The sequence below is a fragment of the Chaetodon auriga genome, chromosome 21, assembly GCF_051107435.1.
Source record: "Chaetodon auriga isolate fChaAug3 chromosome 21, fChaAug3.hap1, whole genome shotgun sequence".
NCBI classification, from domain to species: domain Eukaryota; kingdom Metazoa; phylum Chordata; class Actinopteri; order Chaetodontiformes; family Chaetodontidae; genus Chaetodon; species Chaetodon auriga.
The window spans coordinates 2,495,149-2,550,686 of record NC_135094.1 but is presented as its reverse complement, the minus strand read 5'-3'; the positions used below and the strand labels follow the sequence as shown (position 1 = coordinate 2,550,686).

Genomic DNA, 55,538 nt, shown 5'->3' with positions numbered 1-55,538 from the left:
CCTGGCATTTCATACTGCTTTCCAGAGAGGAAGCTGGAATTTCAGACGTGGAGAAAACATGCAAATGATGTGTGAACAGGTGAGAAGTGATCAGCCAGGTGGATAAACACTGGTTCTGGAGCTGGTGTTGTTTTATCAAAAAGACTTTTTCCCACAAACAAGCTGCTGGAGAGTTTCTTCACATCCGTGACGCTTCATTTTCATGGCTGCATGAAGTACTTATTTAAAGAAAATATGGAAATCTGAGGAGAGTTTTGCCTGTTCTTGTTGTTGCTGCTGTGTGGGAAGAGTTAATGCAGCGTGTCGCTGAGTCACAGGTGCATTATTCTGCCAGCGTGCAGCAGAAAAATCGAGTTATTGATCGTCTCTGGTGATCCATCGTGAGAAGACTGTGGCTAGTCGCGGAAATGTTTGCAAAGGAAATAAAATGTTTGACTGACAGCGGATTTAATAAAGTGTGAAAGTCATTCAACAGATAATGTTAAATGGTGATTGGAGGGAGCCAAAGGAAGATGGCAGGAGCTGCTGTGAGATAATAACAATAATACCTTTTTATTCAGATCTTCTTCTTTTTATTGTGAAACTTATTTCAACTTATTACACTCAATAGCAGTTTTCTTACTGAAAATTAAATTTAGTTTGTATTTTACCTTTTTCCCCTTTTTTTACCCAGTGAAGTTACCTCAGTCAGGTTTGTTCTCTGCAGACTTTTCATATGAAACACGATGAGAATATGATGCATTGTTATAGATTCAACTAACCAGCATTTTGTCAGTTAAAATTGGAGCTTTGGTTCACAGATCCTGTTGACTCATACATACACATTTTCCAGAAATATATATAATCTACTGCAAATAAGGGGAAATGTTCTGAGATTATTAATTCTGTTTCATTAGCCGTGTTGGGGTTATGAAGAGTGAATGATCTGAAGAGAAAATATCTCTGCATCATTCATTGATGATGAATACTGTGTCCATGTTCCTCATAATAAGCATCAAACTGCACAGTTCTTCACAGGAACCTTCAGACTAATTTACAGTTAAATATCAGTTCCTTTCTAGGAAATACAGGAAGTTATGGGACCTGTAAACCAGTGAGTACAGTACCAGAGTGAAGTACATCTCAACCAACCACAGTACAACTACAGTACAATGCTACTGACAGATTTTTGTATCAGCAGTAACAATCCAATAGTAAATACTGATGTTTCTCTCAGATATATATAACTGTATTTAAGTATACTAAAAGTATTTAATACTTACAGTAGTGCAGTATTTTTACAGTGTGGCTACCTTAAATAAAGAGTAGAAATACTTCTTGCAGTGTGACGCTGTGGTGAACACTGAAAATCTTGCACATATTTTTTCACTTTCCTTCTTCAGAGCCGAACCGCTGGAGCAGCTTTTAGTTTCAAATGGAACAAAACTCTCTGTGGTACTTTTACATTTACATCATGCATTCATGTGAGGAACAGTGGGACCCTCTGCATTCAGCTGAGACCCCACCTGTGATTACACACTGGTCCTTTTATTCCACACTGTCTATTCACCGGCGAGCCTGAAAAGCTCGTTAGCGATATAACAGGCGACATGTTCCCCTTGACTGTGTCTGCGTCTTCTCTTATCAGCCCTGTGAGCTGCTAAATGTCCATCCAAGTCTCTGCAGGCGCATTCAAACACAACACACCGATGACAAGCTGACAAACTACCTTCTTACACCTCAGACCCCTCCACCATTCAGCGGTGCAATAAATTACTCCCAAATTACCTCCAGCCAAACGCAGTCTGACGTCCAATGTTCGCAGCAGCTCTCAGTTTGAACTGCTCTCGCTCTCATTGTAGTTTTAACATCATACATAATACTACATCAGTGTTTCTCAGAAGTCATAAAGCTCCTCGAATCGCATTTAGTTGCATTAACAGGGACTCTGTGTAATATGAAACGCGTCATTCCAAGAGGCAAACCTCCACAGAGCTTTTTCTTTTCAGCACCTTTGAGCTCATTGTTCTGGTTTTTACTGCAGATTTACTGTTTCAACACTCAACAGCCAACGGACAACGACCATGATGTCCACTTCCTGTCTCCTGGGTGGGCTCCGTCACCTCTCCCCCACCTCCATCAGGCATTTTCAACACAGCACTGATGGACTCTTGCTCGTCCATGTCCAAACAATACAACACTGATACAGTTCAGATTTAATGTTTGTGCCTTATTTTGATGCTCATCTCGATGTTTCTAACAAAGTTAATGACTCTCCGGTGCATCGTCTCATTCCTGATCTGTCTCTGTTTGCTTTTAATGCTAACATTAGCGACCAGCTGCTGAAGAGAGCGGAACATCTAGTGGCATCTTCTGAAGAAGACCAATGGTTCGGTCAAAAGCTCCAGAAAAGCTGCCAAACTGTCCTTGTTTTATCAATAACTGTGTTGTTTAATAAGACACCTCTGATGACAAAAGACTACAATTCTTAGCTATAAAACACAAGATAGATCTTTGAATATTCATCTTTTTTACATGCAGCATATAAGAGCATGAAATGTCGTCATTAGCAAAGTGACTTCAAACCTTTTGCTAATGCTTTTATCACCAAATCCGGACTTTTCCAAGGAGAACTGACACACCTGAAGCAGCTCTTCTGTGGTTATTAAAGGACCGTCATTAGCAGTGAATGCTGGTTGTGGCTGAGCTGTCCATGATGAGTCTGGTCATCATTAGCGGCTGCCTGTGAGGAATCGAGGTGTTTTGCTGCAGCAAAGTCGGCTTCAATTGGTCCCCGGGGAGCGTTAATTACCTCCCTCACACTATATCAATAAATATTTGAGGAGAAAAGAGGTTCCTGGGGGTAAACAGAGAGAGCCAAGTTCACTCAGCCGTGAAATATGGGACTTCAATAAATAAAGCTACAAGGAATAAGCTTTTTTATTTGAGTGGAGTCGAGGAAAGAAGCATTTAAGAGGAGACCATCTGTGTTTTCCAAGCAGTATTTCTCCACTAATGGACATTTCTGTTAAAGCTGAAAAAAGGTTCACAATCGGCAAAATAAAACATTTAATTTCACAATGAAGACTGCGGGAGTCCTTGTTGTTCAGATTCAGAGCGTTTGCTTTAATAGTTCACCAAAGACAGCTGCTGCTCGCGTCGTCGCCCCGACGCAAGCAGGAAACTACAACAGGAACTTCACGGCATTTTACAAACACACAGGCACAGAAATGACAAGCCTCCTCTCTACGCTTCTCTAGTCGTCACTCTTTAAGTTTCTGTAAAAATGTTGCACAGGGCAGTTTTAATTTGAAAAAAAACAGGGACAGGAAGGAGATTGACAGGAAGGATATTCTCTCAAATCAAAGGCGAATATGAGTGAAGTGATGAAGAGGAACAGACGGATGGAGAATATTCTGCCTCTCCTCCAGCGAGCTTTTATTGTAGGACGCTTAATTTAACAGGAAAAATACGAACAGCAATAACCAAAAGTGGCTGGTGTGTATCTGTATAACCTTGTGGATATCCTTGGCTTTGTGCATGACGGCGTTTTACAGTGTTTGCATGTAAATAATGATGGGCTTTTACCACCTTCAGATCAATAATCTCATCTATCAGCATTGTACAGTGGCCCCCCGTTGCATCACACGAAGTGCCTCGTTCATGATGGATCGGCAGAGGGAAAGGACCGATGACAGGTTCATTTATCATGAATACAGTGTGTGGATAATCAGAGCATGTTAGTGCTGTTAGTCCTGGTCTGAGTTTAGGTTTCCTGCAAGAAATCTCCATTGAAACCAGTTATTTTGGTGATGCTTCATTCTTAATTTCCTATTTAATAACAAAGGAACTCCACTTTTCTTTCTTGTTTTAAGTTAAATAAGGCTCACGACAGCGTTTGGGTTCCATCTTTGCCACGACGATGACCCGGTGACGCAGGTTTTGTGACACATCTTGTGAACTGTGCCAGCCGATATCGAGGCTCTGTAATCGAAAGCCGGCTAAAGCACCAGAAATACTGGATATTACTGTGGTGTGGGCTTAGATTAAACTGTGAAAATGTGGTTAAAATAAGAGCGATGACAAGGCGATCGGCTATGAGGCTAACAAGCTAACGTTTGTTGAACAGAGCCGATCATGTTCTGTGCCAAGGTGCTAAAATTCCAGTAAAAACTGCACAGATGGAGCATCAAAGGTCACCCATGTTAATAAAACGCGTATCTTGGCACTTCCTTCCACACGTGGTGGTGTCCAGCTGTGCAGATAGTCCTGGAAACTCTTTTTAGAAACCCTGTTAGTCTAATTAGAATCAATAGAAACTGCATCGAATAAATTTGTCATAATTGTTGTTTTGCAGTATTTATACGATGCTTTAATTTTGCCTTCTTCTTCTATTCTGTCATGCTGACAAACTGTGGAAAACCAGCAAGACTCTCACACTAAAATCAAAGATTTCCCAGCACTACTTTCTAATAAGGCAGTTTGTTATTAATGCTTTATTGATCTGTGATAACATTGATGGCTACGTCCGGGCTGCCAGGTGGAGTTAAAGAGTTTGATAAGAAAACATGGCGGAGGAGGAGAAACAGTATTTTTTATTGTTAATGTTCCTATAAATGATTCATTTCTGTTTTATACAGCATTAAAAATGATTCAGTAACTGATAATAAAACCCTTATTTACAACTTTTAAAGTGTGCCCCATTATAAAGTTGTCGTAATGTACTGATAACACCAACACGTCATAGCCTTCATCAGCATTTCCCAAACATTATTCATGCACTTTTTATTTCAACAGGCATTTTCTCCATCTCAAGTTTTCTTGGGTGGCGGCAGAAAACCACTTCGACCTCAAGTGCGGAGAAAGAAATTAGCAAGTTTTTCAGGGACCGCGGAGCGTCGGGTGCTCGGAGCTAAAAATATTTCAACTTTCAGCGGAGGAGCGTCACACTTGGTAAGTGCTTTCACTATAGTCTCATAGCAACAGCAGGAGCTCCAACCAGCAGCTGGTCCCTCGTGGACCAGCTCAGCTGAACTTCACTCTGACTCGCCGCAAAACACATAGCTGCCCTGTCGTAGCCTGAACGCTTTCATTTAATCCATTTAAGTCCGATTTAAAGTCTATTTCTGTTAAGTGGGAAGAAATCTCAGACTTTGCTTTGGTGACAGGTGGTGAAATCATGCTGATATGAGATGCCAAATGAAAATAAATCTAAAAAAAACAAAGTTCTGCTCATTTTTAAAGGAAGTAGACTTGGATTTAAGGCGGTAAAATCATGCTGATATGGAAAAATTCCTGTAATTCATGAGGAAAAAGTCACCTTTTTTAACCTTTAGTGACTGGATTATGGACAGTTCAGAGAACAGCTGCATATACATATTTATATATAACATCTTGGTACAGTACATAACTCTTTATATACTAAATACCAAAATGGCCAAACTTGCTTTCCTTACGTTGTGTCACTGGTGTGTCATAATAACTCTGAGTGCTCTGAAGTGTGCTGAGTAACTCGCTAATCTGAGATCAAACAAACCAAGCAAAATGTCATGTCACCAAAAAAAAAAAAAGGTTATCAGAAAAAAGCAAGGAAATTACAATCGTTCTGTACATGACGAGGCTGCTGTACAAAAGAGTTCACCCTGTTTGTGTGTACTGTACACTCCGCTGCTCTGACGACACAGTAAACAGACAAATCGCTTGCCTCAACATATAAAAGTGAAAAGAAAGAGAAACATCCATCTCTGCGGATGCGAGATATTCAAAAGCAGATAAATCGATGCGGTCGTCATTAACTGGAACCTTGCAGCACCCGCCCACTCCTGACCTGTTACTGACCCATCACACACACACACACACACACACACACACACACACACACACAGGCTAAACACACACCATCGCACTGCTGAGCCCATATCTACCAGTTTTCTAAATCAAGGAAGGTATTAAGATGAAAGGAGTCGACAGTGCGTGGGCTGCCGGTGGTCAGAGCTGGAGAGTCCATCTTTAGAGGATGATGGTGGTCTGCAGGTCAGGGTGAAAAGTGGAGGGACAGTTAAACAATCGATGAGAGATAATACACAAAGCATCCGTGGGAAAACAGAAAAGAGAAAGAACTGGAACGCTACCGTAAATGTCCAATTTTGCATTGAAGAAATTGTTTGACATTATGTTTATTAGCTTTCTTCCCAAGAGTTACAGAAGATCAATAGCAGTCTCATAGAGCTAGAGCAAGGACGTGGCTATTAGCCTAGCTTAACGGCTGGTAGCAGAGGGAAACGGCTAGCCTTAAAAAATATGCCTACAACCACATCTTAAGCTCACAAAATAACACGTTTTATGATGTCAATCGTCAAGTCTGGGTTTTATAGGGAGTTGTAACTAACTCACGTAGCGTGTAGCACATAGCTCTCTGTGAAACCACCTGGAAGCAGGGGGAAACAGCTAGCCTAGCGCAAAGTTCAAAAACACGCCTACAAACACCGCCAGCGCTCGCAAAAGGCTGTGACATGTCATGTGTTGTTTGTTTAACCCGTACAAAAGAAAATGTAAAGTTGTGGTTTTATGAGTAGTGACGGTGTGTGCTATAACTCATGTAGCATGTAGCACCTAGCATTACATTTCTGTCTGTGTACAGATTAAACAAGTGCATACATGAAGATATAACGTGCTAATAAGATGGCTTTAGAGGTGCTGATAAAGTGCCAACCTTTTTAACATGTGAAAGAGCCAAACTAGCCGTTTCCCCCTGCTACCAGTTTAGGCTAGGCTAAGCTAATCACCACCTGGCTCTTGAACTGTGACCGACATAATGCACAGAAATGAGAGTGGTATCGATCTAACTCTCGGACAGAAAGCAACTATTTCCCAAAATGTAAACCTTTTAAACTTTTATTCTGTTTTGTAGATAGCCTGTACATTTTTGCTTGCTAGCATCCTATTAGGCTGCACAAAGCGTCCCACCATATTCAAAACAGGACAGTTCTGACAGCCCACGTGACATCTGCAAATTAGCTGCATTGTCTGTTCAAAACACAATGATACTGAATTTATAATGATATACAACAGAAAACAACAGCAAATCGTAACATCTGAGAGGCTGACAAACAACGAATGTTGGTCATTTTTGCTTAATAAATGTCATGAATGAATCATTTATTGACTGACCAATCTCTTGACTGACTAATTCTTTCATCACTAATTCAAACTTTGTGTTTTTAGTTTAGGTCTGTAATATTCTGGCATGAATAAACAATACAATCCATGTTTTGTCTTTTCTTTTTTGACAATGACGCTTTTGCTAACCACATGGAGCCATCACAGCATCAGTCTGTTCTGAACAGGAACAGGTTGTGTGAGAGAAAAACAAAAAAAATAAAATAAAAGCTATGTTGATTTTCCCACATGATTCAAACGGGGCCAGACGAGGATCCTGCACAGTTAATTCCTGCGGCATCAGAGAACGGAGAGCAGCCAAGTCCGAACTCTTTGTGCTGCAGCACCAGCTGGAGACGCCGCACTTGGAACCGACACTCAGCTAAACAACACTATGATAACTGATGTACTTCTACAAACCGCAGACTAAACGGGCAATCCGACGACTGGGAGTGTGAGTGTCAAATCGGCCCTCAGCCAAAAAACATATCAGCTGGCCAAAAACAAATCAGCAGGCAAAAAAGATTTCTGGAATAATTCCCAAAACATTCTTTCGGAAAGAATGGAAGGACAGGAAAAGGGCTGTTGGACAGGAGGAAAGTCAAGGTTTGTATCTGTATTTCCATTTTAATTTCAATCTCCAAAATAAAAAAAAGGGACACAATGGCAGACCGTCTGTGGATCTCCTCCCTGTTCTCCTCTTCATCGGTTTCTCTCTACATTGCTCTGTAGTTTCCTTAAATGCCCATGATGTGAGTTTAGTCCCCTCTCCTGAGCAGAGTCCCGCCCTGAGGAGAGGCAGGGCTGCTGGGGGGAATCCAGGGGGGTCCACGGCAGTCCGAGCAGCCTCCCCCTGCCCTCAGCCGCAGGAGATGACAGTGAAGCGTTTGGAGATGCAGGACATGTTGTGCAGCACGATGCCCAGAAGGAAGAGCAGCACGCACGCCACCAGGATCACCGTGCACACGCCGGACCACGTGGAGCCCTTCCCTCCTCCCACCGGGCCAGTGACCCTCCTCTCGCCCTCGCCTCCCTCCAGCCCCATCCCAACACCCTCCAGAGCCATACCCAGGCCCAGAGGCTGCTGCTCGGGTACGGTCACCACCGTCACCCCCTTCTGCTGGCTGCCAGGCAGGAAGCGACATCCCAGCTCCCCCGGCAGGCCGAGCGCCCGCTCCTTGGCGACGGGCAGTGGCAGCATGTAGCATCCGTTACTGGGGAGGCGGATGAAGACGGGCGTGTGCTCAGAGGCGTGAGGAATGGCGATGACAGTGATGATGTCCGGGTCATCCGGGAGCTGGGAGACGGATAGGCCCGGTGGGAGCTTGGTGACGCCGCGGCACCAGGGACAGCGGATCTCCTTCTGGCTGCTGCGCATCTGGGTCAAACACACCGAGCAGCAAGTGTGTCGGCAATCCAGGAGTTTGGGCCTCCTGCGGGGGCTGTAGTAGTTAAAGCAGATCTGGCACTCCAGAATTGAATCTTGGGAAAGAGTCTCCATTTTTTAAAGATCGGTAGGTGGTCCCTTTTTAAGTTCTCAGGCAGACAACAGCAATTATTTTAGAGAAAGTAAGTCTTACAGAGAGGATGCGCAACTCGAAGGGAAGCTAAGAAAGCACGACTGGCTCTGACGCTTGATGTTCCACCATCGGCCACGACTTCACTGTGATCTCACAGCTCTTTGATGGCAGCATGGTCATTCATCTGCAACAAAAGAGAAGGGAGAGCGTCGTTAAGACAGTGAGGGCAGCAACAGGAAGCGCTGTGAGGACCCTGGTACTTATGAGAAACTCAGCTTTGATGTGAAGGCTGAGTTAACGTCAGAAAGGGCAACATTTGAAGTCATACAGAAAAAATATGAACCTTTCTCTCTATAATGATTTTCACATCTACCCTCTGGTCAGAATCGCAGGTTTTTCAAAATTGAGGTGCAACCGGTTCAACACGAGTAATGAGTCTGCATTTATCTTTTGTGCAATAAATGCTCGTTATTTCAATACACCGTGAACTGCCTCTTTGTTTTCTGCACTTTTCTTACTCCAAATATCACTTACTGCATCAGTTTTGCTGTTTGCAAATTAGTAATTCTGCCTCTAAAAACGCCACCTAAACATCATCACATGGTTTCTCTCTAAACAGACATTAATCCTCTCTAATCCATCACAACCCTCGCCACTACTTTTGATCCGTCCTCCACGTGGCTGCGAACCCCACCGGGCGCCTTTCAGAGGCAGAGCGTTTTCCCTGCCTGATTTTATTGACTTGTGCAGCTTTTGTTGATTTGGTCATTATTCCGTGATATTTGTGCTTCTAACACAGGTAAACAGGCTTTTTTAATTGTGTTTATCGTTGATGTACATCGGGAGTCTGCACAGGGGGTTTTATTTTGAAAATTTACCAGGTTCTCTACACGTCTGTGCAGCATGACGCTTCTCACTCCCACTCCCCGATTTTAACCCAAACCACGATCCTAAATCTGACCAAGTCAACAATGCCAGCGTGGTGTTACGGTCCTTCAAACACTCGCAAATGATGCCGAACATCCCAAACATTCAGAAAGAGAAACAAATTGCACTTTACGGGCGACTGATCTCGCAGCAGGGAGCACGGCCTTGACTGAAGGAGACACGGTGGTCAAATAATGCATCATGGATGATGGAGTCATTATTATGTGCATCACGCATCATACTTATCTGCCTCCAGCTGACTGCAGCAGGGGCGAGTTCATGAGACCCTTCACCTCGGTTTCTGTGTTAAGTATGGCTAATTCTTTTAACTGTCTCCTTCGGGCCACAGACTCCATAAACAATTTCTTCCTCCTCCTACTCCTCTTGCATAATCACGTCTACCGTGTTAATCCATGCGGAAGCTGTGATAGTTTACTTTTACAGATGATTAAACCCTGTCAAAATAGCACCAAGGAAACAATGAATACCAAACAGGGCCCTGCCGACGTTCTCTTTTTATATTTCGCCCAAATCCTCAAGTGTGAAAACTGCTGAGGAGGGAAGACGGGAAGATTTTTCTTCCCCTTTCTCTGCGCTGCCATCTCAACAGAGCCGCTGTCCCTCCGGGCACGACTGTGGGTAGACAGCTGGAGTGAAGAGTGAGACAGATGGAGGGGGAGAGGTGGAGGAAAGCGGTGACGGAAATGGAAAAAGGTGACCACTGACTGCCCTGCAACACTGTACATCTCAGTGCTTTATCAAAAACAAGATCGCAGGCAATTAAAGTGCTCATAGCGCCCTGTGAGGACACCGACGTGGCAGTGACAGATAAGACTGTGTTCACAGCAGGTACGCTCGGAGCAGTTTGTTCAGTCTGGAGTCCGTCGGTGTGGTTCGTTTGGAGGAGAGACGGTCGCATTCGACCTTGGGCGGTCATAAATAACTGCAACAAGACCGGGTTTAGGATTCGAGAGCATTTTATCAAATTGAAATCCCACATAGATTCTGCTTATCAAACGCTTGAGAGCATCTGATCGATTGATCCACCAATATTGAGGTCCAGGACGTCACTGAAGCAGACTTAACAAGTCAGCCCAGACGCCCTTGTCCTTACCCACATCCCCCAGCTCCTCCTGGGGGATCCTAAGGTATTCCCAGCCCACCCTGTATATAATCCCTGCAGCCTGTTGTGGGTCTGCCCAGGGGTTTCCTCCAGGTTGCCCTGACCAGAATACCTGCCCAGGAGCCTTCTAGCACCAACTGAACGGACTTCTCTCTGATTCTGTTTAGCTTTAGTTAGTGCAGTGATGCACCTATTCGAGCCTCCAGATACTGACCTGCGTGGCTGCAGTTATGGTCAGTTTCAGCACTCCAGCACCTCCTGGTCTTATGTGACTTACATAAAAATGATCCCATTGAGTTTCACACAGTGCAGTTACAGATCCTGAATTTGGGAAACTGGTATTGAATTGGTAACTCTTATCCCTGAGTTGACATTAAGAATCAGCATCAGAGATCTTCTTAATTTAAATAGGATATAAAAACCCAATCACCTCTTCATGCTCATCTCCTTCCTTCGCCCTCAGCAGCAGCACCACCTGCCCCACGGGCAAAACACTCCCTCCCCTGCCAGGTCCGGAGGCCAGACCCTCCACTCCTGCTGCCTCCTCGCTCCCCGGTTGACCTACTTTCTCCACACCGTTACCGAGCCAAAGTCGAGGAAAAGCGCAGGAAAATCCTGGCAGGTTTATGGAGAAGCGAGGAGAGAGGAGTATGAGCAGAGGAAGAGGAGAGAGAAACCTGTCCTTGAGGGGGTGAGACAGCCCAGGGTATTACTGAATCCTTCTCCCAAAGATAAGGATTAGCTTTGATCTGACATAAATGCTTTGTGGCTCAATATTCCCATACACCCAGTCGCTCTCTCCAGCCTTCCTTCTCCCCGTCTGACTGAAAAGCTTCTCCTCTTCCACTTTGCATCAATTCTTCATACTTTTCAGCCGGTAATTCCTCTCCTTTTTCCCCTCAGTCTTTTCCTTCCACCACCTCATCACTCGTTTCCTCCTCATTTTCTGTCGAGGATTACAATAAAGCTCCACAATGAGTGCAAAAAACACATAGAAACAGGGGGAGGGAGCGTGTTCTTGTACACAGAATGTCATTTCCGAAGTCTTAAACAAGTTCATTTTGTGTTTTAATTCGTTACTTAGTCAATTTTGTACCCCGGAAATTAAGTTATACACTGAACAAAATGAGCCATATTTACACGTAATGCTCCTCATCAATGACGTTTTAAAGAAAAAAAAGATGTTTATGCCAGAAAAATTGGCGCAATTCGTGTGAAATTCAGCAGTCGGGCTGCAGCTGAAAATCACTTTCATTATTGATTAATTGATCAGTTGTTTATTTTCCTGATTAACTGGCTGGTTGGTGAAAAAAATGCTAGGAAGTAGTAGAGGATGACCGTCACAAAAGCCCAAACCAGCAGATTTTCCCCTTTGAAACTGTGAACTCTGCAGAGCCTTGATGCCACAGAAATCACTCGGATGAGATCATCTGAGGTAACGATGTCGTGCTGTTCCTCTCTGAATGTGAAGACCAGGACACGTCATGGATTTACAGTAGAACCAGGAGCTCGAGAAGCATCCAAAGCAGCAGCTTAACAATGTGATTTATTGGTTCATCTGAGCTGTAACCTCAATCTGTGACCCATTTTCTCTCACACCCACAAAGAAGCACAACAAAACACCGTCCTGAAAGGTCCGGAGCAGCTTTAAACAAGCGTCCTGAACAAGTCGGCTTGAGCTGAGATTCTCCGCTGGAATCCAAACGAGGAGAAGCATTTCTGATTCAGACTCTATCTGGTCTATATTTGTAAAAGCGTGACTCTGAGTGGTGTTTCTGTGGCGTCATCAGGGGAGCAGCGAAGGACGTATGATTTAGTGATGATGCAGAGTGACCGAGTGGCGGCTTCCACCACCCCAACATGCCTGTTGTCCACTGGGAGCAACCAAACAGACACACACACACGCACACACACACACGCACACACACACGCACACACACGCACACACACGCACGCACACACACACACACACACACACACACACGCACGCACACACACTCCCTCAGGGCCTCCACACACAATCAGCCGAGGAGAAAGTGCACTCGTCCTAGCAGACAGAAGTTAAAAATAACCACCACAGCCAGAAGTACACACAAAGACACACACATAGATATACACTCTGTCACACACACACACACACACACACACACACACACAGCTCCACCCAGCTCCACATAATAAACCACCTGGAAGCAACAGGGGGAGGCGGGCTGTGAGCAGCATGCAGGAAGACGTTGATAATCTGCAAACCCTGAGGTGGTTCGAACCAGCGAGACGATGATGCAACTGTCCATAAAACACACGAGCGCGCTGGTTCATTAGAGGACAGGTGTTCACATCCGGCAGGTGCACGGCAGCAACCCGAGACGTGCGGGGCTCTTCGATACAACAGTAACACCTCAGCTGGCTGATGCTGGATTTCAATGCTGCACTTCACGACACAGAACGACGTCGTGTGCGACGCAGACATTAATTTGGGGCTTGCCAAATTGCCAATGCGAATTCTGTTCAGAACCAATCAGAAAATGACTCCGAGATGGATTACAGGTCTCAGCATTGGTTATATCCATGGCGCTGATTGAGTTTTTAATTCCCTTTTCATTGCACACTTCATCCCCCTGCAGCCCGGTGCCCTTGAAGCCTGACGGGCCGAGTGCACGAGTCCAGAGGTTGAACATTCGGATGCAGACTCTGTCCGCTGATAATAATAAACTGGTCTTTGGCTGTTTGCTGCACATTCAAATAAATTTCATTTAAATCTGTTGGCAAGCATTTGAGCTATCCTAACTGGGCTCCAAGCAGACATATAAAATGACTGAAACTCTGTGGCAGCAGTGAAAATAATGCCTGGACCGACGCCAGCGGCCCGTCTCTTTTAACAGATTCGAATCCATCAGAATTAAAGCCGCCGCTCATCTCTTCTCCAATATACCATCTTTTATTTCCCAAATGTTTTCATCCATCTTTCCTTCATCAGATAGGAAACTGACAGGAGCACATTTCTTCTCTCTCTCAGATGTGGCAGAAACGATGAAAGCGAACAGCTCCATTTGGAGTCCGTCCATGCGATTTGTGGCGCTCGGGCATCATATTTCTAATGAATTCCATTATGCTCCGGCGGACGTTCAGTCATTTCAAATGACAGATAAACACATTGTGCGGCCACGCAGGTATCGCATATGTTGAATTTATGCTAATTGCTTGTCACTCGCTTGCACTCTAAAGTATGAAATTGATCTTAATATCCTCGTTTTTAATTTGTGATGAAGACATTTCGTCAGTGAATAAAAGCGGCGGCGGTAACGGAGCAGTCGATTAATCTCAATATGTTTCAGCCGTGGGATTTTTTTTGCAGCAACATAAGCGTTACAGTACAAACATGAGTCCTGGCTGTGGGCAGTGTGCTGAGCAGACATTTGCATATAGTTGGTGTGCCGATTTCCTCGCCCACACATCAAGTCTTTGGATGGGAGTCAACATCTCCTCCAGAATACATTTAACAGCTAAAGCAGTCAGGCAGCGGCTCCAACTAAAGGCCAACAGCAGCTTCTTCACTCCAGCCTGCCTCTGTGCGTGTGTGAGTGTGTGTGTGTGTTCATCCAGACTTCATCAATTAACTTAAACTGCAGCCCATTTTTCATATAGGTTTAATGTGAACTGCACCGGCGAGAAGGACGGGGAACAGTCCGTCCTTGACTGAGGTCGCAGTCTGGACGGCGTGTCGGTGTGCTGATGCTCACTTCAGGCCTGTTTCACTTGTAGGGTTAAGGATGGCGATTTGGTGTTTTATTGTGCATTAGCGTCTTATAAAGAAAGAAAACTGCACAAGTACTGTAACCAATTTGATTTAATGTGAATGGAGTCTTAAAGGAGATATCTCTTTATCTCTGGGATCAAAGTAAATCTGCATGAGTTTCTCTCTGCAAAGCAGAGAGAGTCAGAAGTGGAGGAAGCAAACGTAGCTTATTAGCCGTTGTTCTCCATGATTCTGGCCTCCTCCTTCCACCTTTATGACAGTTTGTTTATCCCTTTCCTGTTTCCTGCACACAGCCGGGTCCACAAATGCTTTCCCGACCCGGCGTGGAGGAACTTAACTCGCATGCCCGGAGCCCTGATCTCAATCCCATCCAGCACCTTTGGGATGAGCTGGAATGCCAACTGTGAGCCAGACCTTATCTCCCACATCAGTGCTGGACCTCGCTGACGCTCTTGTAGCTGAATGAGAGCAAATCAGTGCAGCCAGGGAATCCAACATCTGCTGCAAACCAGAGGAGTGGAGGCTGTTATGGCAGCAGATTAATGTGCTCGGTTCAGGAGTGAGATGCTCAGCTATCACATACGTCCTCTGTCCACTTATTTTTGTCACTGGTTGTGCGTGCTGTCTGATAAGTGAGTGCTTTGAGTTTACTTGTCTATGCACCATCAGCCAGTGTGATGTGTAATGCATTGTGTGTGTGTGTGTGTGTGTGTGTGTGTGTGTGTGTGTGTGTGTGTGTGTGTGTGGGCTCGGCACAGATGGAGCTCCTGATAGAGGCCTGTGCAGCCGACCACTGCAGGACACATTATGGCAATTTCCAGCCTGAGGAGCCAGCGGCGTCAGTGCCGGCGGGGGCCGCAGGACGAGCTCGGCCCCGCAGCTCCGCCCGAGCGTGACTCGGACTCCTGCACCGCTGGGACGCCGCCCAGCCGGAGGAGGCGAGCAGAGGACGGCGGCTCGTCCGGTGCATCTCTCCAGGTGCTTGGTTTCATTCTCTAAAGCCAATATTTGACTACAGAAGACATTTTCCTGACTTAACAACAAATTCACCCGGGAAAACAGGAAGGAGGCGGCGCTGATTGAATTACCTCTCAGGTCAGAATGTCCTTAAACACAAATATCAAACAGGAGCAACTCGATTTCCCAAAGCAGAGGAGAAATGGATGAAACTCATCCAGTACTGCAGAGCTGAGACAGATTAGCAGCCTTGTTTATTTATTATTTGATAAGATTTTAGCTGATTGAACCGTCTTTGTGCCACAGCAACAAAAAGGCTGCAAATTCCTCAAAGTAAAACATCTAAAAAGTACTGTACAGTATCATAATGTCTCCAGTACTGATATTTAAATACTAGTTAAAGGGCTGACAGAACAGCCTTTTCACAGTATATTTAATGTAAACTTTGAAGGGACATTAACTTTCAGTCTCTAACAGGCAGGTTTCCTCGTGTCAGAACTGGTCATTTGTCATCTCGTTGAGGTTTTTTCTCAGCTGCTATAATGGAGTTTTCACATCATGTATCATGAAATATCACCGGTCAGTCACTAAAAGAGTCTTTCTGGAGCTTTCAACAAGCATAAATGAGGAAATTTGTCACAGAGGAGGAACCCACGATTCATCCACCTTAATGCAGCAGAACTCAAAAAACTTGTTCTGTCTTCGCTTGTTTGTCTGCTTTAACTCTCTGTTGTTTCTTCACATGCAGTTAAAGATGGTCGGCGGAGCTTTTGACCACGATGAGTGCGACAAAATCATCCTGGTTTCTTTGCATTGTGCAGGTTTATTTGTCCAGATCATTTAGATATCTGTCGCAGAGGTGCATGCAATTAAATCAATGGTACTAATAGCATTAAAAGTTTGCATTAAAAAATCCAAAAGGGGCTCTTTGTGCAGTATAAAGTACTTGCACAGGGTTTCTGAAGGGTTCACCAAATTAAATGTAAGACTTTTTGATACTATAAAGGAAGCTGCTTAATTAGTTTAACTGGCCAAAGTGTAAAAGTATGATGGAAAACCAGCCGGACGATATTTCCTTGAATTATGGTGTCACTTCTTCGGTACTTCCCAGCCGTACAATAATTAGTGATGATATAATTTATTAAATTATATGCAGGTCAGACCTGCACACGGCAGAAAACGGAGGGATTACACACATTAGACGAGCCCTTTAAAGATGATTCACTCGTTTGCTCGAATCAACAGTTTATGAGTGGATGAGCTTCGAGATCGAGCTACATTTTTTAAGTATGTCACATCACAAAAAGCCATTAAGCCGATAATAAATATAAGGCTGTGAGAATTTTCCTTTGTTTCTGTGCAATCCTGTCACATGTATTATTAAGAAACCAGCCCACTCAATATTTAAATCACAATAATGTCAGCTGTGATTTGTTTTGATGCTCCGTCATGAAAACTGGAGGGGAGACGGGAGCTGACAGAGGCAGGAAAGCATTTTCGGTTTTTCTCTGACAATTCAGAAAGTGATGAAATATAAAATCCCGAGCTTTAAAACAAAATCCATGTTCATATCTGGGCTACGTCATTCACAGAATTTGAGGTACCCAGAAAACATGACAGTAGTTTTATTTATCTACTGCAAAGTTTGACTCGTAGCAACAGAAAAAAATGTACCTAAATACAAAGGAAGTATATTTCTGTTGTGTTTTGCACCTTTAAAGTTTCTATGTTTTTAGAGTTTAGCATGTCTGAGCTCACATGTCAGCATGCATGTGAGTGACAGGCGTCCAGCGCTGTCCAATCACTCCTCAGCGAGGTCACACAGAGTCCAAAATCTCTCAAAGAGCACAACAAATGGCCGTCCTCTCCGCTCTTTGATGAAAGGCAACCCTACGCTGAGAAACTGCAATTTTCAAAGCAGATGAAAGAGGTGAACGCTGTGATTCTCCACAGCCGGAGGCCTGATCTCCATCTGCAGATTCAAATAAAGATCCTGGAGACCTGAGATAAAGGCAAGCACAGCAGCTCTGCCCAAACTTCAAACAACACTGACACTTTTAATTAAGCTAATCTGCTACGACGCCGCTCACGGAAGCTATGGAAATGAGGATTATTCGAAAACTATTGACCGTGGGACAATGGCGTCAACACTTTATACCCATTTTCACAATAAAAGTTGCTTCCCGAGAAGTTCAATTTCAGCTCTCGTAAGTGAAAGTGGTCTTTAGAGGACTCATAACTTTAACTGTGGGCAATAATGTGCTTTTTCCTCTCATGCCAGAAATCATTTTGTCAGAGCAGGTCTCATTTCTTCAAATGGAGTATATCTCGCCGTGGAATGAAACACTTCGATTCACTTATTAAATAGAAGAGTTCACCACAGAGAGGGTGATAAAATTTACCGTCGAGGACAGGCCTCGGGGCTCTGTTTCTCCAGAGGAGATGGCTCGAAAACGACGTCTGAAAATCACAGACTTTTATGGAAAAGAGCTTCTGAGGTTCGTCTGCTCTGCCGGATCGCGGCGGGCGTCTGGGTCTGTGCTTTTTAAGACTATGGGAGGTGGTAAATAAGAATCATTCCTGGCGAGGCGGTATGGAGAGAAGACACATTTTAACATTGTGCATCTTTTTGCAGCTGCTTGAGTCTCTCCAGCACGGAGCGGCGCAGCGGGCAGCGAACGCACCGCGACCCCTCTTCCTCTGGCTGAGTATGAGATCATTCGCACATCAACGAGCAGCACAGCGGGACTGCGTGGGCGCGCACGGGTGTCTGCGCGCGTGCACGTGCGCTCCCTCCGCCGCGCGCTCAGGTGTCTGTCTGTTCGTGGCACGACCATAAAAAGATCCAGCTTGAGGTTTGAAGAAGCTCAGCGGGTAAACGTTCGGGGAAAACGAAATAAAAAACTCTTCAGGAGATGCTGGAAAACAGGCCGATTAGACATTCATCACACGTACTGTCTCCTGTTCAGCCTGCACATCCATCCCACTTAGGGCGACGCCGCCAGCTAACGCTTTCAAGAGCCTCTCACTCAATTTCTAGCATGTTGCTAGGAGACAAACGCCGTCACATCGCCGCTATTTTGTCAAAATCTTGCTCTGAGGTTTTCGGGGAAAAGGACCAGAGGGGGGGTTCGGAGTGACGAGGTGACGGGGGGAGCGTTTGTGGAGCTGCCCTGAAACTGTTTCATGTCACCTCGTCACCATTAACGTCTTCCACTGCTGCTTTGACACGTTAATTACGGGCAAACCCAAACAAACGAGGCAGGCGACGTCGTCTTACACCTCAAAGCAATCCCACACACACACACACACACACACACACACACACACACACACACACACACATCTGTGTTTCATGGAGGAAAACTAAGTCGTCAGGCGAAGAGAATCAGTCAGAAGCCTGAGGACGCCGTGGTTTGAGCCTCCCCCTCGAGGAACACGACAAACTGCCGATTCTGATGTCTTCAAACGCTTCCTGACAACTGCGTTTTATTTAAGGTCTTAATTAACGAGCAACCCTCACATGTATGCATGTGTTTTACTGGAGAAGAGCGTGGAAAAGTGTTTATCACCACATTAAACCGAGAGACAAAAGCCAATTTATATACACAGTCTTAAAACTTTAATTTACACCTTTTGAGGCTGATTATTAATCTGTCACAGCTTTCTGAAATAAAGTAGTTCAGGTATTTCAAATAAATATACAATCAAATGCATTAAAATGTGTGACTTTAAGGCAGATTAAGCACAACAAACCACACGAAACCCCCAAGACTTGCATGACACTTTGCTAAGCTAGGCTAGTTAGCATTTAGCAGGCCGATTTTATCTGGTGTTACTGTTTTTTGTACTTTGATCAAAAGTTTGCTCTTGTTTTCATGTGGTATGACCAACTCAGCTGCTGAGAAGCTCGAACGTCTAAATGTATTCATCTTTTTTTAACAGGAAGCAAGTGAAAGAGGGTAAATTAGCTTTAGCTAAGGCTAACTCAGCTAGCACGAACTGGTGTACAGTCACAGCAGTTCGTTTATTACCTCAGATTTCCAGTTCAAAACGATGATGCCACAGAGAAGCTGACCTTTGACCTTTTGGGAATGAAATGTCATCACTTCATCATTTCATCCTTCATCCAATAATGTGTTTGACCCTGGACCACCAAAATCTCATCAGTTCATCTTCGAGTCCGAGTGAACAACATCAACGGATGAGTCACATATTATTGCATGTTTTGGGCAAGTTAAAAAACGGCACAGGAAATGAGAGTAAAGCTCAACAACGAGCGCGAGCTGCTGTAACAAGCTGACATGAGTCATATTTAAGCGTCAGGTTAATTTCTTTCTTCCTATCACCGCGGCTCTGATCAGATCCAAACCGGATGCCTAACAGCTTCTCTCCACTTAACGCAATTATGTTTGAAAATGCCATTTAAACACGCGAATATCAATCTGAATCATGTGAAAGGACTCGAGGAGGTTCAAGCACCACGACGAGGCTGGAGGCTGATGGAGCGTGTGCTGTTGCCAGGCGATGGAAAGCCAAACAGTCTCAGTAACAAACAATCGCATTTAGAGGAAGATGTTGGAAACGGACACAGAGGCTGACTTTGATAGAGGACGGGCTGTGTGTTCTGTAATCCATCCTGTGTAAACAGGCTGCCTGCAGTCATTACAGCCACGCAGGAATCAGCACAGAGAGTAAACAATTAGCCTGCTTACTTTTCGATCTGAGATCAGCTGTATAAAGAGGATGTAAGCAGTCTTTATCTGAGCACACTAGACGACACAACAGAAGATTAATACGGCCGGGTGTGCAGAGGAAGCTCAATACCAGGATAAAAAAAGACGTCTTTTAGGTCCGTTTAATTCTATTAGATTATTTATGGCGCTGCGGTTTGATCAGAAACTGATTCTTGATGCATCAAATTTTTCATTTTCAGACTTTCAACACGGCAAAATCCGCATGACACGAACTCATCTCCATTATCATCTATTAACATATCTGGTAGGTCAAGTGTGAACAAGTCGACACGGAGGGAATGTGTGCAGCTCTGACACTCGCTCGAGGGCTTTCTGTTTGGCATCGGCAACAACAACGGGCTGGTTTTCCTCCAGCTCCTCATGGAAACACGTAATGTGATTTCCAGCTCATCTCCTTTTTCTTCTCGACTCCGAAATGTGGCAATTTGGACGGACGGAAAATCCAAAAAGACAGATCAGTCTCAGTCAGGAAAAAGAAAACGCATCAGAGCTGGACGCGGCTTTGATTCACTTCAGGGCTGGAAAGATACGACGAGAGGCTGCAAACAGTGAAACCACACAAATCTGAGTTTATACCACTGTGAATGTGCCATTCTCATCTCTACTGATCAATCAGTCCTCCACTGATTGATGGAAACTATGGAAATCGATCGATGCAGCAGAACCACAGATATAATCTCTTATTCCACGCGTTCTTCGCCTACATCACCCACAGTGCAACTTGTCTACGGTTCATTTGGAGATTGGGGTGTGTTATGCTAGTTGCATAAATGAAGATGAAGAGCAGCTACCGCAGCTTTCTAACTCCACACCAACTAATCGAGTCTCCACTCGACACTGACTCAAGTGACATCACTCGAGTCTCACTCAACATCACTCAGCGACAGCCCGAAGCCAGGAAGCAATTAGCGAAGCTAACCTGAAAATGGTTCCAGCAACTAACTCCCCATAAAACCACAACTTTTTACATATTTGTTGGAGTGCAGATTAACTAAATAATTATACGGACATGTTAATTAGTGAGCTTTAGACGTGCTGGTAGGTTTATTTTTTGACTTTGGAAAGAGACAAGCTAGCTGCTTCCAGCCCTGAGGCTAAGCTAATCACCTCCTGACTCCAGCTCCGCAGCTAACACACAGAAGTGAACGTGGCATCAATCGTCTCATGTGTCAGCAAGAAAATTAATAATCATATTCCAGAAAATGGTTAATTAAACGTAGTTAAACTGATCAATACGAAGCAGCGACGTGGCTCAGATGGATCACGGTGGTGCTGCTGATCAGTCAATAACCTTCTTAAACTTCATCACATTAAATGTCCTCTGACTGCAGATTAAGACGTTTTGGAAACAGATGCTGATTTTGTTCAAGAGAGAATCACAATGTATCTGAGAATTGATTATAATTATCATTATGCTACCCCTAATTACCAATGACGCCGCTCCATAGACTGCACCATAATTATCAGTTATTATAATGATATAAAATCAGCAGCGACTGGGCTGCAGACAGTAAACCTCTTCGCTCGTCTGCGTCCTCAGAACTACAGAAAATCCCAGTTTCACCGTCCTGTTTGAGAAAGCTTTCCTTCTTTCTAATAACTCCATCTTTCAAGCAACGAATGGAAATATTTTTTTTATTATAATCCAACATCCTTTGAGTACAAACCAATTAAGCACATTTAATCCCTCCATTTAAAGTGCAAATTGAATTCCTGGAAACAAGGAAAACTTGTGGAAACCGCAGTATAGATAGCAGAAATCATTAAGCGACAGCTGTGGTGTTCCTGGAAGGACAAAGAGACGCTGCTCGTGTTGTAAAATACACATTAAAGGAGCCTGAAATGCCTCAAACATCGAAGGACTGTCGATAAAAGCCTGTAGACGAAGGTATTTCCTGTATGTGCTGTAAACTGCACAGCCGAGAAGCGAGGCTGCCGGCTGCCGGGCCACCTGCTACTACAGTTTGAGAAATGGCCGTGATGTCTTCCATCAGCTATTTTCACACCCTCCCTCTGCCCCCCCCCCATCATCTCCTTTAGTGAGACAGACAGCGCCGAGGCTGAGGACACGTTTGACGCTCAGCCAAGGAGAGGAATATTTCACCGAGACCGATGTCAGCGTGGACACCTCCGGCTGGCGAAAACACAAATGGGTCGATGCGCTGATTGGCACGCAGCTGCCGAGTCACGGGTCAGGTCCTCCTCTGACGGACTGAGATAAATCCATCAGGACGGACCACATGCTGACACTATAGGTGCTGGCCGGCAGTCATGGAAGCGACGGAGGAATCTGAATGATGGATTTAAGATTCAACAATTCCTCAAACAAATTAGCCGCGTCTGTTGGAAAAGCTGTGAATGAAACTATCTTTAATAGGAAAAGGAGACATTTCGAGGAGAGTGGCTCGACTTTATGAATGGAAGTCAGCTGGTCAGACTCTCAGTCCGATAATATTCGATCAAGGGTGAATGAAACTCATCATGAAATTCATCAATGAATTGTCTAATTGTCTAAGCTACAATATTGAATAAAAACTAATCAAAATGACATTGAATCAACCAATTAATCGACGGCTCAGTCCAAAGTCTTCACCACTAAGTCTTCGCTGTCCATAACCTGCCTTCGCCATCATAGGATCTGTAACTTAGCTGTCAGTCATCCAGCTGCAGTTGAACCACAGGTAGTAAGTGTTTTTCAGGCTTCTGATTGGCCATCATGGCTTCAGGCTTCGGGTTATACCGCCACCTGCTGGTTTGGGTCTTGACTTGTCCTAAAACAGCGCTTGTGTGGACGAGTGTTTGTGAGCCACTTTGCATAAAAGCGTGTAAATCCTATTCATAATTTAATAACGAAGGACTTGAGAGACAAGTTTTCCTCCAAGATACAGACTAAAGACAAGGAGCTGGAGGTGTGAACACATGATTATTCTCAGCGTATGCTCTCAGTTTCTGAGTCCTAAAGCCTCCGCTCGTCCTCCAGAGGAAGCTGAAGTGAAAACACCGGGGTGGTTTGGAAACAAGAGCCCGCTCCTCGGTGATATATGGGGGATTGTAAATCAGCTTTGAGCTCAATTCTCTCCGGAGGAACGCTGGCTCGCTAATTCCCACTTTAAGGGCAGCCTGCGATGGTTTCTCTCCATATCATCCTCCAGAAAATGTCCCCAGATGTTGCCAAATAAATAGGCTTTGATATTCCTACATGCCTTATCGCTGGCGAGCTCGCAGTCTTTAAAGGGAGCGTGGCGTTGGTGCGTCTGACAGCTGAGCGGGACCCTGTGATGCCGGTAACGACATGAGGGATGACAACAGAAGCTCCGACTTCAAAGCCCTGCGGCACTCTCACACACACACACACACACACACACACACACACACACATACATATTTGCAGCAGATTACCGAGGCCAGTTATTCATCAGCGCTTACAAGAGCTAGGTTACAACTCAGAACACAGATACACACTCAGTGCAGCTCTGAAAATGACTCCCGCAGCTCGTTTGTTCATGAAGAAGAAAAACAGAGCGCCTCTCAGCATCCTATCGACACTCACTTAAGATAATGAGGCCTGTTGGGGAGGATATAGATTGGAGAATGAATCTCAGAGCTTCTGTATGCCGGTGAATGGGCAGGCGAGGCAGATAAAGGGCTTTAGAAAGCGACTCTTCGGTACCTGTGGTAGCAATTTGTCAGGATTAAAGCTGGATGGTGTCTGTCATTGTGTGTGTGTGTGTGTGTGTGTGTGTGTGTGTGTGTGTGTGTGTGTTGCAGCGTCAGGTGTTGTTCATTACCCCCCGAGGTTGGCGGGGAATCGGAGCACTGATCTGAGGTCATCTGAGGCTGCGCTTTCATCCTGTGCATCCTCTGCACGGGCAGCATTGTTTGCTTTATCAGCTAATGTATTGATTGTATTATCGGTTAACCGATTAATCACACTGATAGAAAACAGAGAAATGTATCCGACCAGAGGTCTAAAATCCAAAGATGAATTTCTAATGATATCAAACAGAAAAGCAGTAAATCCTCACACCTGAAGAACTGAATTTTTAAGCATTTTTGCATCATAAATGATTGATTATAAAAACTTAATTATCCATCAATAGACTTCCTGAATAATCTAATTAACCAAGAAATCATTTCTGCATTAAAAAAAAGTCCATTAGTCTCGTGTGGTGAAGTATGTCGCAATCAAAACTCTTCAGGCGTCACTTTTAATTGCCGAAACAATTAGTTGATTAATCAATAAGTTGACAGACAGCAAACAAATCAACAACAATTTTCCTTATTCACCATAACAGATTAATCAATACATCAAAAAATGTTCCGTTTCCAGCCTCTTAAATGTGACATTTTGCTGCTTTTCTCTGTTTTATGTGACTCTAAATCATCAAAACAACTGAAGACATCACATTTCGCTCCGGGAATTTGTGATGGACTGAACCATTAACCACAAAATCAATAAAATAATCGATAGGTCAATTAACGACAATGACAAAACACTTTTGCATCTTGAAGATAATTTAGGTTTGATTTGATTTGAGAAACGTGTGGGTATCACCTTACTGCTCAAATCAAACCCCGACAAGCTTGGACGACTGAGAAAGACGTCGACATACACGACGTGAGACTGCACCCGACCACAGGAAGAGGTCCGCACTTCAAAATAAAATCACTCTGGGTGCGTTTCTCAGTGTTTGCTGTGAGCAGGTTTGTGAGGGTAGTGGGTGGGAAAGAGAAAGACAGAACAGACCCAGAGAGCCTCACGTGGTCGTCTCTGCATCGGCGAGCTGAACGACGCCCTCCGACCTGCTCAGACATCAAACACACACCGCCGCCGACGAACCTGTGATTACCTCCCTCTCCATCTACTCTCTTGTAGCATCATCTCCCTCTTTGAACCTCCACACACATTCACTCATGTTGCCTGATTCAAGAGCCCTGCAGCAGAGAGGACGAGGAAAGAAAAAAAATAATAAATGTCACAAAAACACTGCCGACACACATGACCTTCAACAGCGTCTCCTGAGGCCAAACATGTGAGAGGCTACCTGTGTTCAAGCAAAGATCCTCCGGCCTTCTGCACAGGCTTTTGAGCTACCTCTAATGAAATTGGTTCGGCTTCACAATGCTCCCTTTCTGAGCAGAGTCTGCAACCACGGATTGAAAAAAAAAAAAACAGGAAGCAATTGGTTTCCACAGAGCCGTCGGACCTTCAGCTGACAGTGAGAGCTGTTACTGTGCCAACAATAGGTTGCCAACATTAAAGAAACGTCTAAACCCGAGCAGAGACAAAGGACGCGCTGTCCTTCCTGGTAAGGTTAGGAAAGATGGCAGATTTATACAAATAGATAGGAAAGCTTTATCTGCATCCAAAGCCATTGTGTCAGATAAATTCATTAAAGTCGCTGTATGAGCAAAGATCAAACAGCGATCACCAGAGCTGAGTGCAAAGCCAGCGAGGAAGAGCTGGAAGATGCACAAATGCACCAAATGCCCAGCAGGTCTGACGAGGCAACAAATCAATTCATGATTTAAGTGCAAGATTTGAATTCTTGCTTCTTTTCTAATGTACATTGAATATCTTTTCCCCTTTGAACCTGAGAACCTGTGATTTTTTTTTTTTTCACAATGTTCTGACATTTTGTTGACCAAATGATTGATCCAATTAGTTGATAAATAATTGAGAAGGTTGATCGCTGAAATAATTCCCAGCTGTAGTTCTGCTTCAGTTCATAACAGGACAAAGCTACCGACAAAAAATCCTTAAGGTTTTAGACTATATGTTTAACTGCTAATGGTAATATGCTAAACTTTAGCATTTTGCTTTTATATTAAAGCTAGAAGATTTTGCTTTTGAGATTAATGCTGGAATAACATTGGCCTCCTATCATGCTAGATTTCAGCAAGTTACGCTAAGATGGACAAATTAGCTGATAAATGTTAGCTGTACAGATGCACATTTATGTACTAAATGTAAACACACTAACGTTAGCATGCTGACAAGCCTTTGTGCTGAAACATTTCATCAATTTGGGCTCTGGAATCAGTTGATTAAAAGCCTTCAAACTCATGGATGTTGTCTATAAAATACCCGACAAGGTCAATGAATTATGTACACAACATGTTTAATTAACTAATCTCTTCTAATGAGCATCTTGAAGGTCGCTTTGACAATCGCAGTTCCATGAAGTACATATTAAGACTTAAAGGGGGTTATGTTTGGTGCAGTGTCAGCTTGATTGACAGCTGTCTCTGTCTATCACCCTCAGCCATGGTGGTTGCCACTTACTCAGCTTAGTTCAGCTCCACGCAGGCCAAATTTTGAGCTTCTGCCTGAAGCAGCTGACAAAATGGTGTTGAGCATAAATTCACACTCCGGGCTTCAAAAAGTCTTCACAGAGGCCTGCAGGCGACGTCACGGATACCGCATCGATATTTGTCTGCAGCCGACACTGCAAAGCCTCAAAAATGGACTGATGGTGAAGTTGTTTAGTTCAATCTTAATACTCTCTCACAGCTGCCAAAGAAGTAACACAGACTTGAAAGCGTGTTGGTTTCGCTGCATCTTTCCATCACATTTACACATCACACTCAGCTCCCTGACAGCAGCACAGGTGTGGACGGACTCTGTCGAGCAAAAGGAGCTGCAGTAACACCTGGCGCAGCATTTTGCACAGTAACCCCAATGTTAATGACTTGAGCAGTTGGTGGGCAAATTGACAGGATAACAAGCTCTGATGAGGCTCGCAGAGTTAATCAATGCCAGTGACATCCGACGAGATGGCCGTAAAGGACCAGGTGAACACACAAAGACACAGCCTATGGGAGGCAACCAGCACCCAGAGCACAGTCAATGAAGAAAACTCAGCAAGCGAAAGCTGCACAGCCTCAAGCATCAGGACAAAAAACTGGGGTTTACAGGGTCAACGCCGAAATCCACAGACTCCGGTGTGCAGAAACAAAACCCGAGCGCTCCTCAAGTGAAGAAGACGGGAGAGGAGTTTCACAGCTGGAGCGAGGTCATAAATCAGCCGCCGGGCATCGTCTGCCGTCCGTCAGGCAGCAGAGCCAGACTCCATGTTTCAATCAACAGGCCAACAGACAAGCTGACAGCACGAGGCCCACAAAACCGAAGGCGCCCAAGGACTACGACCGGCTCGAAAGAGGTACGAGACACCGGGGAGGACGACATATGTCAAGCATTAAAAAAGGAGGACAGACACAAGAATGAACTCCTGAGAAGAGAAACAACATTTTCAAACTGAGCCTTCAAGTCAGGGATGTGGGTCATATGTCTCCGGAGCTGATAATCATGGCAGCTTTAATATGCTGTCACACTGTAGTACAGTACAGCAGCTCATGCATATTCTCTCAGACAGATCCTTCATCTCCACTTCTCTTCCTCTCTTGGGCTTATCAGTCCCCTTAAAAAGCCCTTTGCTCCAGCAGACGACGCCTCAAAGCTACTTTTATCGTGTGGTCACATCTGATCAAAGCAGGCAGAAAAAAGGAGATTTTACTGAAATTGTCATTAAGATTCACAAAGAACTGTTAAAGCTGAGAGCTCAGTCTTGACCTTGTCCAGCTGTTGACACAACAATGTCTCTACGAGGTTCATTCAGAAGCTGTTCTGCAGCTTTCAATTGGCTCCATTTTGGCTTTAAAGTGGAGACTGAAAGCTTAATCCTGGACCATTGTTTCCAGGATGGATGCAAAGTCATTAAAGTCATCAGAAACAAGTAACTTTGAGTTTTCCTCATTACAACAACAAAGCAAACTCCATCTGCTGAGGAAGACTGTGTGATACCATCAAAGGTCCCTCAGGAACCACTAAATGGACCTTGTGGGGAGATTGTTTAATCAATAATTGGTGGAATTCATACTACAATCAAAATGAGAGCCTAACTGACTGATATGCACAGGAGTTTTCGATCACATCACATGATCTTCATCGCTGGATTTCAGTAACTTTGCAGCCAAGATGGACAAGAAGCAGCCTGATAATCAGACTGAGCTGCTTCTGTTTGTGTTGCTTTAACCAATCAGAAGCAACTTATATATCCGAAAGCTGTTAACTTTATTTGTTTTAAAGAAAAATTCTGCAACGTGCAACAACTTGTGCAACTGTGTCGATCTCATCCATGTTAAACAACTCAGAGAAGTGAGATTTAAATGTGAGAAGGAGTAAAACTTCATCTGCTAATGAAGATAACATGATGCGATCGAAAGCTCCAATCAGCTACTAAATGGGCCTTGAGGGGAGACTGTGCTGTCAACCACTGTTTCTGAAGAAAAACTAGTTTTCTCCACAGGTCTGAAATCATAAAATGACATGAGCAGACGATAAACAGTGAACTCATTTTACCAGATAAAATCGCTTGAAACCGAGCAACACTAACGGTTTAACACTGGATGGAGCGCTCACTCATTAACACCATTTCCTGTGGGGGAACATGTCCACACAAGACAGCAGAAATTAATTCCAACAAACAGAATAAATCTACAAATCTGTCTCAATTAGTGAAGGCTGGAACTATCTTTCCTTCTGCAGGCCTGGTTTGGGATTTAGCTTGATCTAATGGTCGTAATTATACATGAGGAGGCTGCCTAGTCCGGTATTAAGCAAACACAGCCACAGGAGATGCAAACACTCATTTTGAGGCCAAGTTTGACACAATCCCATGAAATCCTGCCTTTGGGAATACATCAAATAAAAGGGCGGCCAGAACGATGCGCTCGACTCCTCTAAGACGAAAGAAAAACGTGTGAATGCCACTTTCAGATTCTGTGATTAGCGAGCCTGCAGCTCACAAAACGGAAGCTGCACCTGCCCTCCATTAAGCACTGTTCTCCACCTGTGAATTTTTGGCAAAACGGCCGATGAACTATTTATTTTCCGAGAAAAGCGGGGAGGGAAGCAAGGAGGCTGTTTGTTTGATGCCGCAGCCAGCTCATGCTTTCGCTCAGGCCACCCGACGAGTGGACAGATTATCATCGGCTGTCTCGGAGGAAGCCGAGCTGCAGGATCAGTCCCCATCCCACCGAGGTCAGGCCTCTGGATGCAGATAAAGCTTTCCTTTTCATCAAACGCCTCGCGGAGAAAACCAATCCCAAAAGCTGCAGTGTGGCGTGGCAGAGCTGTCAGACTTAATGCTTCAAAGTGGTTAAATAATAATAAAAAAAAGAAGGTAACAGAAGCAATTTCAAAGGGCGTGTTAGAAAAGTGCTGCTTTTCTTAAAATAACCAAAATTCTGCTGGAAGAACTGGCAGAATTGTTGTGATAATCCCACACTTTCAGCAGGGCTCCCAGACGAAATCAAGGCCATTTACCAAAAAGATCAATTTCCATTTCAAGAAAAGTAAAATTCAAGTAACTTTTAGATCAATACCCAGAAATCCAGCAAGGTGACATCAAGTGAAAGCAGACACAGCGCGCTCGTGTTGGTCCTCCCGTCCAAGCCTTTAAACCAAAGGAAACCCCAGGAAGCACAGAGGCAACACATCTGACACGGCCAAGTCCGGCTTTCTCTGGACGGAGACGCTCACAAATCTCCAATTCGTCCTTTCCTGTGAGCGAGGATGTGTTCATAACACATGCCAGATTTTCATTTGGAGGGAGTCCATGTTGACTCAGTCTGAGGGAATGAATGGGACGCTCGTTTTGTGATATCGGCTGATTAACTGACAGCATTTTCATATTAAACTCTTCCCTTGTGAATTCAATTTCAAGCCAACAGATTTTTTCTAGCTGTCGCATCCAATTGACACATAGAATTAAAATATTTTCTGTAGATGGATGCATTATCTGATCATTTACACCTGGTATTTAAGTAAAATTCACTTACTTTTTACCATAATTCTCAAAACTGATCATGCTAGCTGCATGCTAACAACATAAAAAAACAACATATGTATGGGTAAGCTGCGCTATCATCTTAAATTTTACATAAATCATTTAAAATGCTCGTCTCTGGGTCCATAGCTATAGCATAGCTTAGCATAAAGACTGACTGCGTGCTAACTATGGAGCTGGAGCCAGGAGGTGAGCAGCTTAGCATAAAGACTGGAAGCAGATGGGAACAGCTAGCCTGGCTCTGTTGATAGTTCAATACAATCAATAACACCTCTAAAGATCACTAATTAGCAGGTTGTGTCTTGTTTGATTAAACTAATTGCCTCCACAATGAACAGCTCAGACATGATGGCGACTGTCAATCATCTCAACAAGGACAACAAACAAGCGCCTTTTCGAAAATGTCAAGCTGGTACTTTCTCCTCCTCTAGACACCCTTAAACACCAGGTATGAATGCGCCTTCATCCACGCTGATGTCTCAGGAGTCAGTCCAGGTGAGCCTCTGCTTCACTGTGCGCGAGCAGCACCTGGTGCAAAGTGCTGAATGTAAATCCAGCCCACCGAGGGAGCAGCTAGCTCAACAAAGATACCAATATGCACACCTGTGGGCCCTCCTGTTGCCATGACCACCAGCAGGAGCAGCAGCAGCATCATCGTCATCGTCACCGGCTGCCGACGGGGACTCAGCGATTCCTAAACAAATTAGCCGGGAGAAAACTGCTGAGGCCCGAACCCTTTAATTACATCAACCTGAAACCAAATTACAGGCCGACTCTGCTGAGCGTAATAACTAACGCACACGGAACAAGCCTCGCTCCCCGCCCTCCTCTTCCTCCCGTCCCACTCCATCATCAGTTTGGAACATTTATATCGGGGTATTCGTTCCCAGGAGAGACAGAGAGAAATGTCAAGACAAGGGAGACATGGCTTCTCCTCCCTCCCTGGCCTTTTCGCTTCTCGTTCTATCACTCCCTCCATTCTTCTTGCTCCCTGCTCCCTCTCCTCATTCATTCTCCGCCACACTGTCTTTCTCTTTTTATCCTGTCATCTACATTGTGAGGAGCGTCTGGCGGCTCCTCCGAGCCTCGGCTGTGTAAGCAGAGCAGCCGAGATGAGGAGCAGAGGTGCTGTACTCGGAATAGTGAGGCACGAAAGCTGGATGCCATTTAAAATTCTGCCATCGGTGGAACAAAATGTCCGTATTTAAAAGGATGTTCTACTTTAAAAATGGGTTGTTGTCATCAAAGTAAGGACAAATAAGGTTTTCTTAAGTCTTATAAAGTGCCTTTCAGATGGAGGAAGTGCTGAAAGTAGAAACACTGGTGTCACAAACAGAGGGATCACCCTGGAACCATTTCAGGAACTCAGGAGCTTCACGTGTTTTGACCCGAAGGGCCGAGGACTAAATTTAGCTCGTCAGCCAGAGCTGTACCTGCTCTGGGTGCAGGACTTTGTGATGGTCCAGAAATGCTGGGGCAGAGCTTTTAGTGCTGAACGCGGGTCGAACACAAAACTCATGAATGCACCAACTGGCCGTGCTTGTTATCTTAAGGTTGTGACATTTATTCGGCTGCCTCTCTTTTAATTGTTCAACCCTTTTGGGGAGTTTTTAGTACTTTTCCACCTCCGAATGCCCCACTTCCACTCATGAATTCAAACATCAAGTCCTACAACAGGAAATACAAAAACAGTCCTCAGTTCACAGTCATGGGAAAGGTTCTGGTTCTGGTTTTTAGTTTTTCATCTGTGGTCCATCGTTCTTGGATCCACTCAGGTGAAAAAGGGCCATTAGGGAACTTGTGTCGATTAAAGGGGTCGCAGGCCAGCAGTTTGTGAACCACAGTTTGTGGTCGATAGACGAAAATCAACAACAGTTTAGTGATTATTTACTCATTAAAGCCATTTATCAAGAAACAGTTAGTGGCTCCAGCTCCTCAGACGGTAAAATCTGCTGCCTTTCTCTGCTTTCTGCATTTTGGACAACAAAAGAGGACGTTTGAAGAGGTCACTTCAGGTCAGAGGACTTCATTATTTATTATATGAGCAAAAACAATAATTAGTTAGGATTCATCCTGTTCTAAAGTATTCGATTTATTCCAAAGTGAACATATGAAAATGTTTTTGTGTGCCGGCGCGTAAACCTGAAGCGCTCATCGATTCATCATAAAAGCATTACAGCCTGAGTCCACGTCCACCTGCTCACCTTTTTGGATAGAAAGACAAGTAGTGCAGCCTCGTGAAGGCAAGTCATATTGTTTATCTTCAAACCATTAGAGCGCCATCCAGGCACCAAGGCAATTAATTACTGAATTATACCATGCTGGTGCACAATGAATGCAATAGGCCCTTGGGGCTTTTTTCTCATTACCAGGTACACACTGTCCTACACAGGCGAAGCAGGGGAGGCTTTTAATAACATTTAGTATTCAGATTAAACTGTTGTTTGCAGCCAAAGCTCCGGCTTCCAGGGTTTCGGCTCCAAAGTAGGATCAATTTACAATCCAATTAATTCAAATTGTGTGGAAACATGCTCACAAGGAGGAAAACAATCGTCTGTCCTATTAAGGCAAAGACAAACAGGAGTCTGGAGCACAAAGATGGGGGGGGGGGGGGGGGGGGGGGGCTGATGTGTTTGACATGCCTGCTTTGATGATCCAGTACTGAACCAACACACCAAGAAACCTGTTAAATGAACGAGAAACCTTTTATTTGAGTATCTGCTGTCTGAAGGCTGCTTCAGTTTTAGACCTCCATGATCAAAAAGTTTGACTTATTCCAGCCGAACGTTGTTTGAGTCTCATTTTAAATAAAGAGCTCACAGAAAGCAGTTCCTCTTACGTCACCCTATCGAGCCAATCGTCTCTCTTCCTGTCTCTCTGCTGTCACACCACATGCAGTTTACTCCACCTGCAGCATCTCCACCCAAACAGTTCCCGTCCTTTCTTATCTCAGTGGTGTGATGAATATCGATGGGCTCTAACCGTCTTTCTTTTCTGACCTGGACAGATGATCTTATTCATTTCCTGTCAATCTCGACATATCTCCTCCTGTGGGCATAAATGATCAATAACCTGTCAATATTTGATCTTTACTGTGAATCTTAAATCTTAACTTCTGCTTATCTGTTCTTTTAAAGGAAGTGGTCGAATTTACAGTTAAATATTATGGGTGAAAGTTCATTTTCAGCCTAAGAAATAAATGAATAAATCTCAACTCAAGGTCACTTACTGGCTTTTTCTGGAGCTGGAGCTCTTTGTCAGCAGCCGGAGTTTGATTGGTTTTCATGGAGACGGCTCAGCGGTCATCACATCAGCTGTTAGCACACGGCCAAACATCCTGAGGTCATGTGGTGACAGCTGATCCGCCTCCGTTCGCTTCAATCTCGAGTTCAGATGGTTTGTCCAGTCAAGCCAAATAAACTATAATCAGCCACATAAAAACCTGGAAAATATAAAAGCTTTACAACCACCTTGAGCTGTTAAATTGAAACAGAAATCAATGATTTTTAAGACTATTCTCATTCAACTCAAATAAAAAAGGCTTCATTTTTTATTTCCACCTTCACTGGTTTAATTTAGACTTCAGGTTTGTATAAAAATCCACCATATTGAGCAGATGAAGTCACATAAACTGTGATCATCTGCATATTCGATTCAAAAAGCCACAGCTGCATTTCTCAGCTGGACGCCATCTTTGTGTGTCTTTGTGTATGCGTGTTAAAGCGTGCGTGTCAAAAGGGTCAGTTCCCGCCGCGCCACATGTGACCATCCACCTCCCCGCCGGCAAGGTGCTGGGCCAAGCCTCGCCGGCTGCCATGGAGATGCAGAGACAGCGAGACGCCTCGTGTGGCAGAGGGGGACGCTGGCCCGGTTTGTCGTTGTGTTTGTGCGCTGATTCAGACTTAAAAACAGGTAAAGCAAAAAGAAAAGGGGGGGCCGAGTCACTGAAGCGCTTTCAAGTGGCAGTGAAGACACATTAGAGGCCCAGTGGAGGATTTGTGATGGATGAAGTAAATGGGATACTGCTGCAGACTCCCTGCTGACCACAGCGATATGAGGATGTATTTCCACTGCTCTGCTTGAAGTTATCTTCTGAGGAGCATGTGTGAAATTCACAGAGATATTCCCTTTTACTGCGTAACACAGGAAACCTTTTTTAGTGTGTGCATTGAATAATAAGACAGCCTGCGTGAGACGGACTAGTCTATCAGCATTAAAGGCAATCAAACACATGTGGCATCTAATTTCGACAACCGGTCTCCGCATCGTATCCTTTGTGGATGAAAATGAAAATTATTCATTTCAGCACCCCTCCCCCTCCATCCCCGCCACCCATGACTTGTTTTACGTCCAACAATGATCTGCGGAACGGCTGCCAAGTAAATAAATTCGGCTACGAGGACAGGCTCATTGGCAGAGCTGAGCGGAGTGAGCAGTGGTAAATCCAGAGGCAGTACGTCTTTATTATGGTGTGACCGGACGGAGCGGCAGGCGGCCCGGGTTCGAAATGCGAAGTGGGTGGAGTGGAAAAGAAAGGAAATGTATCATGGTTTCCATCTGGCACTGAAACCGTCACCTGTTACAAAAATCAGTCAATTACGCATGAGATGAAAAACAGCAACAGAATTCAGAGGAAAGTATGTCACGGCACCAATGCAAAGGTCATCCATGTGGCTGCAAACTCCACCGGGCGCGTTTCAGAGCGTATTGTCTTCCTGTTTTCGTTAACTTGCCCAGATTTTGCTGATTTGGTCTTTTTTCCTTCATATTTGTGCTTCTACCATGGATTTCTGTTTTAATTGCGTCCATTGTTGATGTACGATCGTGAGTCGGCACACAGGGTGCTTTATTTTGAAAATTTTCCCTCTACACGTTCCTGTGTCTGACTTCCTGTCTCGCTCTATCTGCTCCGTGATTGACGAGTCGTCTGTCTGTCAGCCGTCGTTTGCGATGGTAAAATTACTGTTTCTGTAACTGGAGTCTGGTGGCTTTGTTGAGAGTTCAGCCAGTTTAACTAAACCACTTTATCTGGCAGTAAAACCAACCAAACCATCTCCTTCTTCTTCTCCTCCACATAATTTTGGCTGATGTGGAGGTTTGTTTAAGCCTCCCTGAACCGCTGATTGTCAGACTGCTCCTGGTTTTACCCCCTCAGACCTCTTCGTAGATGGTGAACGCAGTGCAGTGACTTACGTTGTAAAATTAACTTCACCAGACGTTTAGCATGTTAGCTTTAGCATGACACATTTAAGACCGGTGGTTCTCGGTTGTCCTGGAGTGCCACAGCGCTGCCTCTTGGCCTCGCTCTACCTGTCCCTGATTAGCTGGATCAGGTGTGGCTAAGAGCCTGAAGGCGCTGACACCTGATGAACTACCTGTTCCTGCTCATCCGGTGTGGATGGAGCAGACGGCGGTGGAAATTAAACGGTTACCACTTGTCAAAAAGAAGTTCTACCTGTTCATAAATGTAAATTTGAGATCTCCTCTGAGAACCACGAATGCCAAATCTGAGTCCAACCATATTTGCTGAAATGCTTAACTCGGGGCCAAAGTGTTATTTAGTGCCTGCAGCACGGTTAAAGATCAGATAAACTCCCCCGCTGCTCATCTGCTTTTGAGCCTCATGCTCTTTCTTTTATCTGCCCTCCTTTCCTTGATCAATCATCTTTCTTCCCTCCTTTATCTCCCCCTCCTCGCTGGAGCTCATTGCCATGGTTCCATCAAACCGCATCCCTTCAGGGGTTGTGTCCTTGTGTGCTGGAGGAAAAAGGAGGAAAAAAAAAAAAACCCAACAATCTCAATCACGGCGGGCGAGTGTTGTGACTCCTCTACCCTACAGACACAACACAGCATGCTGCCTTTCCACAGAATGTCCCCAAACAAGCTCCGCCAGGTTCAAAAGGGGAGGTCACCCTGAAAAAAACACATTTAACAAAGACCTTCCCCTCCCGGGATAACAACCATATTAACAACTCTCCTCCCGGGCCCCCAGCCTGCCAGAACCCGACAGAAAAAAAAGAAAAATTTTAGAAATGCACCCCCCCCCGTACCTCGTCTGACTGCAGCTCAACCGAACCACCACTGCGAGCCAATTTTTACGAGGTGAAATAGCTTTCAAATTCAATCCCCAAGTCAAATCTGAAAGTAAAATTAGATGCCTGTGGCTAGGAAGTGTGGGCAGAGGCAGCGACATATCTGCTTAGCTGGCCGGCGAAAACGGCACCGAGGATGGAAACAAATAAAATAAATAATAAGAGCGGATTCATCTTTTCATATCCTCTGTAGAATCATTAAGCCACCGTATGCTGCAGCTGCTGTTGATGCTCCCTTTCTCATGATGCTATCATGAAGAGCGGCTGTCACAGATTGTGTCATGTCCCTGTAATAAATAATGAAGGCATGTGCGAGCCGGCGAGGCAGACAGCCGCAGATGTTGGAATAAAGAAAAGTGGGTCAGGTGTCTAGCTGATGCTAACCACGCGGCTACATGACGAGGGAGCAGACGGCGCTGAGCTTTCGGCCTAATCAGGAAGAAAGAATGGACAGCGAGTGGTTTGTAACGGTTTAATCTATATGCAAAGCTGGTCACATGACAGCCATCGTTGTGTCGATTCAGACCCTGATGGGGATGCTGGATGTGGTTCTTCGCCTGTTTCCTTAAAAGGTCAAGAGGTCAGGTGCACAGTTGTGTCGTGAATGACTCCCATAGCTCTGTCAATACATCAGCCCCGGTGCTGGAGGGGGGGTTATGTACTGTGGACCTTCACAGCTCAATGATGTTACACAAGCTCATCCATCTAAAATACCACACATCCATCACCCTCCATGTCTGCCTCAGATGCGTGCCCCCCCCCCCAGGCCCCAGCATCCCATTGGCATCTGATCAAAAGTGACACATAAACCTCAACAAACGCTCCTGCAGCCAGCCGACGCTGGATCATCGCGGCGTGCGGCTTCCTCTCCCGTCGTAAATCGACCATAAACAATGCGGCTCGTCAATCATATCTGCACCAGCTGACAATCCGCGCGCCACGCCCCCCTCAAATTAAAGCTCCGTACTCGCAATTATCACTGCAAAGTTAAAGAGTCTCCTTTGGTCTTTGCTCACTCATAAAACCCAATTACACATGAGGTTTATGAAGGAAAACAGCGTTTATTAAGGCTGTTACTGCACGTCTGCGGCCTCGCCATCGGTGTTTCGACCAAAGTGACCCGGACATGTTTGGTATCTATGATTTGTGTCGCACCCTCGGCTCTCTGACACGACACCGACGCCCTGTAAGGTTTATAAATCCTGCAGTAAATTATCTGTGGATGGCCCAGTATTTCCCTGCACGAGCGAATTCCTCCGCAGACATAAAAACACATGAAATATTCTGGAGGTTTTTTTTCTGCACGTCGCTGCAGATACTCAGCGAGAAGATCAGACACCAAAACACTGCAGCTGATAAGCCTGCACTCCGGCTAATAAACACAATGAGGTCAGACTTCACAACGCTGCAGAGTGATCACGGAGGCTTGTTTTCTGTACGCTCTGCACACACATTGAGGCAATAACCCCCCGTTAAATAATTCTTTGAATTTTAAAACTGCAAATGTTTGTGAATTATTTATAAGCAATTAATCTGCATTAGCCCATATTTAAAATAAAATGTTCAACATCTGAGTCAACGGTTTTGAAAATGCACTCTTTAACCAGCCAGAGAGGCTTCACATCAGTGTTTCTGCTGTGATTATCACAGTTATAATCGCTTGGATTATTATTACCAATTGTCAGGCTCCATATTTACATATATGTAAATATATAGAGCATAAGGCAGGGTAATATGAGTGCACTTTGATTATAGTAATATAGACACAAAAACCAGATTTTATTAAGATACAAGTATACTGTATTGTGGACTTTGCACAACACTAAACTGTTCGTGTTACGATGGATTCGACCTTGAATGTGCACCATGGCTGTCACAAAAACGAGGCTAAAACAAACCAGACGTTCTGCTCGTGTGCAGCCGAACGCTTCGTCAGAACTGCTTCTCGAACAGATTTGGAAACTTCCCTCTGCTGACTTTCTCTCTCAAGCCATCTTTTTTTTAATTCTTTAGACGACTATTTGTCACTTTTCATTAAACGTCTGAGCGCTCGTCATGTCAGATCCATGTCCTGAGCCCTCACCTGCACAGCCCCCACCCCCCGAGGGACCACAATGGAAATAAGCCTGAAGCCTTTATTGTGTTATCCTGACGATTCCTTTGACGTAAGCGCTCAATCAATCGATCAACACCAGGCGAGGATGTCTGAAGAAGTGCACCGTTACCCCCATTTTCACATGATATTCCTCCCTCGTCTCTATGATGACCAGCTCTCACTCTGCCCTCCAGCGTGGACGTTAAAAACATGACCTTTACTCACAAACTTAATATCTATGGAGTCATAACTTCTCACGTGTGGCTGCTTCCGTTCAGCACGGCTTGCTGGTTAGCTCCATCAGGCTAGCTCACTGATGCAACAGGCGATGCGAGGGGTCAAATGGACAGTGGTTTGATGAAAAGCCCCCTTCCCATTCAAATATCAACAGCTCACTCAATTAGCACACTATAAAAAGTGACTACTGTATCTAATATAACGCTTTGTGTGCAGAACTCCAGGAAACTTATCCAGGTAAATAAAGTGAGCTGATTATTCACAACCCACTCCTCAATCATGACTCCAGCGAGGTAAACAGCACAACCGGCTGGTCGACCTTTGCATCATTCAGGACCCCCGCTGCATCAAATCAGCGGCCTCATTGAAGTGAATGAGTCGGCCGTGTTTGTTACGAGTCCTGCTGCCAGTTTGAACGCAGCCCAACTCCGCTCAAGAAGTGACTGGAGCTCTGATTAGACAAACAATAATCATCTCCACGTCTGTGCGGCTGATTGATTGAAGTGACTGCAATATTCTGTCTGCAACATCACACATTAATTAGCTATCAGAGGCAGGTTTTTTTTCCAAGGTTTTTTCAAGTGTTTTCCAATTTGAGAGCATACACTTTGTGTTTTTAATGACTGTAAATTACAAATTACTCTTCTGCATGTGCGGCTCTGTCCCTCTCCGTGATCCCATTGAAGGAGAAGGGTCTGTACTGAGGTCAGTGGATTTTCAGTTGTCTCTGAGTCGTATAAAAAGCACTATAAAAACCCAGAGTGCTGAGGTGTGATGGCACTTTGCAGGTCCGTCCTCGGGGGTACGTATGACCCAATGACGCTTGTCTGACACCAGACTGCAGGTTACAGAGAGGAGCAGCGACCTTCATCCTGAAGGTACATGCTTCATCCACACCCACTGAGGTACTTATTTACTACAGATGGATCCTTGTGCTTTAATGGAGGAAGTCGTCGTATCGATATTGTCAGGGCATAGATAAGGAACGCTGTGGACGCCACGACAATAAACCACCTTCAGTGTCCTGTGAAAGAAGCTCATCTGAACACATGATGTCACACACGTGAAACAGGCGAGGATTTCACACTGATGTCCTGTTTGTCTGCGGTATTATTTCCTCTTGCAACTGTGCTTTGAAGGAACCAGGGCAGCAACTGCATCGCACACAATGATGCAACCACCGATAGTGTGCCACACGCAGCTGGCGTGCCCACAGACCGTGCTGATTTCAAGAGGCCTGCAGCAAGGTCTTTCACGTAATTGCACACTCGTGTAATGATGCTCGAGCATTTTTTTCGACATGTTTTCTAATCGCACATCCATAACTTCTATTAGAGTGCTCTAATGCACCGAAGGAACAAAACGGACGAGAAGGAGCCTTTTTCAACGGCAGACATGTTGACATGTCGAAGCAGGAAAACCACAGCTGGACCCACTGACGGCAACAGCAGCTGCATTCCATTTAGTGTGCCAGTTTTGGGTGTTTGCACGCAGACCGGTGTGACTTACTGATACACTTTAATGGAAACGCAGCCATTTTAGACTGTCTGTCAAACTGAAAAAACAATTGTTAGACCTCACTTTGCTCTCTGGGAAACACAGATTTTTACTTATTCATTTTTTATACACATGTTTCTTCACAAACAATCACTTTATTGAGAAGATAACAATGACATTTAACAATAACGAAAGGAATTGTCAGTTGCAGCCCTGGTGTACGGACTAAAAATAAACCTGCAGCGGTTTTGATAACTGGTGATTCATTATCAGGCACAAATATTTGATGCTTCCAGCCCCTCACATGTGATGACTTGCTGCTTTTCTCTGCTTTATATGAATGTAAACTGAATATCTTTGGGTTTTGGACAGTTTGTTGCGCAAAAAAGACATTTTAATGAGCAGTTTTCTCAATTTCTGGCATTTTCTCAACAAAAAAATACACAGATTAATCTGTAACAGACATCATTTTTAGTTGCAGCCCTGCTGATGCAACAAAGTCCATGTTCAACCTTCAGCTTCCCTTGTTTAAGAGTCATTGTAAAGGATGATAACAATAATAATAATAATGCAACCCTGCTGCTGTCATCACAGAAGTCGCGCAAACAGCTGCCCATGCATCCAGCGGGGCTGCTGGAGGCTGCATGACATCCCTAAATTGACTGTACGGGGAGACGGACTTACCTCCAACAGCCTCATTTTAAACAGACTCGGCTGGTTGCAATTTCCCACATTGAAGCAGAGATGAATGCCACATAAAGGCGCCTGCATTATGTGTAAACTGCAGTGTCCACAGATATCAGCCAGCCCACATTCTGTCAGTGTCATGTCGGGAGTGAAACCCCTCTGCACAGCCAAGTTTTCTTCTTCTCATCAACTTAATGGATTGTGAAAGCAAGGTAAATGATTTTCCTCTGACAGAGGATGCATTAGCCTTCACTATTCGTCACCATTTACAATCCATCCTGCAAACGAAAATAACGGCATCTATCATCGGAGGAGACACCCGCAAAACAACGGGAACACCGGGGGGAACGTGATTGATTCAAATTGGATCCTTTTCAGGAATCCCGGGCAGGAGAGGAGGCGAGCGGAGCCAGACGCCACAGGTTCATGGCTTTCCCCGAAAAGACAAACTTTAAAGACAGTCATTAAGGATAGATGGACGAGGCAGCGCTGGGTGTATCAATGCGCCTGCATGTATGCAAGGAGCCTCATTTCAGATAGAGCGGCTAAACAAATGGAGTGTCAGGCAGCAGCGAAGAGGAGCACACCAGTATCTGCTCACAAGCCCACTGCACACAATCCAAAGCTTGATATCAGGAGCCTAAAACACAATGATAGCTGCATTAAATAACACGTCTAGTGATGTGTGCAATTCTCTGAAAGAGGCTCAATTTGTGGATAACCTTGGAGGTCTAACACTGCCAGTTACTTCTGTCATCTTCCCTCAATTGCCACTTTAAACCTCATCCTCTTCTCATCTCTTCCTCTTCTCTGCTGTTTCCCTTTTTTATGGCAAATTAAATTTACCCAAGCAATGCAGGCCTGTATTTCAGTCTGCCCATTCATTCAGCGCCTCCTTCTGCTGAGGAGAACCCCCCCCCGCGCCCGCTGCCAACACACACACACACACACACACACACACACACACACACACACACACACACACAGGCAGATACTGAGACCTTACCTCATTACAGAAGGTCAACACTGGCACCCCATCAATTGTCAGGAAGCTCTCAAAAAGAGCTTGAAATTGATTCATCACCGACGGCTCTCAGAGGGGATCATGTGGCAAACATTATGAATGAAAATGCACAGACGAAGTGCGAGGAGGAGGAGGAGGAGGAGGAGGAGAGATGAAGGCCCCTGCGGAGAGCTCAACACTCATGGGAAGCATGAGCTAAAATATGCTTCAATATAATTCAATATCACGATAATGAGACTAATGTTAATCCGGGATTACAGCTATTACAGCTAAATCATCCTGAGCAGTGAAAGTGATTTTGAGAAAAAAACAACTTTTTGTCGCTATCATAAACTTCCCTTCACTGAGCAGATCTACGTATGCACGTCACAATCAAAAAATATATTTACATTAAGCAATTTTATCTAACTCTTCCTACTGTTCAAAGCTGCATTTCAATCAGCAGATGAAACTTCATGTGTTTTTGAATTGGCACCGTTTGTGATGCTGCAGCACGTTTCTCCTGATGGAAATGTTTTGGGCTTTTGCAGTGTGTTTGCCCTTATCAGCCACCGTAGAAATGGACATTAAATGCCTGTAGGAGTGTGATACAGATAAAGTCATTTATCGCGGTGTGTTCAGGGGTGAAATTACCACACACAAACGTCTGTTTTGTTCCTCATCAGGTGAAGGAAATATCTGAAGGTACTATGAAAAGGTACTTTGAGCAGCACGGCTCATTGATTTCTGCACACAACTGTTTGATAAACTCAGAGATATTAAAATGAAGAACTCATCTCTAAATTTACATACTATCATATCAACTATCCCAAACTGCCTGTTTGGCAATCGGATCATTTAAATCCTAAAAGAGTCGCAACTGGAAACTGAGAACATTTGACACCGATTAATGACTCACATATCAAATGTCAGTTAACGTTCTCTCTTTGTTGATCCAGTGGATCTGAGGTTTAACGAAGTCGGCAAAAGCATTAAGATCGAGATTATGGTTCGAAAATGACACAGAAACGCTCATCAGATTTTGAGGGTCAATGACTGAAGTTCAACAGCTGTATATCAACATAAAAAAACACCAAATATCATCAACAAACTGCTTCATCTTGATACACCTCGAGCCGGTTCAGACTGTTCATAACGGCGGCCCTCGATCCAAACACAGCGTTGTCTGTTGATACTGGACGGTGCAGCAAAGTCAGTGAAAGTATTTGTTTTCTTTAGGTTGCACACAAGTAAACAAGCTGTCTGAACAAGCGTCTCAGTGTTTCCTGTCACTTCCTGTTTTGGTTTGCTAGACCTGGCCACTTCCTCCCCTGAACCCTTATCTTTGCACAGAGAGCGGCCCGTGCTGCAGACAGAGATTGTGAAATTAAAACCTGGTATTAACACGGCAGGAAGTGCACACTCTCCGTCTTGTTGCTCTGCGATGAAAACAGCAGTGTCACAGAGATGTGGCTGCGAAATAAAGCATTGCCACATCAGGAGAGCAGGTTACTACATTTCGTTTCTGTCCTTCCGATTGAGTCAGAAAACTCCGACACGACATTAAAACTAAATCATGCATTCTGTGCATGTTATTCCAACAGTGCGGCAAACCCTTTGTCGTGCATTGAAAAACAACCCAGAGGATGCTAAAGCTTCAAAATTCTCAAGCTCACCTACTGCAACAATGTGAAGGAGACAAAAAGAGTCTGTGGGCTCTGGGCGGAGGGAAAAAACTGAATTAATATGGTAAAACTCCTGACACAAATTACCCAAGATCCCGTAAAGGCCGCTCTCTCCCAACAGATGGGAACCAATTAGCCACCTGACTCCCAGAAAACACTTGGGCAGCCGTGTGAAGCCAAGATGCAAATGAAGCAGAGGGGAAGGTGGGAGCGGACCTGCCGATGTCTTGGGAGAGGAGAAATTAATGGAGGAGACAGCGGAGGTGCCGTTTTGGAAAATGGAGAGAGAATAAAGTGGGAAATGATGTATGGAGGGCACACGGAGCCGGACTGAAGGTTCCTCCAGAGGTTACAGAAACAACGAACGAGGGCAAAAATATCTGTTGATGGAGAACGTCGTCTAATCCTACAGGCGGCGAATCCTCCATCAGGCGCCATCAACATCAGCTCGACGTATTCAATTTGAGGCTAACATGAAATCATTGATCTAGTTAATGAACATCTTGTCACGTTTATTTAACCGATGCACTGACTAGACCACAGGGCTGCAGAGCATCACAACTTTCAATCACAACGTTGAGGATAAAAAGCCAGTTAAACCAGCTGTGCTCCTGTCGACCAGTTCTCCAGAACATAAAGCTGCTGGTTTCAAGAACTATTAAAAAGTTCAGGCACTAAGCTTCCACTCAAGCTTTAACCTGACTATGTTCTTTGTTTTTGTTGTTTTTGGTTAAGCACAAAGTGTAAAATGTCCACATCCCTGAAACTGAGTTACTGAGCTACCTGCCAAAAAAGCAGGCTAACATCTATAAAGCTAGCTACATTAGCAGTCTGGAGCTGTAACAGTCACATAATCTAGCTAGCAAGGATAGCTGCAAAAACATTCTCAGTGTTTTGTGCTAATTAGTGAATGTTAGCATGCTAACACAGTAAACTAAGATGGCAAACATGGTAAACTTTATACCTAAACATCAGCATGTTAGCGTTGTCATTGTGAGCATGTTAGCATGCTTCCATTAGCATTCAGTTTAAAGTGCCACAGTGCCTGAACACAGTCTCACAGAGCCTCCTGGACTCTCTGACATACAGTTTGCATATTGACAGACTTGGAACTTAGTCTTCTCCATTAGATTAGAAATATGAATCATCCCCAAGCATGAAAACATCTAAATTCTACTTCTGTCCAAATCACACAAGACATCCATCAACTTATTTAAAAGCAATAAAATCACCAGAATTGGAGAAACAGCGATGAACGATTCAAAACCTGCAAGGGACTAAAAAATAAGATGCCGGTTTCATTTTGACACCGAATGAAGCGGCAACCTTTTTGGACGCCAAACACCTGGCATCAGACTTCTAATATCTCACATCCCTCCCAAGTAAAGAAGGAGAAAAAACACTGGAATAAGATGCCAGGACAAGTTACGCTCCCGGACAATTTCAAAGCTCTGGACGCGTCTGAAGCGCCGTCCCGCAGCAGATTCAAAGGGACTGTTTGCCTTCATTCTCTCCGACTGCTCACACAAGGCGGCTGTTAGATAAAGCCAAGTAAATATTGGTAAGTGTGGGTGATATAAGGTGACGTATTCCCCCGGAGATTTAGTCGCTCCGGCCGAATTCTACAACTCTGCATAATGTGGCGTTCGTCCAGTGAGTGCATGCAAATAAAAACAGGGCAGGGATATTACACTGTTCCTTAAACCTCAGTCATTCAATGACAATATGTGACCAAAAGTGTATGGACACTCGGCACATTCCTCCCACGTGATTGTGGAGCATCCAATTCCAAGATAATTGCCATTTATCTGCTGGTTTCAGGCTTTCCACCAGATGTTTGGTTCCCCAGCTGCAGGGATTTGCTCCCATTCAGCCACAAGAGCATTAGACATGTCCAGCACTGATGATGGGTGATAAGGTCTGGCTCACAGTTGGTGTTCCAGTTTATCCCCAAGGTGTTGGATGAGGTCAGAGCTGTCGAGTTCTTCCACATGAAACTGGAAAAACCATTTCTTTAAGGGGCTGCTTCGTGCACGGGGGCTTTATCGTGTTAAAACAGGAAAGGGACAATCACACACTGGTACCACAAAATTGGAAACACACTATTGTCGAGAATATAATTGTATGTCGTAGCGTTAATCTTCTCTTAATTGGAAAAACAGCTCTAGGCCAGAAGTACAGCCTGTCCACATACTTTTGGCCATATACCTTCTCTCATTCATGCTGAGGGTTTTGAGGGCGTTGGAGCCTCTCCAAGCATGTCTAAGCTGGTTGCCAATCAATCGCTGTTCTACATCTTCAAAATGACCAAATGCAACAACAGAATCCAAAGTATTGACCCTGAAAAGGTTGGATTTGTGGCAGGCCGTCATTGGATGGTGGTACTTTTGCAGACATTCATGATGTTTTGATCACCACTGTAGAACATACAAATGAACGTCCTTATCTTCTTTCAACAACTTGAGCAAATTAAACTTCTGCGTCTGAATAACTGAGATAACTTTCCTTTGCAGCTCCGGACCTTTGCTCTTTCTCGTGATGCCCTCCAGTTTTCCTTAAAACAAAGACTGCAGTGTTTTAGTGAAATGCCTCACCAGCTTTTACTGTGAGCCCGAATCTGCGAGAGGTTTAATGAAACACTGATTTAGTTTGGTTTATTCGTGCAGGTGAGAAAGATGCCATTTGGACTCTGAGAGTGTGAGTCATCATTCAAGAATTAGGAGCAATAACAAACAAGGATTTATGGGTAAAATCCAGGACACAGTATAAACACACTAATAGTCCAGTCAAATCCATCACGTTTCCCTCAAAGCGCAGAGTGCGATCAGATCGGTTTGGACTGACCCGTCTGCCGCTGCCAAACGCTCTAACCTGGCAGGTTGACATGTCCGACTCCGTCCAATAAATAAGCAACTTATGAATTCATGTGACTGTTGTTTAGAGGACTCAGCCGGTGTGAACTTCAGCGAGACAAAAACAAAAAGGCAGCAATGTAAACCTTCCCAGAACAGCTTGATCCAAAGCATGTAAACTGTTTAAATGTGTACCTGGACGTGGAGATTTTGTATGGAAGGACAACGCTGTGGCGGCGTGATTACACAGGCTGAACTCTTTGTTCTCCTGCATCCTTGTCATTGCTGCCGTAACATGTGGACTTGTTTGCACTTGTTACTACATCGTCTCCTCGTGAGTCAGCGACGCTGCTCAGTTACTACACTTGACAAACGCAGTAAATACCATGAACATGTTGACATTAATGATGTGATTGTTTCACTGAAAAACAAGATTTCAACTACTGAAACCAGGCAAAGGTTTGCAGCACTGAAGCACAATATCAGCTGACGTGATAAAGGCCTTAAAGGGGCGTTCTAGTGATTTCTTCTCCCATAACTTGACTTAGAAGACACAGATTTAAGACAACAATGGTCAGAACTGATGGATAATAAGCTCTGAAATCCTGATTTTTAGCCAGCAAAGCTACAAAAACCCTTAATCCTACATTTCCCACCATGCAGCTGACCAGCTTCTTGTGAGTTTCCGAGCCGGAGCTGAGATAATACAGACGGAGCAGCACCCCCCATGAGGAGTAAAGTGATTTTGATGTGAAAAAAATTGGCAGCATGCTCCTTTAAACTGGGTCCTGCTTTATGACCTGACACGCTGCATATTCCCAAACTGACCTGTGTTTCATAAAATTCTCTTACAGCATGGTCAGGCAGTGTCCCAGAATAGACACCAGAGCAGAGGGAGCTGAGGGGAAATAAGGAGCCAGCAGCTAATTTTTGCCTCAAGGCCCCCAGGCAGGTTTATCTGGCCACGATCACAATGTTCAAATTCCTTGTTTTGTCCAAACAACACACCAGACCACAGGGTGTATCCTGTTAACAACAGCATGCAACAGAGGAAGGAGACAATGCCTGTCAATGTTTCCTATCAATTGATTAATCGGCTGATCTGAACACACTTTGTTGCACTGTCATGTTGTGCACAAGCTAAATAAATCCACAGCAGGCACCATCCTGAAGGCTGCTGCCGAGAGCCCGGACAGGAGAGGTGATAAGCTGCCGTCCATACAGCTGTGAGCACACATATGGCCGTAAATAACCCACCTGATAGACTTTAATCTCCAAAACAAACCGCAGGACACGACTCACAAAAGGTTTACGGCTCGCAGAGCAAGAAATCACACTGACATAAACTCTCGTTCTAACACAGTAATCCTGCAGGCAATTAAGTTAGCCCAGAATTAAGTAAGAGTTGACACATCCTAAATGTTGGATGAAGTCCAGCAGCAGCAAATCAGGCTTTAAAAAATAAAGCAGGGGGATTACAAGGTTTTCAAATTCATGGAGGAAGAGGAAGACCTACATACAAATGTAATGAGAAACGAAGAACGCAGCATTCAGCCCAGTTAACTGCCAACAGAATGCAGCTTCAGAAAACTATCTCATATCTTGTTGAAAATCCTCCTCATCTCACCCTCCTTTTTTTGTATTTTACAAAAAGCTGCAACCATCAGGCTGAACACGGACGGCCTGTGGCACAGCTGGAGCGCTAATCCTGCATCTGAAGACACACCAAAGGAGAGGAAACTCACATTTCATCGTCCCTCCGCTCCACTGTGACTGACAGCAGAGATGCTTTTGATGAATAAAACTCAGCTTTCAGTCTGACACCAAAAAACTGATGGTCACTGAAGGAGGTGGCCGCACGAAAAAAAAGCACAAATTCCTGTTTGCAGAATAAAGCCAAAAGTTTAGAGGTTTTAAAGCAGAGCCAATCACTGGAACAATGGGCGACGATGACATTAGTGCAACTGGAAAAACCTCCCTGTGAGCTGTGAGGTGGAGGTGCAGGAATCCGGATAACAACACAAAGGACGTCTGATAGTGAAACAACAAACAGAACACACTGATTCACATCAAGCAGTACAAATGTCTGCAGCGCAGGGGGCGTCAGGTGAGAAAGGAGTGGGAGAAAATCACAAGTTTACCAAAACACAATTAACGTCTATTCTTACTCGCTCATGAATCCCCGTGTTGCGTGACGGACTGAAGCCAGCGCACATGCAGAAGTGTGCAGACACAAAGCCGAAGAGGAGGGATGCTGCTCCCACCTCTCAGGGCAGAGACAAAGCAGTCCTCCCCTCGGAAACAACTTTGTTGCGTTTCCTCAACGCTCCGAAGCCCCTCAGCCAGACTCCATTCAAAAAACCATCATTTTTAAGAAGAGGGCAAATCTGGAGCTCACCTCTGTTAGTTCCTGTGTGGGATCGCAGCTGCAGTGTCCGTGTCCGTCTGCGCTCCGCCGCTCGTTTAATCGGGGCAGCGGCAGCGGTGGCGAAATTGTTGATGCGCGCTTCGCCTTGTTTGGTGGGCGGCGTGGCTGCTCGCTGTTTTCTTCCTCGGTTTCAAACCAGCAGAAAACAGAGAAAAGCCCTCCCACTCCCTCCACTGGCGCTGTGCTGGCTCAGCCTCCCTCTGAACGCGGATACGCCCTCTCACCGGAGGAGACGGGAGGAAACGCGGAGACGCATGTCGGAGGCTTCAGGTGGAGGGGAGCCGTGTCACCGCAGGATGGGCTGTGATGTGATGTCTGGCCGGCGGTGAGCAGCCAGAGCAGGCAGACGGGAGTCCTGCTGCACCGCTGCGCTCCGCTGGCTCTGACTGCACTGCAAAAAATGTCCATCCTGACATGGCTTTGTGGTCTCTGGCACTGAGTTAAAGTGGCGACAGAGGCGCGCACGGGGGGGGGGGGGGGGGCAGCCTGCCCTCTGAGCTGGCTGCCACTCATGTTTGTGCCCTGATGAAGCACCTTCACCCTAATGTGAAAGAGGTGCCATGTGAGGCCTTCTTACCGCCCCTCTTATTACCCAAGTACCTTCCTGTCCCCCAGCTGTCTCTCTGATTGGTCTAATGTCCTTCCTTTCAGTCCTCACTAAAATGCTGCTGTGGTGGGTCTAAGTGTCCCTGTGGTCAGCTCAAATGTGCCTTTATTCACCCAAGTGCCTGTCCTCTTGCTATAATGTCCCTCTGATTTGGTCCAATCATCCCTTTTGATCAGCTCAGTCGCCCCCGCTGGTTGTCCCTTTGGCCGGCCTAAATGGCCTTTTGGTCACCAGTTGTGTTTTCAGTCTCTACAATACCCCGCTGCGTGGTTCAATTATCCCTTCTGATCAGCTCAAATGCCCCCACTGGTTGACCTAGATGCCCGGCTGGTTGGCCTGAATGGCCCTTTGGACACCCAGGCGTCTTTCTTGTCATGCAGTTGTCCCTCTGATCCACCCAAATGTCCCTCTGGCCACTCCCCTCTGGTGACCCAATGGCGCCTCTGGTTGCCAATATTTCTTTCTGGTAAAAACAAATGCCCCTCCAGTCAGCCAAAATGGCCTGTCAATCACCCAAGTGCCCCTCTGATTGGCCCAAATGCCCCCCAGTTGGATGGTGGTTCACAGACTGAGGGAGAGTCCTGCTTTGACTTCCTGTGTGTCTTTGAGGAGGCTCGTGTCACAGCGGCACATTAAGAAAAATGGTGAACGCTAACGAGCTAATTAAACACACTTTAAATGATGCATTAATTAAAGGAGCTGCAGAAAGCATTTGTATGTTAACACGTTGAAGCTGTCTTCAAACGGTCCGTGAAGAAAGTTATGAAGAAACTCACCGATGAGGGAGAACGTAAAAGTTAAGAAACTACAAGATTAATGCACGAAGTGTTTTTGATTTTTGCCACATTTTGGACTAAATCACGTGACCTCGTCCTGATTACAACTAAAACATTTGCTGAACGTGTTGCATCATGTGCAGATTTCAGCCTTGTCTCTTAAAAAAAAAGTGAAATTCTGCCTGCAGAATGAAACAAATACACTTCCTTTCACTGGATTTTGCATATTTGAGGACTGCACAGAACACTGCAGTGTGAGAGGTCGCTTTATGCATTTTAGCTAATTTGGAATAAGTATCAGAGCTGCATTAACGAGGCCAAAATTTAAGCTCAAACTTGACAAAGTGACATTGCAGTGCCAGGTAGCTCCACCTCGGTAGCAAAAAATTTGCCTTTAAGCAATTTCAGCTTTAATGACCTTTTAAGATTGATATTTTTTGCAGTGCGTGGCTGCTCAGAAGGCTCTCTAAAGAAATGGGGAAGTGTTTCCTCCCTGAGAAGTCAAGTTAGGACAGATTGTCCTTATTTGGGCTGATTATCACTCAGGCGTGGACGAGGGCTTCTGTGTTTTAGTCTTGAGGTGTATAAACCCGTCACTTTAAAACATAAAGGCACTCTGTGAGTAAATTGAAAGGATGCTATTTAATAAAATTGACTCAACAAGAGGAGAATATTCCCTCTTCCTCTTAAGGAGATAAAAAATCACGGTAAACTCGGTATTAATTCTCTCTTGAGCACCACAGACACAGTCTAACTGTTCCTCAGAGAGCTTACAGGAGTATTATAACGATCCTCTGTCGGTGACGGAGCTCTGATTTGCTCTAAAAATGATTTCACCACCATCAGACTTGAACGCTATAATTAAATGTGGTGACCAGAGTATAATTAAAAGTGGTGCCAATTCCATTTTGCAGCACGATAACTCACAATTTCGGGTTAAATTATTAAAAAGGAACCCAGAGGATGCGTTTAACAAGATGCTATATTTATATACGTGTGTGTGTGTTTGAATATGTTAGAAGCCACCTGGGCTGCAGGCCTGAGCCTCGCTCCCTCTGGAGCTCGCTGACAGTATCGCCGCAGCGTAAGCAGCCTTTGATATATTTGCTTTAATTATGGAGGATAATGAATTTAAATTTGAGATGCATCAAGGCTCTGAAATGGCAAGCCCCCCCTGGAGCCCGTAAATGCCTGATACTGCTTCAGGCTCCGGGAGAGTTTGGGAAATCTTATACAAGATTGAGTTGATTAAAATAGATAGGCCTCTGAAATGCTAATGTTGACTTTTGGTGCCTAAATCTGGCTGCAGCCCACGGGACACGCCGAGCTGCAGCGGCCCACCGGTTCACTGCTTGGAGAGACGCTCTTCCAGAGAGAGTAGCGCTAACCTTTAGCTTCAGATAAACGCTGCACATTTCGCTCCTCAGTCACAAACCAGCAAATTGTGCTTCTGAGACCAATCAAATGGAACAAAAACCAAAAAAATAAATAAACATTCGCTTCATTCTGTCGGAGAGCAGCGAAGCTTTAATCTGCCTCAATTTCTCACCCTTTGTTTCACAAAGAATTATCCGAAGCGTGAGTTCTGCTCTCAGTCGACATCCATATTCGCTCCGTCCGCCCACGTGTAGCCGAGCCGCTGGCAATTAATTAAAGCAACCACATGCACCGCTCAGCCAGCTTGTCAGGCCTGCCAGTCATCAGAGCGCCGTGACAATGATCTGACCATCACCGGCTTAATTGGCATTCGGAGGACATCCTCTCCTCCTCACTGTAGGCTAAATAAACACACAGGCAGGCAGGATGCAACCTTCAGTCCTCGTTTCTCTTGATCAATAACCCCGCAACATCGCATCTGACAGGGAGTAACAGCTGCAGGAGCATTCTTCAACCTCCGTGTGATATGTTGACTGAGCAGGTTTGTACTTTTACCCACACTGACAGCAGAGGAGCTGCAGAGATCAATTAGAAACCTCTGCTGAAGGACAGTCTGGGAGTTTGAATTCAAAGGAACCGTCTCGTAGAGCGGGTCGGCCTGCCTGGTTTTATACCTCGGTGTGCAGTCTGAAGGTAGCTGACTTGTGAGATTTGCCTCGTTTAGCTTAATTATTTGCAAGATCAAGTTGCAGTTTGATCCATAACAGCTTCAGGACCTCTGGGGTAGCTCGTAGGGTGCTTTCCATTCAGCTAATCACCCTCCCGTCCTTGCTCCTCCATCCTCCGGCACGTGACCCGGATGCTGATCGAAGCGTCTTGGAGGAGACGAAGCGCTCCGGGCAAGAAAACCACAGGTGTATCTCATGCAGGAGTTTTTTGTTTTTGTGTAACCAGATGGCAACAGGCCTACTTTCAGAATCAGCTGACCCGATGGGGCAGCAGAAGGAGCGGCCACCTGCCGTGGAAGAGGAGATCTGGCAAACAGAAACAACGTTTGCTCATAAAGTGAAAATGTTTTCTGAATCAGTGAGTCCTGAAACACTTGTCTATTTTTGCTTTTAGCCAAAAAGCTCCTCTTTTCCTTTTCTTTTTGTTCCAAGCATCTTGGCTCATTTAGGAAAACCGAGGTCCAAATATTTGTCCTGTACAGCTTCACAGTCGCAGTTATTATTAGTCCGACGATATCAGCCCACTACTGCGCCTTTAAGCTCTCAAGAGCAACGAATGTATTTTATTCAGCGCAGTTAGAGCTTATTTAACTGCTCCCTCACACTCGTTCTGTGATCAATCAATATTAACTGTGTATCGGTGTATTTTCTGTGCCAACATTTAGGTTTCAAAACACAGGCAGCAGGTGTTTTTCTCTTTTAAACTGTATTATTTCTGCACATTATGGGACAGTTTAGATGCTGAGCGTCATGAGAAGTTGTTGTCTGCTCAGAATGAGACTGCAGGGAGGAAGGAATCATGACAATTAGTGTTCATATCGGTGACACGATTCATGTCCAACATCATCTCTTTCTTTCATGCATAGTTCTGTCGTATCATTTGAATATTTCTGCTGTGTTTTTGGGTCGTGGTGGAGTCACCGCTGTCGGTGTCTCAGCTGTGAATGTGTTGTTATTTTCACGTTAGCCTGTTCATATGGTGTGTGAGTGCTTCTGTACATGCTGTAGGACACCTTATATGAAAGAGGACATCCTGCCTGTTTTCCTCCCACCTGTGACACCGTTTCCAGATATGAATGGAGGAGAATGTCAGTGTGGATGGGACATTCTTTGCCTTAGTGCTTACAAAAAGTTACCTTTAGCGTAGGCAGAAAACCAGCCGGGTTCCTCTTTTCTTCCTGCTGTTTGTTGTGTATCAGCCTGCTCTGTATCCGTGCTGTAAAACATTTCATCTTGCACGTCTTTTCTGTTATTATCTTGCTGTGTCGCTGTCATGTCGGCTTCAATATCCTCACCGATGCTGCTGCACAGAGGTGAATTTGTTTGTGTAAAACTTATTGTCCAATTAGAGACAAGAACTTTTTATTGCATGAAATGAAGTTAAATCCTGAAAACAGACCAGGAGGAATGGCTGAGTACGGAGAAAAGAGAAAGAAGAGAACTGTTTTGAGGTACTCATGCCAATAAGCATGTTAGCGGTTAGCTTGCCAGCTTCTGTAGATTAGCAGTCCATCCTGTCAGTTTTCACTTCATCAAAGCTCTTCACATATTTCTTAAAGATTAATTTTGCTTCTTTCTCACCAGAGATTTAGACCCTACACTTTTCACTCCATGTCAGTTGTCACCATAACAGTATATCCACCATAGCTGAGATCTGCTAACACGTTAGCATCGCGAAAATCAGATGCTCCACGCAGGTTTTGAACAAACTCCCAAATTAGCCAAACGTCCTTTGAAGAGAAAACAGAAAATTATCACCCATTTATCACTCTGAAGCTGGAGCCACTTAGCTTAGCATGGCTATTACCTGGCCAGAGGTGAACTAGAGGAGACAGGGCCTACAGGAAGTCACTGCATCTGGACAAGAACTGGTCTGCAAGACTATCCCCCTTAAAACCATAGCTTGTAGATTTATGGTTTGCATACAGACTAAACAAATAAGATATAAGTAAAGTATAAGTTCCACTGGCTGCATTGGTTTCTTCCTGCCTGCCAAGTCTGAGTCACGTCCACCTTTCCCTTCTTCTGTGGATGTTTATTTACTCACACATATGTGAGCAGACAAAGACATCAGTGAGGATCCTGTCAATCACAGGCCGAAGGCCCTCTCCAGCCGTCAACCCGGACGCACGGAAAGGACGCCTTTTCTCCCCCAGTGCACCTCCCTCGCCGCCTTCGCTATGAATGAGTGGTAAAAACACAGAGCACTTACATTCCTGGAAAATTAGGTCAGCAGCTGAACGAAGCAAAGAATCCAAATGGGACGGAGGCTGAGATGAAAGCCGGCACACTTCTGTGGAAATTTTCCCTGCTCCTGTCGACTTTTACATCACAAAACATCCACCACCTGGTACCACTTCAGGCTGAAAAGAGAGCAATTGGGGGTGGGGAGGGGAGGGGGGGGTCTTTTTCTTCTGCACAATTTCAGCATCGGCGGCGAGTGTGTGACTGTCGTGTAATTGTGTTCATAAGCACTGACGGCAGACAGACAAATTCCTCAAGCATGCAGTGTTTTCAGCGAGTCAATAAAGGTGATTGTGATTCTTCTCCTGCCGGGATCAGACTCCTCAAAGGATGCAACATCCCCATCGCCCCCCCGTCCTCCCCCTCTTCCCCCATTATATAAAGACTGTGCTTCCTGTGCTTCCATGGGAGCTTCTAATTGCCCATTGTGCTTGCTGCTCTGCTGTCTGGGTGATGTGCAGTGACAAGCCACATCCTCAAAAAAAAAGTGATGTGCACTCCCGAGGTTCTCCCGGAAGAGCTTTATCTGTCTCTCACATGACTCCCCTTCAACACAAATCTCCCACAATCCTCCCCCCCAGTGTCTGCTGTACTGTAAAGCGCGTATGTCAAGTCGACGCGTAATGTATGTCGAGTGGAAAGTGAGCATTAAAGCCGTGTTCCCAGGGCAACCGTGTGAAAAAAGTTGAGCAATTTGTCAGTTGTTCTCGCCGCTCATCCACAGAAGTTTGCTCAAAGTTGTTCTCGGAAGCTGTGAGCCGTTTTCTGTCTCCACTCAAATGAGTTGGAAAGTCTGGGAAGACACAAAGCGAGAGGGAGAAGCACTCTGTTATCTCTGCAGCGGGACGTCAGTGATATTCTCAGGCTGGAACAGTCTCGTACAAATCAGCGACAACCCACATCATTCCTTCACTATTTGCCACCTGCTTTGTTCATTCACATAATAAAATCATGCAGCACTAATGCAGAAAGGTTGACTGTAAATATCTGAGCTGAACAGCTCAAACGAATGTGACAGATTCTGCAGATCACTCTTAAATTCAAAGGAATATTTTGGAAAATACACCTTTCTGACGTAGAGTTTGATGACTTCTCTCATATCTGTCTGTTCAATATGACTCCACAGCCAATTAGCTTAGCTTAGCATAAACACTGGAAGCAGGGGGAAACAGCTAGCCTGGTGAGGTTCACTAGCTTCATA

The 55,538-nt window shown here is 44.9% G+C and overlaps 1 protein-coding gene across 2 annotated transcripts; it reads right to left on the bottom strand.

Annotated features, from left to right (window-relative positions):
- Positions 1-3,089: 3,089 nt before the first annotated feature.
- rnf152 (ring finger protein 152) lies at positions 3,090-48,937 on the bottom strand. Of its 2 annotated transcripts, none has more exons than XM_076761645.1 (2): positions 48,576-48,937; positions 3,090-8,841 (listed from the first exon to the last, which is right to left on the bottom strand). In XM_076761645.1, the coding sequence occupies exon 2, from the start codon at positions 8,636-8,638 to the stop codon at positions 7,997-7,999; it is 642 nt and encodes a 213-aa protein (XP_076617760.1). In that variant the 5' UTR covers positions 8,639-8,841; positions 48,576-48,937; the 3' UTR covers positions 3,090-7,996. The 2 variants fall into 2 exon arrangements, with proteins under 2 accessions (XP_076617760.1, XP_076617761.1); XM_076761646.1 differs by lacking the exon at positions 48,576-48,937 and adding an exon at positions 48,346-48,419.
- Between the last annotated feature and the right edge of the window lie 6,601 nt (positions 48,938-55,538).

Bases quoted from the DNA above. Each gene is read 5' to 3' on its own strand.
- rnf152 (XM_076761645.1), bottom strand. From the start codon at position 8,638: ATGGAGACTCTTTCCCAAGATTCAATTCTGGAGTGCCAGATCTGCTTT.